General features: G+C 41.9%; 3 protein-coding genes across 6 annotated transcripts; all 3 read right to left on the reverse strand.

Moving 5' to 3' along the window:
* Positions 1 to 2,596: 2,596 nt before the first annotated feature.
* On the reverse strand, positions 2,597 to 30,914 carry LOC311049562 (proto-oncogene tyrosine-protein kinase Src-like). Of its 3 annotated transcripts, none has more exons than XM_084063202.1 (12): positions 30,516 to 30,914; positions 21,580 to 21,861; positions 18,956 to 19,055; positions 15,373 to 15,471; positions 14,062 to 14,165; positions 11,496 to 11,645; positions 10,889 to 11,044; positions 10,400 to 10,579; positions 9,225 to 9,301; positions 8,746 to 8,899; positions 6,736 to 6,867; positions 2,597 to 6,338 (listed from the first exon to the last, which is right to left on the reverse strand). In XM_084063202.1, the coding sequence occupies exons 2-12, from the start codon at positions 21,851 to 21,853 to the stop codon at positions 6,130 to 6,132; spliced, it is 1,635 nt and encodes a 544-aa protein (XP_083919328.1). In that variant the 5' UTR covers positions 21,854 to 21,861; positions 30,516 to 30,914; the 3' UTR covers positions 2,597 to 6,129. The 3 variants fall into 3 exon arrangements, with proteins under 3 accessions (XP_083919328.1, XP_083919329.1, XP_083919330.1); XM_084063203.1 differs by lacking the exon at positions 30,516 to 30,914 and adding an exon at positions 30,478 to 30,487; XM_084063204.1 differs by lacking the exon at positions 30,516 to 30,914 and adding an exon at positions 22,049 to 22,089.
* A 617-nt stretch (positions 30,915 to 31,531) lies between these two features.
* manbal (mannosidase beta like) lies at positions 31,532 to 36,765 on the reverse strand. 2 transcript variants are annotated; one of them, XM_084062444.1, is made up of 3 exons: positions 36,636 to 36,765; positions 35,938 to 36,122; positions 31,532 to 31,946 (listed from the first exon to the last, which is right to left on the reverse strand). In XM_084062444.1, exons 2-3 carry the CDS (start codon positions 36,088 to 36,090, stop codon positions 31,836 to 31,838), a joined length of 264 nt encoding a protein of 87 aa, XP_083918570.1. In that variant the 5' UTR covers positions 36,091 to 36,122; positions 36,636 to 36,765; the 3' UTR covers positions 31,532 to 31,835. The 2 variants fall into 2 exon arrangements, with proteins under 2 accessions (XP_083918570.1, XP_083918569.1); XM_084062443.1 differs by having other exon boundaries at positions 31,532 to 31,949.
* Positions 36,766 to 39,045: 2,280 nt separating this feature from the next.
* nfatc2b (nuclear factor of activated T cells 2b) lies at positions 39,046 to 53,131 on the reverse strand. Its single transcript, XM_084063644.1, has 10 exons — positions 52,756 to 53,131; positions 50,742 to 51,732; positions 49,430 to 49,607; positions 46,585 to 46,787; positions 46,164 to 46,336; positions 44,966 to 45,106; positions 43,440 to 43,495; positions 42,983 to 43,115; positions 40,779 to 41,450; positions 39,046 to 39,565 (listed from the first exon to the last, which is right to left on the reverse strand). The coding sequence occupies exons 1-10, from the start codon at positions 52,862 to 52,864 to the stop codon at positions 39,513 to 39,515; spliced, it is 2,709 nt and encodes a 902-aa protein (XP_083919770.1). The 5' UTR covers positions 52,865 to 53,131; the 3' UTR covers positions 39,046 to 39,512.
* Positions 53,132 to 72,089: the final 18,958 nt, after the last annotated feature.

Raw genomic sequence — 72,089 nt, forward strand, 5'->3', positions numbered from 1 at the left:
GTTAGGGCAACCACACTAATAATGTCCCATGGGATTCATTTTTAACCCTTTATCACACATATCCTGAACCCAAACCCGAAAATGGGATTTTTCTTTTTAAAAGAGCATAACTTTTGAAGGAAATAACCTACAGAGACAAAAGAAAATCCCATACAATTTGGACCCAAGGAATTCATTAAAGTGGTTATTATTAAGATTCAAGCACATCTTGACTCTATTACAGGACAAAAACAGCACAAAAGTGTGGTATCTTTAAAACCACAGACTTACAGGTTTACTGCACTATTGAAGTTTGCCAACAACGCCATATTGTAAAGTTAGTTTGATGTTCAAGAGATGTGAATGAATGGTGAAGAATTAATTGAGGCATCACTCAGTCAGTGAGGTTCGTTGCTTCCAGTTTCCGATTTATTGCAGTACAAACAGCAGCTTCCCATGGACCCTAAGGTCCACCCCTCGGCCCCTAAGGTCCACCCCTCGGCCCTTCGGCCCTGACTAGCAGCTTTCCTAGGGAGCCTCAGCTCCCCTCCTCGGCCCTTCGGCCCTGACTAGCACACCCCAAGTTTACATTTTACAGTATATTTATAGTAGTGAGATCTAACAAAAGTACATGGGTGGGTGTGTCAGCCCTGTAAGGTGGGACCCCACCTTCTCTGGCTCTCCACATTTGCAACTGTAAAGAGCCAGGAAAGGAACGGTGTCAGCCTTGATGACAAATGGATATACGCACTGTCTCCAAGATAAGACAATAGTCAATGCTAATTGTACCCCCATCCGGCCAGGCCCGCAACCACCCACAATACTGTACACTCTTCTGTCTCCAGCTTACTTGTGAAGTGAAGTCATCTTACATCTATGTATGTTATATGGAAATATACTACAAAAGAAACAGAGCCGAAAATGTTCATATCATATATAGGCTATATATTTCTGCTTTTACTAAATACTTTTTCTCACCAACTGCATTTTCTTAATCCTTGAAGTGTGTATTCTAAGATTCTGCCAGGTATCAGACTGTAATAATGTCCCATGGGGTTCATTTCTAACCCTATCGTATCCAAACCCAAAAATGGAAACAATAGCAAATCTTTGGAAGTCTACAACATACAAATTTCCTTCCATTTGGGGAACAACAGCGCCATCATCATCAGTCTAATGTCGTCAAAGCCAGTGCAGTGCCACGTATTTAACAAATGACATGACCTGCCTGATGAAACATCACAACTCTTATGAACGTGTAGTGTGGTGAAGTAAGAATGTGTGTACATTTTTATGTATGGCACTTCTCACAGAGAGAACTCACAAACTGCTTTACATACAACAGAAATAAACACAGCACAAAGCATTAAAATGACTAAAAACAACACAAACATCCAAAAACAAAAAATCTAAGACATTCCACAAATGCTTGTTTAAACAGTGGTGTTTTTGAGTGGTTCTTAAAAATGTCCACTGAGGCTGTAGCTCTCAAGACCTGTGGAGGGGCATTCCGTACCTAACACACACACACACACACACACACACACACACACACACACACACACACACACACACACACACACACACACACACACACACACACACACACACACACACACACACACACACACACACACACACACACACACACACTCCAAGGACTATGAGAAAATAGTAGACAAGAAAACAAACAGTTTTTTGCTATTTTGAAATAGTCAAGATATGCTTGAATCTTAATAATGCCAATTTTACTGAAGTGCTTCAGTCCACTCAGTGCAGAAGTGCTGAAGTACAGAGACATTTGTCTCTGTAAGCTATGTTGTTCCTAAGATTTGCTATTTTTTTCATTTTGGGGTTTGGGTAGGATATGTGTAAGATTGAAAGAATATTGTACGGTTAATAATTAACTCCATGGGACATTATTTCAGCCTGGTACCTGGCAGAATCGTACAATACACACTTCAAGGATTGAGAAAATGCAGTTGGTAAGAAAAATCCACCTTAGTTAGTTGGTAAAAACTGAATTATATATGTGATCTGACTGCTTTGTTTTTTGCGTTTTTTGTCCTGTAATAGACTCAAGATGTACTTGAATCTGAATAATAACCACTTTATTGAATTCCTTGGGTCCAAATTCTATGGGGGAAAACAGTTATTTGTTTCTGTAGGTTGTTTCCTTCAAAAGTTGTGCTCTTTTCTATTGTTTCCATTTTCTGGTTTGGGTTCAGGATATGTGTGATAAAATGAATCCCATGGGATATTATTTCAGCCTGTTACCATGCAGAATCTTAAAATACACACTTCAAGGATTAAGAAAAAACAGGTGGTGAAAAGAAAATCCACCCTATGCGCGTGGACCCCACTTTCCAACTAGACTATACTATGACTAATAATCTTTGGACTTTTTCAAAAACGGGTCTGGAATTAACTGGGAGGCTGGGAAACAGCCAATCCAGGGATTTGAAATGCTAGCCTATCCTACTGTTCACACACCTGCTCATCTATTAATAACATCATATTGATATTCTGACATCTGAGGTGATTGAGTGAGCGCATGCAGGTTTATGGTCTTCAGATCTACACAAAATACACACACCAGGACACACAATTATCAAAACACGTTTTCAAATATAATTTATTGCACATTTAAGATCAAACATAAAGTGGCACAATACCCATTTCGATCCTTTTACATCGAAAAACAAAAAAAGACAAAAATAAGTAGTCCTTACAAAATGCTCACACCTTCCATTCTGTTAATTGTCTGTTTTAACCTTTTATAATAAAAATGGCAACAAAAAAAAAGAAAGAAAAGTTGCAGGAATGCCAGACGGAAACTGCATAGATTTATTAAAAACTGACGTTGCCATCGCCTATGGCACATAGAATCCAATTAGACCTTGGCTTTTATGCTTAATTTATAATCTGTCGTACTATGGTGTCACGCTCTGAAAATAGCAGATCTACAAGCTCACAACGCATAGCATTGCAGATCGGCTATTTCCGGCACACAGCGCCGTTGTACAGCGAAGTATAATGACGCTTCACTCACACATAACGAGCCCATTGTCTCCCATTAAAGAGGAAAGCACTACCGGATGATGGCTTCCCAAGAAATCCAAATGCACCATTTGTGATCATGGCTAATACACGTACAATGTATGTATTAAGCAATGCTATGTCGTGAAATACAAGCCTAATTCCAACAATTCATGAAGGGATTACAAAAGTAAATTCTTTCCCCCAAATATAGCATGATTCCGTACAGAGTTGAATGTAAAAACAAACACAAGCCCTTAAAGCCCCAGTTAGAGTAGCATTTTCTTACATGTAGGGCAGCAGGCGTGCGTTACTAACCCTCCCACTCAACGTACAGTTTAACCCATGGAAAAGAAAATGAAAAAAATACATGATAGTCACAGTCATTTGTTTCAGATACTATTTACAACTTATCTAATTTCACAACCTTAATTGTGAACTCCTTTGCCATAATGTTAAATGTTCACTTTTTAGTCACCCGCATCATGAATTAAGTTATCCAACATCATTTGACACAAATTTTGTATTCCAATTTCAGAGTGTCAGAGAGCTAAAAGCTCCAAAACCACATACTACCACCCTTTGTTATTGCTGTATGGTATGTCTTGTGATAAGTGTCTCTATAGCAGATCACATGTTTCTCTTTGAATAGACTGCGGTTATGCTGCTATCTCACAAACTGAAACCTCAGAAAGTGAGCCAAATTAATCGGACTCAAACATGAGCTATTTGAACGGGGCTTGCTTGAAGCAAATCATGAACAGCTACAGTATATGTACAGTATGACAGAGGGAATTTGCAGCGATAAGTACGGTACAAAAATCAATACAAGGATCAGTATCGGTTGTTGGCACAAATGCTTTCAAGTCTCTTGCTTTTCAGGACCTGCCTCGCCTCCTTTAACCTTGAGTAAAAGTAAACATACATGTTGATGTACAGTGCAGTATAAATACAGAAAAAAGCCAAGGGTTAAGAGAAGTACAGCACAACAGCATGCTAACTGCTTCTAGATTGAGCTCCTCGAGGCCATAAAACCTGCAACACAGTTTTATTAGGGTCACCTGATGTTGTTTTACAGTTTCATTACGGCTTGCCCTGTTGCATATTGTGTCAGTGTTTCTCGATTGTCAACTGAATTGACACCCCATTTTAGCAGTTGATAACAGCCTAACTTCTCCAGTCTGTTGATTATCTGACAGAGACAGAGCTGTACTGTACATTTCAGGCAAATGGCTGCCAGCTTTAGCTTAATTTATATTTTCGTTTCATGGCCCTCGTTTCATGGTGTTGCTCAACAATAATGTGAACACTTTATTTCAGTTGTAAATGCATAATTATTTTTTTCGAACAACACGTGTCGCAAGGGTCGTGCAAGGAAGTATAAATTAGTCTTATGGAAACTGAACAACATCCATTTAAACCCAGAAATAGTAAAACATTATGTACATGGACAGCAGTAAAAAAAAAAAAACGACTTTTATTGGCACAGAACACAGTAGGCTGTCACACCCAAGGTTTCTCCCATCTTGGGTTAAAGCAGGATTTAATACAGTAACACCACAGTAGCAATTTCAGCTGTTTGCCATTGAGTGGTTTCCTAAAGGCCATCAGTAAAGATAATCCGTGCCATTGAATAAACTGCCCTGATAACCAACATGTTAAGCTCATGACCGTACCTCCACTTTAAATACCTCCAGGACAGTGCTAGTCAGTTTCTATCAAAGCTTTTCCAGTTCAATAAAAAGTGATTCAAACACGAGACATTCAAATATTACTTACAACCAAATCATTGTTTTTCTGCAACATTAGGGTGAGGATGAATGCAGTTGGCAAAAAAAGGCCTAGAATGTATACCAAGAACAGATATAAGCCCTAGTGTAAAATAACAAATCAAAGACCGCCTATTTTCAGTGTGTTACAGAATCTGCCACCGCCTGTCAAGCACATTTACCCTGACACAACCATGATATGGGTTGTTAACGACCGGATCTATCCACAAGAGAAAAATACAACGTACTGCAGAAACCTTTTTATGTCACTTAAAAGTCTAAAACAACAGGACACATTGTCCAAGTAAACATAAATAAAGTTGCAAAAGAGATTTCCGGAGCAGAGCTGTTAGGAGACACTTTAAGAAGAAGCAGCACTTGAGAATACTGGAAAGAGAGAGAGAGAGAGAGAGAGAGAGAGAGAGAGAGAGAGAGAGAGAGAGAGAGAGAGAGAGAGAGAGAGAGAGAGTGAGAGTGAGAGTGAGAGAGAGAGAGAGAGAGAGACTCTGAAAGGCTGACAGACATAAATAAAGAGCAAGAGAGAGATATAGACAAACAAGACAGACAGACAGACAGACAGACAGACAGACAGACAGACAGACAGACAGACAGACAGACAGACAGACAGACAGAGAGAAAGACAGACTTTCCTTTGGCACCTGTGCCACACTGGCAGTGTTCTTCCAAAGTTGAGAAGAGAAGGAGAGGAGGTACCAGACAAGGGTGAAGAGGAGGTGCACTACAGAGAGAAGAGAGGAACTTTAAAGACAACGCCAATGTTTCTCCCTTCTCTTCCACCGCATCACTCCACTCACAAGTCCTGAGTCCTGATTTAGCTCCTGCCACATCAGCGGGAACCTCTCAAACGTTTTCCCCTAAGCAGTCTGCCCAGAAGAGACCATTAAGTAAGTCGCTCCTTGGTTCTTGCTTCTGATATACAGGTGAAATCTTGAATCCTGTTTCTTGGTGAAGTGTACTGTATTTTTGACACAGCGAGTGTTCATCAGAAAGTAACCAGTAAAATCCTCAGGATTAAATCAACACTGGGGATTTTACTCAGTAGGTTCTCCTGCTACTTCTGTAGAAATTCATTTACGGCTCTAAAAAAGGGATAGTTCGCTTGGTTCATTTCTGTTTTGGCGTCACCCAGAAGATCCCTTTTAAGTTCCTCCCAGATGAGATCTGAAGAAGGCTCTGATTCGAGGTTCTTCCCACAGATGCTTCCTCTGCCTACGCCTTGAGGTTGGTTAAGTGCAGGTCATTGTGTTGTGTGTATGTGTGTTTGTGTGTACAGGTATAAGTATGTTTGTTCTCCTCCTCAGCATCAGTTTGGCAAATCGTTCTATAGGTTCTCCCCTGGCTGGTACTGGGGCTCTGTTGAGGTGAAGTAGTCCTCGAGGAAGCCCTGCAGGTACTCGAAGGTGGGCCTCTCCTCTGCATCCTTTCTCCAGCAGGACAGCATCAGCTCGTGCATGGAGCTGGGGCAATCCGCTGGGCAGGGCATCCTGTAGCCACGTTCCACCTGGTCCAACACCTCACGATTTACCATGCCTGGAGAGATGGGAGGACATGGTAGATGATGGACACTGACTAGTTTTAAAACACCTTCCTACCCAAACACAGGATCTCAATAGAAGAGCCGAGAGACCACCTCCAACCAGTGCAGTTGTGTTACTGTAGTTGTATTGACATACTATACCATACAAAATAATGTTTTATTTACTAAATAAAGTTCAGTCTTAATAAAAGTTCTATTTAAAAATGTTTAAACGGTAGATGTCTGATTTTGGAACAAAATACATTGCCTACACAAAATCAAATCCATTTGGAGAATTTCGAACAGGCATCTGTGTGGAAGCTAAATGAGATTTGTAATCTTTAAACACAGAAATAGATATTGGATACATTGTTCAAATGGTGATACTGCATATTGTTAGCTAGTAGATACCTGGATAAGGGACCCGTCCTTTAGTTGCCAGTTCTGTCAACAGAACACCAAATGACCAGACATCCGATTTGATGGTGAAACGTCCATACAGGGCTGCCTCCGGTGATGTCCACTTAATGGGAAATTTGGCTCCTGAAGCATCGAGACAAATACAAATCAATATGCAAAGCATGATTTAGCTTTGTTGGTATTGCACTTATTAGCCGAATTACATGAATATAGGTGTGTCAAATAAGGTTGTTGCTTACAATAAATATGCTATTTTTGCAAAATTACATATTTGTTACATCTGTGATTTCTCTCTTCTTTTGGCAGCGTACAATCATTTTCTTTTTGATAGTTAATGATAGTTTAATATTTCCCATCTGGCATGCTGCTTTCAACGGAATAAAAAATAAAAGCTTGTACATTCACCCATTTGCTACATATTCGCATGGCCTGGTTTGCTCATACACTGTAATTAGAACCCGACCGATAACAGAGTTTGGGGTCAGATACCCATCCCGAGCCAATTACCACTGTTTTGACTTGTATTTAGTCAAAAAGTGCAACATTTTCTAATCAATTTAAACATGTTTGATTTTATTAACTTACTTTTTGCAAACTTGAATACTTTAATAAAGTATTCAATCAATTCAATCAATCAAAAAATCAAAAATAATAATACACAGACGGACCACTTAAAACATATAAAAATGTTTCACAAATAGGCAATAGCCCATCTACAAGCTCACAATGCCATGTGAAAATGTTTTAAAATGTTCACTTACAGTGTAATGAAGTAAAAAATTGGGACACATCAGTTGCATAACAGCTGATGCCACCAAAACAAAGTAAAACTGTCTGGCCGATATATCGGTTTGGCTCTTGAAATGACTATTGCAATGCACTATATCATGGCATCGACCTCTCCCTACTCAAGCGTTTGCAACTTGTCCAAAGCGCTGCTGCTCGCCCTCTCACAGGTATCAAAAATATAACCACATCACTCCAGTTTTAGCCTCTCTCCATTGGCTTCCGGTGAAATACAGAATTGATTTTAAAATCCTATTATTTGCTTTTAAATCCATCAATGGTCTGCCCCCCCCCCCATATATGGCTGAACTTCTAACACCCCATAACCCACCCAGAGCACTAAGGTATGCTGACCAGTCGCTGCTGACTGTGCCATCAAACTTAACCCTCAAAACCAGAGGGGATCGCTCTTTTGCGGTGGCAGCCCCACAGCTGTGGAACAATCTCCCCCTCCACATCAGAACTGCCCAGTCCATCCAGATCTTTAAGACCTTACTTAAAACTCACCTCTTCTCTCTGGCCTTTAACCACATCCAATCATACATTTTCCTGTGTTAACTCTTATCTAATCGTTTCCCTACACTCTGTAAACCTACATAGGTGCAATTATACAACACACAACATGCTATGCGTTTTACACTTCATTATGTGTTTTTTGTGTTCTTTTTTGATTTGATGTATTGTTTCTTTCTTTTTTCTGCTTTTACCTGTGCAGCACTTTGGCCAACTAAGGTTGTGTAAAAAATGTGCTATATAAATAAAGTTTGATTGATTGATGATATGGTGTGGAAGTGCTACAAATACATTTCCAGCACTACAGTTCAATGTTGCCATATCTGCTTATTATAAGCGACTTTTGGCTTGTTTTTCTGTAAAGTCGTTTGTAAATATTGGTAACTACGGGTTGCGTTTTTTTAGGCTTCTTTCTTAAGTGTGCTTATTTGGGCTTGCTTCCTAATGTTGATTGAACATTGAAAATGTTCATGTTAAGGACCCCCCAAATTAATATGCATTTGTCCGCGGACCCCCATCTGAAATCTGTCAGGGACCCCCATACAAGATTTGTGTAGTTCAAATGTATTTTTCTTTCTCCAAATAGCTGACATATAGGGTTAGGGACCCCACAGGACCCCCTGTCACTTCTTTTGGGCTAGTTTTCATAGATCTGGTTGCTTGTGGTGTGATGTGGTGGAAGAAGGTACAGTGCAGCCGTACCCTGTCTAGCAGTGTACTCATTGTCCTCTATGAGTCTCGCCAGACCGAAGTCAGCCACCTTGCACACCAGGCTGTCTCCCACCAAGATGTTGGCAGCTCGCAGGTCTCTGTGGACATAGTTCATCCTCTCAACGTATGCCATGCCCGCCGCAATCTGGAGAGCGGGAGGAGAGATGAGAGAGAGGAAGATAGTTCAGAATGAAGAAGACATTTTGACATTTATATTCTGTGGTTTCAGCTGAATTGCCCGTGGTCGTACTGACCATGTGAAAGCGTAAACTGCTTTAATCACTTGAACCCCAGCATCCCTATTCTGTGGTCTACAAGCTCTGTATTACGATGCGTTGTGAGCCTGTAGATCTGGTGTAGGGAAATACTAGCGGACCTGGTGTAGAGCCCTGTGGGACCCTGGTCCACTAAGTATACAGTATAGGGTTTAAGTAGTTAAAAGTATGCACAGTGAATGGTCTCAGGTTTACCTGCGATGCCATGTCTACCAGCTGAGGCAGACGGAGCATCTTTCCTGCGTCTCCTTTAAGGAAGTCCAGTAAACTACCTGTGGAGTCAGGAGGAGGGTTTAGAAACACTCAACAGAGACAGACCATTCCAGACAAGACTGCTCCACTTAACATTACATATAAATCACAGAGCACCAATAAACACTAGGAAATTGGTGTTTTGGTGAACTCATGTACGCATTGCATAAACAGAATTTCATTTAATCGTCTACCAAGTGTCCATAAATCCATGGAATGTCTATGGTATATGTCATTGAATACTTAAACAAAGGGTGAACATGGTGATGTGTGTTTGGAATATTATGTATGCATAGCTTAACAGGTTATCACCATTATTCCATTCAACCCATCTGCTTTAAACCCTCCCGTCCCCGTCCCCCGTCCCCGTATCATTTGGCTTGAAAAGATTTAGGAGGTGAAGACAGCTCCTAACACACGGCATGGCGTGTGTGAACACATGCACGCCTCATTAATCCAGAGCACAATACTCTAGTCACCCCTTGTAGGGAGAATTTGAGTCTCGTCAAGCTGTAGGTCCAGACAACCACAGGCCAAATCAAATAAGACTCAAGTTCTCATTTATCCCCAAGTGTTGTAAAACTGCTCAACTGTAACAGACTTCTGATCCGTGCCTGTACTTCCTCATTTTCTGCACTGCACATCGTTTACTTAATGTGTCTTACTGTATACAGGGATTAAAGCAACTGAAAATCTTGAAACAGTGTGAAAGGAGCCTCCCACACACTGTGTTTCATAAACAATATGTACAATTAGGATGTTTTGGTAGCCATACAGCCAACCAGTTGGAAGAAATTGCAAATTGAGGCTTTAACCTTTGCTTTTATGAGATATCAGAAATGATTAGGCTTTTCTGGGAGATTGTTTTATTCTATTTCTAATTTGACCACTTCAAATACACTTTAATCTTAAAATAACTAATAACCGAAAATAGGCTATCTACAAGCTTACAACGCGTTACCCTGCGATGCGTTGTAAGCTTGCCTATTTTCGGTATGTGACATGACGGAAGAATCCAAATGACTGAAATCAGTCGTGACGACTGAGAACTTTAATCAATGTATGTATATGCTGCATTTTCAACACATCACTGATGTGCGACCAATAACTCTCTTCACCTTGGGCCATGTACTCTGTGACGATGTAGATGGGCTCCTCGGACACCACGGCATAAAGCTGCACCAGCTTCTCGTGTCTCAGCTTCTTCATGACCTGAGCTTCCTGGAGGAAGGCCTCCGGGGACATGGTGCCTGGCTTCAGGGTCTTGATGGCCACCCGCGTTGCACCATTCCATGTGCCTGCAAGAGTGCACAGTGAACATCACTCGCTTGCTAGATCGAGACACGACATGTCACAGGGTGATGGTATCGTCATAGAAGTAGAAATAGGGAATGGCAAGATATTCCACACAGTGAGAGTGTGGCGCTATGGAAGTTCTTTACGATCAGAGGGATATATAAAAAGGAGCAATAAAACAGACAGACGGGAAGTGTATTTCCTTTGACCTCTGCTGAGAAGGATGTCGATATTATCTTACTGGATATCTGCCGACGTCTGCGGGGAATAAATCAGTGGATGAATTCTAGAAAAGATGTACGGTTCCTTACCCATCCAGACCTCTCCGAAGCAGCCCTGCCCCAGTTTGACATCGAGGCGAAGGGACTCCCGGGGGATCTCCCAGGCGTCCCTGGCAAGACCCTGAGTCTGTGGCCTCGCTACAGGACACACGTCCGTCAAAGCATGACACAGTCCATCCGAGTGCTCTGGATGAGCCAAAATGAGAGAGATGAGGGAGTAAGAAAAAAACAAAGAGGGAGTCAGGTCAAGGACAATGTGTAACAGGGCAAGAGATACAGGGAGAGTGAGGCAGAGAAGGGACGGGGACATAGAGAGAGCGGCATGTCCAGGAAAGCCATACCGTCGCTGTCAGGTGAAAACCTTGGTCAAATGGTCAATACCTACATTGGTCAGAATTTATTGAGAGGATAGCCCCTTGAGATGAAGCAGCATTGCTCACCCTCTATTATATATATAGGTTGAAAATGGGCAAAGTCGCTACATTTGTGCGATAGTCTTATATGACGAAGTAGGGCATTAATTTGCAAAATAACGAAACATACAAAACCTGGAGATATCAGATTTCTGCCAGACAGCTATGATATGATAAAAGTATCTAAAAGGAATCATGGACGTACATGTTGTGCGAGTACTCACTGCGGTAGTGGAAGACTAGCTGTTGTAGGCTGCTGAACTGCGTGCGGGAGGTGATGTAGAAGCCGCCACTGTCCAGCTTCCTGATCTTGTAATGTTTAACATTGAGACCTTTGGTGTTGTCATAATCCAACACTGACAGGCAGTACGCCCCTGTGAGGCAAACACACAAAGCAAACGGCTCCTCTGTAATCGTTATTTTAAAATCTTCTTAAAATACACAGTGACAAGATATAGTATGTCTCATCAGTAGGGTAAGGGTTTCAACGATTCCGATCCATAATGATTCCTTCTTAACAGTCCGATTCCTTAACGGTTCCCTTTAACGATTCCTATAGGGGGTTTCGGATCACAACCCTAATCATTAGGTGTCGGGGAACATGGTCTGTGACAGGCTAATATGAACATGACTTCATCCTCGGTGTCAGATCCCACCCAGATTGCACTGCATGTCAAGCAGCCACTGTTATCCTAACAAGAGTGAACATGCACCTCAAAACTAAACGCTCAAGGTGGACAAACTAGATCAGTTTCAAGCAGTGGTCCGGGGACCACCAGTGGTCCTTGAGGGGGTTCCAGGTGGTCCCCAGCTGAATGATGAGTTGGTAACCAAATGGACCCTTATGGGGTAGATCTTTAACTCTTGAGAGCGTATTCTCAAGAGTTAAAGTATTGTTAAACATCAGCATTACTTAATTAAAGACTTGTTATTTTGATCAATGTTGGCCTGTAATGTCTTTTATGGTACCAACATCAATACATTATGGAATTGTGGACAAAATCTCATCCAACGACAACAAAATATTCAAAGTCTTGGGTCTGAGTCTAAATCTCATCAAATGGTGGTCCGTGGCTCAAATGCCAAATAAATAACGGTCCTTGATATGAAAATGGTTGAAAACTACTGAACTACAGCATAAAGAAAATATTATTTTCAAGATTTATATTATATATTTTTTTCAAGATTTACATAAAATACAAATAATTAAACACACAGACAGACACATACTGTATATAGTGTGTGTAAATTGGACTAAATCTGGTGTGTGCTTGAAGCCTTTGGGCTGAACCCCAGCAAATGACTGCATGTGTAGCGTCCCCACGTGACAACATGAATAACGGTTTGAACAGCCTGAACTGGCACACTTCAGCTCATCCATGTCACATGGTGAACTCTTCTTCTGACATATTATACACACACCCAGAGGCAAAACGTGCCCTACTCCAACAGTTTGCTGCTTGTTCTTTTATGTGTGAGTGACAAATAAACCCCTTTGAATCTTTGAATCCTCCCAAGCTCTTTTTGTAATGCTTGCGTCTTTCTACACCCTCTGTCTCTGCACTGTCTATTCTTCATTCCTTCTCCCCCTTTCTTAAAGGAGCAGTTCACCCAAAAAATTACTTATTTTCGATCAGGTACCCCATGAAGCCTTGAATTCATGGAGATTTCTTTGGAGTCTCGATGGAGACTCTTTGAGCCGGTCATCAAATTATTATCTCAGGAATGCGACAAAAACAAAACAATATCCATGAATTCAAGGCTTCATGGGGTGTGTAATTGATAGAAAATAAGTACTTTTTTGGGTGAACTACTACTTTAATGCCATACTCTAACCCAGAGTTTCCAGCTAAAAGGTTTGGGACCACTGCTCTAACCCCACCCCTCAATGTGTGTGTGTGTGTGTGTGTGTGTGTGTGTGTGTGTGTGTGTGTGTGTGTGTGTGTGTGTGTGTGTGTGTGTGTGTGTGTGTGTGTGTGTGTGTGTGTGTGTGTGTGTGTGTGTGTGTGTGTGTGTGTGTGTTTGTGTGTGTTCGAAGAACAGACATTTACAACCAGGGGGGGAAATCCTGCACCCTCCTAGGCTGACCTAGTTCAGTGATTCACCCCTATCCATTCACAAGCACCCGCTCCGCTGTGGTTACATTCCTTCTCCGCCCACATTCCCCAAAAAGAAACCCTCCATAGAACCCGTCTACGTCACAGGGATTTCAAAGTGATGGCAGAGCGACGAAGACAGACACACACACACACACACACACACACAACTGTGCCTTGGGCCTGGAGAACAAAGCAGTAAATGCCAACTTCATTTACAATATTCCGCATGCATCAAAACTCTGAGCCTCTAATGTTCTGCCTCTTCTAAAAGTAAGATCCCAGCTGCATTGCAGAACAAGATGTTAGCTGCCGGGGACCAGCCAGACTCAAAAGAATGAAGCTAGCTTCCGCCCACATGCCTGGATTTCATAAGCTGACAATTAAAATCTCAGTCAAATCAAAACAAGTGAAATCAAAGATTGTGAGTATGTCGCCTCTCCGTGGAACTGCATTCACAACATTGTTACGATATTTTCATCTAATGTGGAGCGATTCAGTTTGATTACAATCACTACTCATTTTGAGACATTCACTCATTTCAACCAAGATGGTTATGCAGCAGACTTAGCAGATTGTCCTGTGCAACTAGCAGATCAGAACAACTCACTCAGACTTCTTAGTGAGCAGCAAAGTTCGCAGTACCGTGTGTTGCGTCCGCAGTCTCTTTGTTCCCACAGTTCCAAGTTCTTACCTTTAGTGGTCTCGCTCTCCCTCACCAAGAACGTTCCTCGTCTGTTCTGCAGGCTCAGAAGGAGCCTCTCCGAGTCCCGCCGAGTGATCTTCCCAAAATACCACCTGTCGAAGTGGGCCAGAGAGAATAATATATCAGTGAGAAGCTACCACTGAGCAGCTGAAGCAGTTAGGCGGGGAGAGCTGGTTTTGGCTGGGCTCAAAGGCACCATGAGGCACATCTTAAGATGGCACATGAGGAGATGACAGGTCTGTAATAGGTCTATATGCTCTGCATTGAAGACTATACTCATTTATGTTGGTTCTGTCAATACACTGCCAGTAGAGACAACTGTAGATCAGGGGTTCCCAACTGTGTGCCAAGGCATACAGGTGTGCCATGAGACAAGTCTAGCTGTGCCTTGAGATTTTGTGACAACCACAAATTATTGTTGCAAAGTACTATATCGGTACTTTGTGCACACTCAATTCCCAATATAAAAGGCAAAATCTATACCCTACAAAATATATATTTTGGTTCATTAAAGGTCTTACATTTAATTTGTATTCATTTCATTTTCACAAATTTCGAAAACAGCTTAAATCTGCACTAGGTAACTTTCACTGTTCTGCCTTGGATTTGAACTTGGGTCTCTTGCGCAAGTGCTGACATTTTTATCGCTGAGCTAGTAGAGCTTGACTGCTTGAATTCAATTTAGTTTTGACCTTCAGGATCCAGAAACAGGACCGTGTCAAAGGTTGTGTCCAACGTAGACACAGGATCTAAATGTCGCAATAGAAAAGTAGGGAGACCAAATACAACCACCCCAATTGTATAAGTTATATTGTATTAACATACTGTACTCTTCCATACAGATTGACCGCAATGAAAATAAGCTGCTGGCTTTCTTGCGTTTTATACTTTTGATAATGGTGTGACAATGTATGTATTTTACATATGTTTATCATCAATACAGAGGTCAAAGTCAAAGGACAAAATAAAATGTTATTCACAAAATTAGATATATAATAGAGCTTTAAGTAACTGATCTACAGGATCACAACATGTTGAATCTCGACAAATTGTGAGCTTGTAGATTGGCTATTTCCACTGTGAATACAGGTGTGCCTTGAGATTTTCAGTTGCCCATTGCCTTGGGCACAAAAAGTTTGAAAACCATTGCTCTACATCATACAGGGTAAACATCATCCTACAGTATAATACTTGTGTATTGTGAATTGACAATACAATGGGATGTTTCTTTGAAAACTGCCTGGGGTCTCGGTGACAAAATGATAAGGGGGCTGTGAGAGAAAGAGAGGGGTAATGTACTCTTCTGCTTGAATGGAGTCGGATGGAGCCACGTAGTTGCTGGGGATGTAACCACTCTCTCCTGTCGTCAGGGAGCGAGCCAGCCACCAATCCCCTTCCCTAAAGCATAGAGGGAGGGGGAGGGGGAGGGAGAGAAGGAGAGAGAGAGAGAGACAGAGACAAAGAGACAGCGAGAGAGAGAGAGATATGACAACCTTGATGACGCAAATTGACTAGGACAGCCATAACATCTTTCGGTTCATCCAGAGGTCTAACAATTTATTCCCCTTTGAGAGACATGCTTGAACCCCTCCCCAACATACAGTAGTGCTGTGACTGCACCATGGAACACGAGGGGGTCTGCAATCATGCCAGAACATTCATTCTGTACGGCTTGACGAAAATAACATTTTCAAAACACAAGATATCAGTTTCCTATCGTTTGATGGTGAAGCAAGTGTCCAATCGTTTGATGGTAAAGCAAGTGTCCCGTACGGTTGTCCAATACCCAATTAACACACCCATCTACAAGTAAGTGCACAGTGTGATTCTTGCTGTGAAGACTAGAGCGACAGGTTGCTGGGAGAGCAAAGAGATTAGCGACCTTTTATTTCACAGTCCTTGGTGTTCATACCAACTGCAACAAATCATCAGTGACCCAAACTTACAAAAATACATAATTCATTATTAACCACTTAAGCCCTAAGGTAAAAAAAAACTGTTTTATTTTGCTCGCAACCGATAACTATGTTTGTGAAAGCACACTGCAGCACACACTATGAGCACCATCAAGTGACTTCCAAAGATCACTACCATGGTGATGGGGGCCAGTGAGACTTTTTACTACATTTTATTAAGTGTTAGTAGTACTAACCTGAAGCTGTACTTTCTCCTAGGAAAAACCATGAAGCATGAGAAAGAGAGAGAGAGAGATAACAGAGACAGCAGACACATCAAAACACAGCAGAGAGACACATCAAGCCAAGCTGCAAAGCAAAGACCAGTGGTTCTCAAACATTTTCATATCAAGGACCCCCACGCATTTGGCATACAGCCCCCAAGCAGAAAGGATTTTGTGCCAGGAACCCCAATAAGAGAAGATGTGTGTTGTTAAAAATGCACAATTCCCCCCCAAATTCCCCCCCCAAAAAATAGCAGATCTACAAGCTCACAACACATCACATTGTGACTTGTTGTGAGCTTGTAGATCAGCTATTTTCAATTAGGCCAAGTATAAAATAGTAATTATAGAAGTGGTTAAACTGTTTTTGATGCTATATTGACTAATTTAGCTGGGGACCCCCTGGAACCTATGCACGGACCCCTGGGGGTCCCGGGACCACACATTGAGAACCACTGGCATAGACAGGCGGGTAGAGGATCAGATTATGCAGCAAAGGACTTTGCACTGCAGTAGTGCTGCATGGCATCAACACAATATCACTGGCTGCTGGCACCTTGTCTTTTGACAACTCTGTCTGTTGCAGTATTATTCACAATATCTTGTTTATTGATATGTTTTAAGCTTAGATACCATTATTAATTCTATACCATTTCGGTTGCTACATCATGTGGAAGACAGAGAATAACTTTGTTTGTTATATGACATTTTCCTTTTCTTATAATTTTTTAAACTGCAATTCATGAAAGATTGTACGGATAATAATTTCACTTACATCTGTTGATGTGACAGTGACACGACACATAATTGAAAAAAAAAACTCCACAAAAAAACTAAAAACTAAATAAAACAAACATGCATGAAATCAGTGAATTAAGTCACTGATTGAATATACAGTTCAGATAACCCTGTTTTACTTGAAGGGATGATGGTTGAGATTAAAAGTGTGTGTGCAATTTTATTCTGTGACATGGCCAGAATGTTTCCTTTGGTCTCCTCTCATGCACAGTAAAACAGAAAAACAAAAAAACAACAACCAAGACTTCTCCTAAACCCCACCATCACCTAACTTTCCCTGTGTGTAACTGATATAAATTAAGTCATTTCTTGGGTGAACTAGTCCTTTAAGGCAGCCGAAAGGAGTTTCAAGTGGGCCCTGATCCAGAAAAGGTTGAGAACCATTGTGCTAAAAGGATTCATTACAGTAAAGTGAGTGATGTCATTTTCTGAATTTACCTGAGTGGTCTAGCTGTTCTGTTATTTGCCTTTACGCACTTAGTTATTAAATAGGTGTTACTAATGTTATGACTAATGAAACATTTTGCAAATCTTTCAATACTATTTTTTTTAAGCGAACATTTGTAACTAAAATCTTTGCTTCTGGGGGGTCCCTTGGAACTAAATATTTTGAGATGGGGGTCGGCGGCCAAATCCATATCATTTTGGGGGTCCTTGACATGAAAACGTTTGAGCACCACTGATATTATAGCAGCATGCGTTTTTCAGAAACCAGTTAGGATTTAGAAGACATTTGTAGATGCGTTCCCGGATTGAATGAGTTAACTGTTGCACCCCTATTGAAAATCTGACTCATGTAAAGCACTACAAAGGGGTCTGAAAGTTAAAGGAGCCAAAGTCATGATGCTGTCAGCCCCCTAAGTGGAACAGAATGCATTATCAGAGTTACATTCTGTTTCTTTCTACTCAACAGATGGAGAGAACCAGACACTGCCACACTAACCCGCTCATGCTCTCACTCTGTGTGTGTGTGTGTGTGTGTGTGTGTGTGTGTGTGTGTGTGTGTGTGTGTGTGTGTGTGTGTGTGTGTGTGTGTGTGTGTGTGTGTGTGTGTGTGTGTGTGTGTGTGTATACACTTATCACTATACTTGTGAGGGCCAAATGCCCCCACTACTATGGTAGAATTACAGAAATAGACATTGTGAGGACCATTTTCCTGGTCCTCACAGGAGGAATGGTTGTTTTATGGTTTGAACTTCAATTTCTTTTTTAATAAAGCATTTAGTTAGCTTTTTAGGTTTTAACCCCTTGGTTTTCTTTGCCACCTTGCTTGTTTTTATCTATTCATTTATTTTTAAGACAAAAACTTTGTTTTAGATTGTTTTATGCAAATGATTTTATTCTGTACTGTAGCACTTTGAGGTTAGTTCAAATGTAAAGTGCAATGCAAATAAAATGTATTATTATTACGGTATTATGGAAAGATTCAGGTTGGGGTTAGGGTTGGATTAGACATTTAGAGGTCAGGTTTAGGTGGGGTTTGGGGTTGGAGTTAGGCCTATGCCTGATTTATACTTAGTTGCGTGCCCGTGTCATGCACTGAAAATAGCACATCTGCTCATTGTAGATCTGCTATTTTTGGCTTCAGGATTTGGTTTAATGAAATGGCATTCATAAAAATCGGCATCCTAAAACGATGTCCTCGCAAGTACAGTAAAACAGTGTGTGTGTGTGTGAGTGTGTGTGTGTGTGTCAGTGTGCACTCATTCAGCTCAACAAGCTTGTGTGAATGGGTGTAAACATGCGTTGGCGCATGCATCTATGAAATTGCTCATTTAGATTAATCTGCAAGCTAGATGACTCTATCTGCATCTGTGCCTGTGAGTGTTTGTGTGGCGTGTGAACTCGAGCTTGATGTCTGCCATCCACAGAGAGTAAAACAGACAGATGCTGGTTATTTCTTACGTGTTGTTGACGATTTGCAACCGGTCGCCTTTCTTGAAGGTCAAATCAGATGCTGTCCGTGACTCATAGTCATACAGAGCCACAAATGTAGTGACACCTCCTACAAGACCACAGAGAAAGAAAAAAAAACACTCAAAACGCTGGCTTATGGAACAAAGCTACTTCCCCTTAAAATACTGTACATATGTATAAACACTAGCAGTTCAACTTACACAACAAGGCTGGGCAATATATCAATATTATATTGATAATCATCTTGATATGAGACAAGATATCGTCTGGGATTGTGGATATGGTAGCATCGTGATATGGCATAAGTGTTGTCTTTTCCTGGTTTTAATCACTTAAAAGGTAGGGTAAGTGATTTTCTTTGGTTAAAATAAGTGATAAATAGCTCTATATTCTGATAGTACTCATTGTTATAGAGTGTTTGTTCAGTGAAAGGAGTCTCCTTGTCTCTCCAGCTCTTTATAAAACAGAAAATGCATTTTCGTTTCAGTTTCATTTCCAATTTTATCCAATCAGTATAGAGAACTCAATCAGGATATAGATTAAACAAGTGAAATTGGAAGTGATGACACTAAGAAATTAGCAGGCAAATTGGAACTGGAACACTATAAAAATGAAGCTCAAAAATGGGTACTTTCTCCTGATTGGCTGAGATTTTGACACCTACCGGAAAATGTATTTTCTGTTTATTAAAGAGCTGGAGAGACGGGGAGACTCCTGTTACTGAACAAACACTCTATAGCAATGATTACTATCAGAATATAGTGCTTTAACCTTTTAACAAAATACTTTTTGTTTTAACCCAAAAATATCACTTACCCTACCTTTAAGCCTCATTAAGCCCTATTTACTTTCATAAATTGACAGATTCAATGGCTAATCTGATGCGACGCTTTGTGAGCTTGTAGATCTGCTATTTTTGTCATTTTTGAAAATTGTAAAATAAATACAAAAGAAAAAAATATATATTATCGCCACAATACTATATTATAGTCACAATATTTATAGAGGGATTTGGTCCAAAATATTGTGATATTTGTCCATATCACCCAGCCCTGACTGAAACACTGGCTGAGGGAACAAAGCTACTTCCCCTTAAAATGTCTCTACTGTACATCATTCACAGGCCAACTTTCACACTATAGGCCTTCATAATGGTTTCCTTTATTTACAGTGGCATAATCATACACAGCAGCAGTCATAAATGTAAACACATATTACTGTCGCTCCATTTCTATAACACAATTGGCAAGAGCCTAATGAGACATATTGACGTTTTACACAGATGGCGCCTGATCGCCCATGAAGGACAAAGTCATTGTATCTATGGCTTAACATTTCGTGTGCGAGTGTAGCTTTCTATCTTCACCTTCTAATGAGCCAACAAGCTGAAACTGGGAACTCTCCATCCATTCATCGATCCACTCACTGGACGCACGGGAGAAACAAGACGACTAAGCCGGAGTGCCTGATCGCTCCACACGGTGCTAAATTAACCTAACCATCTGCCACGTCTAGACGCATTACAAGCTAATGTCTTGCGGTCTAATTTCACACTTTTCTAGTCTGAAAGATGTTAGGAAAGTTTTTTTTGTTCCATTAGTCACACAGAACAAACCCACTTCTCGTTTGACTTTGATGCCCACGATATTATTATATCATTGCTGTCAGGCAACTTTTTTAATTTTTTGGTAAATTGATGCCCTACGCCTACGTCATACAACAGTGTCATGCTAACTACCGAAAATAGCCAATTTACAAGCTCACATGTCACTATTTTTGGAACATTTTGAAGGTAAAAGTGTGTCTGTGGGTTTTTATAAATACTGAACCAATGAGAAGTAAACAAGAACAGAAAAGTAACAGTTTTGGACATCCAAGGTTTCAGCTGGACAGCAACGATATCATGCAGGGTTGACTAAAGGGTTATTCACACTAAGCACTATAACTATAACTATACAAATATAGTTTTAAAAATCGTTCTAAGTCAAGTGGATGGCAGAGTTCACACCGACTATAAAAAAAATACAATGGTGAACAATATAGTTATAGTTCTCAGTGTGAATGGCACTTTAACGCTCCAAAGAGCTGCCACAGAATGTAGCTGTGGGCAGTTTCTCTGTCCCTCAACTCACACAAGTTCAATTCAACCCGTTTCCAGACTGACACATTCATTTCTAAATTATTTTACCAATAACTCATGCCGAAAACATACAACAGCTTCATGCACTTTATTCAAGTCCATGTTAACTTGAACCCAATTGTCTGGGTCCGTATTCCTGGACACAATAGCAGATCTACAAGGGCACGTGTCGCATCACATCGGCTATTTTCAGTGAGATTTGGTGTTGAGGGAAATACTACCGGACCTAGTATAGAGCCCTGGAGGACCCCAGTCAACTAAGTATATATTGTGTTTCAGTGGTTTAAAGAGGGTGTTTTATATCTCTATGTGTGATTGATCACCAACACCTGAATGACATCTCTTCAATACTCACTTCCCCCATCACAGCCACTGCCATTTCCCTTTCCCTTACTGCAATTATTCAAAAACCCATTTCAATATTCCCCTGTAATACAACCATCCCGCTCCCCCAGTGCGTTGCAATGCGTACCTGCCAGGGGCCCTCTATGAGGGGACGTGACTGTGCCTGTGTGATCCACCCCTCCAAAGAGAGCCATTTCGGGAGTGTTGGACGGGGCATGCTGGTGCTGCCCCTGGTGCCCTCGCCTACCAGTCCCCACAGCGGGGCTCCTGTTGGGGGTCTGGGTCTGCTGAGAGGGGCCCAGGTGGTGGAGGTGCCCGCTGTCGGAGCCGCTGCCAATGGTGCCATCTAGACTCATGGAGCGCTGGCCCGGCTCCTTGGGCTTGCTCTTACCCGCCCCCATCTGCAGACCTGGGGGTGGAGATCGGACAGACAGTAGGTAGACGGAATTATGGACAACGATGCACCCCGTTGTGAGCTTAATTATAGATCAGCTATTTCCACTATATTTTTATATTTAAGTTATTTGTCATATCTGCCCTGTGCATTTTTTCTTCACGAAGCCTAAAAGCCAAACAGAAACGTAATTTTTATTTACATGTTCCAATGTTCCATGCCAAAAACACAATGAAATCTGTCCCGGACGGCTGGCGTAGCGGTCCGGGCACCTAGCCTGACAGTGTGTCGCGGGTTCGAAACCTGATCCCAACGACCTTTGCAACATGTCACTCCTCATCTCTCCTATTTCCTGTCAGTGTACTGTATCCATCAATAAAGAAAGAAAAAGCCCCACAAATATCTTTGAAAAACAAACAAACAATGAAATCGTTAATCACAATTATTTGTGGGACAATTCATTGTCAAGTAAAATGTCATGATTGTGAGAGCCCTACTTAATTCATGTGATTCAGTCAGTTAAACTGTGTCTGACTGTAGCAAGGGGAAGTTGTTGTGATGGCAACTATTCATTCTCTTCGCTGGAAGAAAATTCCTCTATAGTCAGCTGTTAGCTGTGCAGTCATTCTTTCAGGCCATCCCTTCCCCCTCCATGAACATCAAAACCAGAATGTAAACATGAACCCTTACAGTTCCATCTTTACAGAGACACTCAGGATTTTACTGCGTACTACTGACTGAGTATCCTTGGAGTTCTTCCAGGCTTGTTTGTGACCGTTTAGAATGCAAATACATCTGGGCAGGGCACCTTGAAACAGCCAACAACACACATGGTTTATAGATTCAAGGTCATGCCGTCTGTTGAGTCAGTCTGCTGTGAATCAATAAAGATCTGCTCAGGAAATGAGGATTCAAATGAAGGCACAGTGGGCTGGAATAAAACAAGTATAGTGATGCTACCACTTCCAGCAGACAAGGAGAGATATCTTCCATCAGTCTATTCCCTGCTTCTCATTTTTCCACACTGAAACAAAATGCCACAATTATGGCTTTTGGATACATAAAACACGTCCATTTCCTGTTAGCAGGGGCTCGGTGCTTACAGCATCATGTTCAGATGTGTCGTTAGAGCTGGGTGATATGGATACAATTACCGGTATATATTCATGATATTTTTCTTGCCAAATACGGTACCTCAATATCAATATTGTGACTATATCTTCTTGTGACAGTGATAACACTGTATAGGTATACACATATATTTTTCAAACGTTTCACAAATAGTTGATCTACAAGCTCACAACGTATTGCATCACATCACGGTGTGAGCTTGTACATCGGCTATTTTAACGTTTTATTTTATTTTATCGTAAAATAGGGCTTAAGTGATTAAAACCTGGAAAAGACAACACTTTATGGCACATCATGATATTACGATATCGAAAGCCCCATACGATATCTGGTCTTGTATAACGTTATCTATATAATATTTACATGTTGCCCACAACTTCCACAACTATGGTACAAATATACACCAATCCTTCGTCCTACGTTCTGAGGTGAGTGACACACTGGAGTAGTAGGCCGTTTCCGGCCGGTTGAAACAGAGCCACAGTCACACACATGGTCTGGCGCTTGTTCCATTTGTGAATGGTGGCCTTCTCTGTTCCAGACAGAATTGATGTGGTCAACATGCGTGTGAGCAGCTGTTCCGCAGCCCCCCCCACACACACACACACACAAGCGTGAAGGCTCTGCCTGACACCCACAGTCTCTCCCACTCAAGTTTTGTTTCACATCCTTTTTTGCAACACGTGAGTATATATATATACGTGTATGTGCGTATGCAACGCATATGTGCAATTTCAACACACTTGTTTTGACTGTAAAAAGAACACGTAGTAGGTGGGTGCTCTGTATCAGTGTTTCCCAAACAGTGGGTCGGGACCCACTTTTGTGGGTTGCAAGTAAATATCCCTTTTTTCACATTTCCTACAAAAACAAATTCCATTTTTTTTTATCCCAAAGAATTGAATAAAAATACAACTTTTTCAGGAAAATGTATTTTCAAAATGAATTAAAAAAAGTTCCATAAATGTAAAAAAAGATAAGGAAAGGCTCCTGCTGAGTGGATGTGTGGGCAGAGCATTACGTGTACAGTACGTGGACTGTAGCCCACTGAGAATGTTATGTGCCAGAGTGTGTGTGAGTGACAATTTCAAGCTTACATGTATGAGCATGCAGGCTTTGATTCACCCCCTGCCAGGTTGTGATAAGCCCCCCAGTTGGGGTTAACGTATCCCGTGATGAGGCAACTCTGACTCACACAGAGATGAGCCCAGAGTCTTCCTGTTTGATATATCCGTTTACAACGTATACAAGTCAAATCAATTATTTGAATTTTGACTCGGTATCGGCACTTATGCAGCTCATGTGTCCCAATTTTTTACCTTTAACATCTTTTCAAAAATAGATCTACAAGCTCACAAGTCATCGTGAGGTTGAGTAAGATTTTATTGATTGGTTAAAAAAAATCAAGTTCAGTTCATGCGTGTATTTTATATTTACTTGTTTGCTTGTTCATTGTCTAATCAGGTCTTAAAATGAAATGTTCTTTTCATATATTGAAGTTTAATATTATTTATTTTATTATTAGCACATTTCTTAACTTTTGTATACATCAAAATGTACGTTTTTGTTTGTTTCTTTTAATTGAAATGTTCTCAAATTAAAACTTGAAAACATCGGTAATTGGTGGGCTACTCTCCAAAATTGGGACGCAAAAATCTGCATCCCGGTCCGGCTCTAGTTGGAAGTATCCCGTGAGGCAACTCTGACTCATCCAGAGGCCTGCAGAGCAAGACGGGTCAATGCGGGCAGGGCAACGCGCTCCATTAGGCCAGTCAGCCAGGATATCGCTGCATCAGTAATGGACTTGCATGGGCTTGTCTGGTTGGTACTGCCCCCAGCTACTACTACTCTCCACTCTGGAACACAAACACCCTGTTATTTAAGGACAAAGGTTATGGGCTGGGGGACGCCACACACAGTATGACTCAACATGGTCTGGGGGTCTGTGACCAATTCATCATCACGCAGAAGGAGACCATCATGCAGGAAATACTTAGCAGTCGTCTCTTAGCAAAGATACAGAAACAATTGAAGAGTTGTGTTAATAAATGTGTTCCAAAATTAGGAATATCCATTTATTATGACAGGTAATTATGTTTCATATTACGTTAGTTCTTTTTGTTGAACTATCATTTCTTTTTTTCAAATGATTTAATATCTTGAATAAAGAAGGTGCAGGAGCAACTCGGACGATTGGAGCCTTTTTTTTTATCTTGATAACAGGGTGCAAAGCACACGTTTCGATGACAATCATGATTTAATATCTTATTTAAGGAATAAATAGCTCTTTATGTAGGCTACATGTGTGCGCCGTGCTATGATTCTACTGAGACTACTGTGTAAGGGCATCATGTGCATCATGCAACAATGAACACGATTTTTGGGGGTGGAATACTCCTTCAAATGTATGTTCCGTCGTACGACAGTGTCCTGTGGTGAAGATAGTAGATCTACAAGCTCGCTCGTTGTGGGACACCATTGTATGACTATGCATGCATCAGGCTTTATACAACTCATTTAACATCCTTTGCTCTGCTATGTCAGTTATTTCAGCCCGACCTCTCTTCAAAGTGCTGTCCATTTGGACTGTTGGCCCTTGGCATGTTGACTGTTGAAGGAAAGGCTTTCCAGAGCAGTGGGCTTTTCTAAAGGTCTTTCCCTAAGGACTTAAGCAGGGCCTATTAACGCTGACCTTGCTGCCTCACAAGCACCAGTATTGCTCAGTGACCTATAGCAGTGAGACAGGCACAGAGCTATAGAAATCAATTGAAAGTCAAAAAAGGCAGTAGTAACAACAGATAGGGAATGTAAACATGCAGTAATATAACTACATTTTTGGGATCAAACAGTGGTCAGTTACAGTTAAATCTATATGAATGAACTTGAGAGGTAATACAGGAAAATACCAACGGTTCTCAAACAGCCAAACACAGTCTACAGCACTGGTTTTCTCAGAAGGTGGGGTCCAGGTCCAGGGCCTAAATAATTGATAGTCAAGAACCAAATAGACCCTTATGGGCTTGTAACTCAGAGTGTACAAAATAAATTGAACCAATAGCCCCTTATGGCTCCATTTGGTTCCATTTGTGCAATCCGTGACCTAATGCATTCAAACTGGGGGTCCTAGAAATTAAGAAGTTTAGGAATCACTGGTCTAGATACTGTACACTAGCCTCCACTGGAAGTTCACAATTTGTCCCCCCACTGACTGTCTTAACTACATCAACCCTAGTGTTCCTATTTTGGGCATGTCATAAAAGGCATTCAGCAAAAATAGGCTAACATTCAGCACAGAAATTGCAGATCTACAACCTCACAACGCAATGCGTTGGGAATCTTGTTGATCGGCTAATTTCAGCAAAGAGATTTGGTGTAGAGGGGGAAAAACTTTAGGAGGGGACAAAGTACAGACCCCTGGGGTACCCCAAGTACAATAGGGCTGGGCGGCATCTGGCATGACTTCAATAATCACAATTATTTCAAACTTTTGCCTCGATTACAATCGGGCTCTAGTCCCATGTCCATGAGTTGTCGTTCACCAGGAGCCAGTGCTAGGAATGTGGAAGGACCAGAATGCACCACTCCTCTGAATGCCAACAAGCCTATACACAGTAAAATCCTGAGTGTTCATTTCACTCTCTTGACAGTGTAAAAATGTAATCAACTGGACATTTGAGTGTCCATTTGGTTACATTTTTACACTTGCTCTTTTACAAATGGATAAACTGATACAAATGTTACTGTGCAGGAAGGGAGGGGGGGAAAGGAGATTGGGTGCTCTTGCTCTATGGTGTGTCTGTGCTTTTACGCAGGGACCAGTATCACATTCATCTCAGTATAGATGCCCATGATTCTGCCTGGCATCAAGAGCATCAAAGCTGTGAATGCAGGGAAAGAGAGAGAGAGGGGGGGGCTGGCTGTCAATGTGATTAAAGCTGCATGGTATGGAGATGGAACGTTGGGTGGATCTGATCAAAAACCCGGGAGAATAAAGACTTCATTCATTGGCTGCTTCTCGAGCGGGTTATTTACCCCTAGTAGTCCCACAGTGGAGTTCAAGAACACTCGAGCTGAAGGAGTTCACTTAACTGCTACTCTAACCTGTGTTTTGCTGTGAAAGTGTGTGAGGGTGTGTATGTTTATTGACGGTGTGTGCACATGCCTTAGAGAGATAATCTGTAGAACCACCTTGGCATGTGTATGAGAGAGAGAGAGAGAGACAAAGGGAAAGAGAGAGAGAGAGAGAGAGAGAGAGAGAGAGAGAGAGAGAGAGAGCTTGTAGATGCCTTAAGTAATGCAGGTTAACAAAACAGACAAGTCCCATTTATTATTGTCAGTAGTACAGTAGTGAGGTACTGAAACTGAAATAGCATCAGCTTTGATATCATCAATATTTCCAAGAAGACAAATAACATCTCCTTTTCTCTGTCCCGAGTGTAGATTCCTTGAAATGCCTTGCTCAAGGGAATAGCAGGAGGCAGAGGATGGTTTGTGGAACCAGAAGCCCTTGAATAATTTGCAAGTACTGCAGAGTCAGATGTTGTTTGTAATTTCACCATAATAACAATAATAATAATAATAATAATACACCCATCTGTCTATTAAAAATAAGCACTTTTGCACTATCACTACTATGTGACAGACAGTGAGTCATGGTCAATTTCCGACCAAAACCAAAACCACAGCTTTCAGTTCACCTTTTAATAACATGCAACCAAACCCTTTATTTATACCACTATATTTGAACCACTGAATTCTTCTTTAAAAACAACAAAACCCAACCCCCCTTCTTTTATCAGAAATAGAAGTGCTCTCTATTTGTCACATTTGGCCGTGACAAACTCCACTGAGTCATAACAGATTGTAACTGTTCCCACTGTGCTGCAGCAAAATAAGAATATTCAGCCAATGTCTCTTTCTGATAGGACAATTATAATACCAGTCCTTGTTTTTTCCTCTTTCTCTGCCCTCAGAGGAAGCACACATAACATAACCAGGGAGAAGAGAGAAACATTTGTGCATAGAAGTGTTATGTCCAACCTAGCCATGGTTCACATGACGGGTATGACAGTCATGTTTCAGGGCTATGTCCAACCATGAAATTGAGGGTCACGTGAATGGCTATATAGCTTACATGGATTTGTAATCCTAAAGAAACATCACATGCACACACAATTCAGCTAAATATAACCCGGGGGTCACAAAGAGCATGCACATTAAAATCTTCAGTGTTCATTTAACTCAGAAGAGTGTACAAATGGAACCAAAGGGATAGTGTTACCACTAAGGATTTTATTGTGTGGCCAGTTTGCTGTGAAGCAGGTCAAAGAAATGCACTCAAATGATTTTTTTTTTTTTTTAAACTGCAAGTGTAAAGATTTTTTTGTAACAACTAAACGAACACTAAAGAGGTTATTGTGCAGAGCACACGTCCAGTAGTTTACTGCTGTCTGAACAGCAGTGTGAGACCGTTTCCATGCTCTTATTCTCCTGGATCATTAATCGACCTCTTGCTCTCTGGGAAAGTCTCTGTCTGTATCTGGCTGTCCCATCTAATTGTCCCTGTGCCAGTGCCACACACAGAAAATGACAGGCAAAGGCACGCCACGAGGATGAGAGGAGAACACAATAATGTGTGGCTCACAGCTGATAAACTTCCTTCCGTTTCTGGTCCATCTCTATAAGCAGCAGAAGCAGCAGTTCCAGCTGCCAATTATAGTTCTAGAGACAATGAGGAAGGACTGTGGACTGATTAAGTCTTCTTCCACGTAGGAGGAGGAGGAGGTGGAGGGGGGGTCTTTTTAAAAGGACACAGGAGGAAGAGTATTGTTCTAAATTGAGCCATCCGGGATTTGGGGAAGATGAAATAAAGACGCCTATTCTGGCAATGATAGCAGATGATTGGTGTAGTACTGTAGACCATTGTCTGATTTCAAAGGACATGGTAATCAAAGATAGTAGCTTACAAATGATAGCATATTGTAGCCTACACTGTAGTGTAAGTTAACTAATGTTAGAATACCGGTATTGAACGATAGAAGTGAAAAAAAGTTCACAGGCCTGACATAAAAAAAATATATAATATTACACCTTTCTCTTCTGAATGAGTAGGCTACATTATAATGTTATGATGTAGGCTACTATGGCCTGAAGGCATGTCAGTTTCTAAACCATTCTTTATGGACAGGTCATTGTAGTCATGGGAGTACATATATTTATGCCATTCCTAATAAAAGGCCATTTAAAAAGCATATTTCTATATACAAGTGCCCCATGACAAAGCCCATTGTTTACATTAGCCCTGATTTATTCAAATGGGGCTTCCTATGTTTTTCCTCGCCCCAGTACAGTGTAGACCCAATTCCAGCTCCCTATGGGGATCTGTTGAAACTTGGCCAAAGACCATATCTAGCCAAATATAAATCGATTAACCATGGATAGAATTAAAACGATATTTGTGCGGGATTAACGCCGGTTGTTTTCGGGAACGGGACGCTATATTCTAAGAAGGGGTGGGGTAGGGGTGCCTATAGCAGCTGTCAAAATTACGCTCTTAAGCATCAGAGAGCATTACCAAAAAAAGCAATTACACCACTACATGCTTGCCCGTTTCATATTCAGTAGGATTTGTAAACGGTAATGCGACAGGCGACATATGTTTGTTATCGTCTGCAGCCCACATACAGCGCATATGCGGCCTGATGAATCAAAACAGGTGCTGTTACAGCTCCATTTTGAATCTCGATGGCCAGTGTGGTTATTTTGTCTAAACTATGCAATTTTTCCGCCTGTATTCATGCGTGAGAAAGAGTCGGCCATTCAACAATTCCCAGTTGTAGTAGGCCAGTGGTTCTCAAAGTGGGGTCCGGGGACCCCCAAGGGGTCCTTGAGGGGGTCCCTCCCCAGCAAAATGATTGGCAGTTAGTAACCAAATGGACCCTAATGTCTGTAACTCGAGTGTACAAATGAACCTAACGGGTCCATTTGGTTGAATTTTGTACACTCTCAGAGTTAAATTAACACCGATTACAGATTGGGGGTTCCAGAGATCCAAATGTTATAAAAACGGGGGTCCGTTGCCTAAATGCATATCAAACTGAATGGGTCCTTTAAGTTAAAATGGTTGAGAATCACTGTTATGGCTGTAAAAACCTTCTCATGTGGGGGTCCCTCCCTGGCGTATCTTTTCAAATGGGGGTCCGCGGGCTAATATATGTCAATTTAGGGGTCCTCAACACTAGTGTAGGCTACGCATCTTATGAAAGACTGTAAAATCGTCAACAACAACGTATAGCCTGCCAGCTGTAGCCCACAGCGGCACTGGTCAGATGAAACGTTGAATGGGTTACATTGTTACCTTGTTTCATTCACAGTCCATAATGGGGCTGTGAATGAAACAATGAAACAAGGTAGCCCACTTCAAAGAGACATCAAATCGGATCGGACACAATTCATTCGTAGAACACACACAGACACCAACAAAAGGCCCCTCATGCTTACATTCGTAACGATGCTGTTTTTCCCCTCAAAACACTCACCTCTGAGCGTCTTGAGATTAACCAAAATCACAGACGCGCAGCAGCAAGGAATCAAATTAAATTCTCGTCGCCGTCCTCATTAGAAGCGATTGAAGCGGGTATCCATCCAGCTCTACTGTGGAACCATCAGAGACTGATCGCGTCCACGTTTAGTTGAATTTGGGAAACGCAGAGACAGAGAGGTCATGACGAGGATCGCCTTGAGGAGCATAGGGCACAACCGACCCTGTGGTCGCCGCCGCGGAGCGAAAAGCAGCAGATTACAAAATGAAAACACAGGATCGATGAAGGGTTGTCTCTGATCGCTGAGACGCCGCGGTCAATTCATACGACGGAATTGTGTGCCACATTCATTCGAGGGGTGTAGTGGAAACATGCCTTGTAGGGAAAAGACACGGGCATAATGCATCACTGACGAAACGAGAAGGCAGAGATATGATAGGGGAGCCTGGATTACGCCGTTTACGCAGCTAGGTGGTGTCAAGAATCACGTACTGCCGTGGACGGTAACGGAAGTCTCGCCCCAAAACACGCTCACCCCCCAGCGGTTCTTGTATTCGTATATTTGTTTTACTGAGGATAAGGTTAGAAATAATGTAAGGTTTTGGCACCGTTTTACTGAGGTTACGTTTAGGAATAAGGTTAGGTTTATCGTTTTGGCATAGTCTGCTGATGTTACGTTTAGGAATACCTGGTGGCAACCGTTCCGAGGTCGCCGGAGTTGCCCCGGGGCGACTGTGCTTTGGGGCGAGCGTCTTGGTAATGCCGTGGAGAATAATGGAAGTTTACGCACGTTATAGTAGGCATCACCACCCGTTCACACTTGCGTAGACTCCTTACGCACCAACACACATGTGGGATGTTCGTTTAGACCCAATTGTTTAGACAGGATGACACCAAAGATGTCTTGGTGTATTCTACCGTCCCCACGGGTTCAGTGTAATAAAGGAATATTATGATCTAATTCTGACTCATCCCATTTTATGCTCAACACAGGAAATAAAATGAAACAGCCATAAATGTTTGGATATTTATTGGTCAGTTTGCAGATGAAATTTAAAAAATGTTGCGTCATATGGAAGAAGGGGAAATAGCCAATTTGTTCAACATATTAAAAAAGACAATCATTCCACAACTCAAAGATTCATGACATTTTGCTCAAAATCTCAACAGCCTTGTATAACATTATGACCAGACCAATGCAATACAGTACTGATGTACTGATTTTAACACAAATGTTTAATGTACTGAGTCAGACACACACACACACACACACACACACACACACACACACACACACACGCACGCACACACGCGCATCTACCGCTTCTTTTTGCTCTCTTTCTTTAGTTTCTGGCGAATCTGAGGAACGGGTCCTTTAGATTTCTTCATCTGTTCAGCAGTCTTCCCGTCAGTGGCCTCTGTTGTCTCCTCCTGTGGACAAATACACATTAAGCTTTAGACCTCCTACACGTACATGCAAACATGTAACACATTTGATACGGAAACTTGAAACCTAGCATTCCTATTCTGAGCATGTCATTATAGGCAAACTTTTGGCAAAAATAGTTCAACATTCGCCGAAAATAGCAGAGCTTGTACAGCGAGTAGATCGGCTATTTTTGGCTTAGAGGTTTGGTGTGTCGAGGAAAAAAAAGTAGGGAACCAAGTACGGACCCCTGGGGTACCCCAATTAACAAAGTATGTTGGGAGGCCGATTCTAAAAACGGCTTCTAAAACCTAACCATAGTTTTCTGAAAACGTTCAAATTCTCTCAAAAAAAAAAAATGTAGTTACTATATGTATAGCAACAACAAATGAGACACAGAGGTGGCTCCCGGATTGAAAGGTATAACAACGTATAGGTAGCAACAGGTCTCAATGGGTTAAGTCACACATGGGCAACATACCGCCCGGGGGCCGGACCCGGACCTTTGACCATCTCAATCCGGCCCGCCAAGTCCTCAAAGAAAAACAAAATGACACCCCCCCCTAAATCTACATTCTAAAAGGCTGCCAAGTTAATTGTTTTGAGACAAATTAATGTAACTAAACTCCAATTAATAGTAATTAATATTTTCCATTTGAGTACTATGCCTGCATTTCTCCATCCGTATGTGGCCTACTCAAATGTTTTATGTTTATAATGTACCAGTGAAACAGTCAACCTTGAGTCCATGCTTATAACATAATGTAATGTGTTGTATCAGTGACCTATGGAGTGGTGCATATCAGATAAGATCCTGTATAAATGTATAGGCTCATTTAAAAGTTACAGCATTAACGTGGATTGTTTTATGTAAGTAATCTTTTTATTGTAATGCCAGAGTGATACAGTACAGGACAGCTGTACAACATCTTGAAAGCAAGGACCTTATTGTAAAGTAGTCTGGCATGTCTACCAAATTCATGCAGTTTTAACATAATTCAGCACTATGTGTTTCAAGTTTCAATTCAACTACTACGTTTGGCCCTTCACTCACTTTATCGAAGTCAGTATGGCCCCCTGGAAATAAATGCTGCCCACTCCTGGTTTAAGTGGTTAAACGCTGCCTCATGGTGGCATGTTATGTACACACACCTATGATGCTAATGTTCTAAAAGAACATGTACACAATTACATATGCCAATGTTTCAAACATCATGTACATATCTGCTATCACATACAGTACGCTAGCTGTATATATGAACGTATATCTTTTTTTGTTTATTTAACCTACAATTCTGTGTTTCTTTCTCTTTTTTCTTCTGCTCTCAACTCTACCTCCATCCTCTCTTCCCACGGAATACTACAAAATGACGGAGCATGGACATTTATTGCAATTATTTAAATTACAGTGCATTTTGGGTACATTCATTGGTTTATTAAAATGCTAATTTTTAATCTTAAATAAAAAATAATAAACTAATTTGGGTTTTATTCGTTTTTTACTTTGTTAAACTCAGGTTGTGCGCAGCAGACAGTTTTTTACTTTGTTAAACTCAGGTTGTGCGCGGCCAGTATGGTATGGCATGTACCAAACCACGCGATTCTCATTGAAAAAGCATTGGCAGATTCCAAATTATGCACTCAGAGATAAATGAACAGTTTGGATTTTTACTGTGTACACAGTTTCCCTCTCTGTGACAATACTATCTACCCATCTCCCTTACAAATAAATAAAATAAAAACATTCTCGGTTGCACTGGCTTCCTGGTTGTTCTAGCTAGCAGTTTTAGATAGGATGTGATTGTATATACACAGCCAGATATTGATGCAAGCATTTTTCTAGCAATTACTACTGTTCTTTCAAACTAGTATTGTTATTGACTGGGTGCTGATTGATGCCAACCTAATCGGTTTTAATGAACAGAGAATGTTAACCGTTTATAGCATGTGGAAGTCACTGAGCTAATTTGACTCTAAAGGAAATCCGTCATATTCACTATATATCCTACTATAAATGTGCGAAATCTATGCATTAATGCATGCGAATGTATCTGTCCTTCATGTATCTCGAGAAACGTCTGACCGACTTCGTAAACTCAGCGTATGTAGGGCTGTCACGATTACAAATTTAAGTTGATTAACTGTCATACCAATAATTGCGATTAACGATTTAATTGTGATTTTGGCATTGAACATTGGAACATGTGAAATACAATTTTAATTTCACAGGGCAGATATATGAATAAAGAAATTACTGACACATGTTATATTTCCCCAAAAAAAGAAATAGCGGAAATAGCTGATTCAAAATATACAGAACAAAGTCAGTCGGGATTGGGACGAGAATTCAAAGTCGGCGCTCGTAAAGACAGTGATGTCCCTGAAATCCAACTACTTGTCTGTCTGTCGTCTCCCCTCTGCTGTGTTAACATTATGGGTAAGGGTAACCCAATAAAGTGGCAAATTAAATGTGAAAAACATCCACTATTAACACATTCGGTGCCAGAATTTTATAATAACGTTCGGTGCCAGAAATCTCACCGTTGAGCTGCGCAGCGCTGTTTAAGCTGTAGACTCCAGGACGAGCAATCCATGTGAAACAAAGCATGCGTGCATTTTGCACGATGGTCCTGGCTAACGCCTGGAACGATAACATCTTTCAAGCGGGTCACAATGGCGCAGCGATTGCGCACACAAAATGACTCGTTTTCCCCAACGTAAAAAGTTTCGGGTTTATAGGGGTTTTAGAGAAGGAGATAGAAAGGAAGCGGATGGGGAGCCATGTTTTTGGCACAGTGATCTATAAGGCCCTTCCTTCTCAGAATCACCGTGGGTGATTCCAGAGCTGCTCCAGCCCCTCCCGTGTGGAAAAAGAAAACAAAAAGACTGAAAACACGGTTCAGACCGTGTTCGGCACCGAAGCACTACTCTGTGAAAACACAGTTCAGACCGTGTTTGGCACCCGATGTGTTAAGAAAACAAGAAGATAAGTTGATAAAGACACATTTGGAAACATACTTTTATTCAACTGACTCTATATCGTCTCCAGTTCATGTAGGCTCATTTTAAAAGTAGGCTAACTCTCATATTCCTCTCATAGGAATCGCAGTGACAGCTGCAGTACATCGTTCTAACGGACCTCGCGTGGGTGCACTGTCTCAATTGTGGGCGTGAAATACATTTGTAGTTCCCGTGTGTCTCTATTCCTATGGGCTGGGGCGGCAACTGGTGGCACGAGTAGTACGGAGGCTCTACATCCTCCCAGTGGGGGCTCAGGGTCCTACTCACTGGCAGGTGAGTCAGTAGGATACAACAGCAGTGACAACACACAGAAATGTGTGTGGGGAGGAAATAATTGACGTAACGTCAAAATTGTGGAGAAAAAGGGGCTAAAACATATATATTTATATATTTTTTGTCCAAACAGTAATTAGGCTCTTAAACACCACGACCAGCTGCTAGGCTCATGAACTGGACTACTAGTTTTTAGTTATATGTGCACGACCAGCTTGTGCAGTTACTGTAGGCTTTTGAACTGGACTTGGGTACTACTAGTTTTGGGTACAGATGGGTCTATGCTTTTTATGTTAGTATATGACATCTTTATATCTGTCCTCTTTTAGTTGTTTTAACCTGTGCGCTATCTACCTATCTAATGTATATATATATATATATATATATATATATATATATATATAAATATACATATATATATATATATATATACATATATATATATATATATACATATATATATATATATATATACATATATATATATATATATATATATATATATATATATATATATATATATATATATATATATATATATATATATATATATCCATCCATCTATCTATCATCCATCAATCTATGGTCGAGTTATACCACACACACACACACACACACACACACACACACACACACACACACACACACACACACACACACACACACACACACACACACACTTATTCTCTGGCTGTCTACCTGTTCATGTCCCTTGGAGGAGGTTGGTATGAGAATAGCCAGGATGCAGATCAGCTGGAAGATGGCTCCCAGGAAGAGTCCATAGCGCAGGAGGCTCTCTATGAAGGTGGGTTCAGGGACCTCTGGAGGGGACAGGTCTAGTTCTGCAGACATGGTGCTTCTGCTCTGTTGCTGACCTTCCGAGACTGATGATGCATATTTGAACAAAAGGTAAATTGCTTTTCTTATTGTGAGTTGTGTTGCAATATTATGAATAGCACCACATACATGAACAATAGTGACATTGCATTAGTTATAAAAACATTTTTTAAACCAAAACAAATTAATTGCAACACAAACTGTAACAGCATCAAAGCTAGACAATAAAGAGAGACAAGCCAAAATAATCAACTAAATTATCAGACAAGAAACATTAGTACAAGTTAAACATCAGAGAATGAAGTAACTGTGTAGCTAAACAGAATAATTTAAAATAAAGATAAAAGATTAGGAAGGGGTAATCATTATTGTGTGCAGTTCAATGTGTACTGTGTTTACTGCCACGCACACTTCAATATAGGAATGTAGCTCTAGCTTCAATGTATCAACTCACTGTACAGTAGATACATGTAGCTCACCCACAATGTTGCCGTTATGTTTGTATTCATCTCCCATAGAGAGAGTATAATAGTTAGGTAACGTGTGAAAACTACACTTACCCCTGACGGTGTTTGCTTCCCTTTTTCTTTGTAGCTACACTGAGTATATATCAAATTAGACCAAATATACAATGAAAAACAACAAGGAAAAACATGGATCTGTGGGAAGTGGGAAAATATCCATGGAGTCGGAAATGAGGTCAGTGTGTGATCCGGTAGGATGGTCGTCAGTGTTGCCAAGTTTTGCGAGAGGAATAAGCAAACATGCCTAGGAAAACAAGCCCAAAATAAGCGAGCCCTTCGCCCTTAAAACATTGGCTATTTAAAAATAGCCAATCTACAAGCTCACAACATTTTCAAATAAATCTTGAAGAATTTTAGAATAATTATTGAAACATTTTAACGATACAAATCTTGCATGGGGGTCCCTGGGCCCTGGTATAACATATTTTCAGATGGGGGTCCACAGACAAATATATATGAATTTGTTCCTTGACATGAAAATGTTTGAGAAACACTGGGTTAAACAACATTAGGAAACGAGTGCAAATAAGCAACTGCACTTTAGAAACGAGCCCAAAAAAACGCAACCCGCAACAAGCTACTTTACAGAAAAACAAGTCGCTTATAATAAGCCGACATGGCAACACTGATGGTGCGTCGTAGAGACCGCATTGGCTGTAACCTCGGTCCCAGCCTCACTCATCTGCGAGCATTGGCTGCTGCTGTCAGTTGAGGCGATGCGTCATATCGTCACCGCCATATTGTGAAGGGCAAGCCGTGCCTCCTGTCCTGCCGTAGCCCATGGTTCCCAAACCCCGGGCGGGGCTAGGGTGGTCCCCAAATTATTTAGCTTAATGTGCAACATTGTTTTCTCACCCAACAGTAAACAAACCAAAATACAGTATGAGTACATTTCTAAAGTGACGATTTAAGGGCCAAATTGGCCAAATTGTCAAATATTATATAAGAAAGATGCAAATACTGTGAAAATATTTGAGGCGAGCTCAAACAAAATGTAATGCCTCAACTCCTACATTCCAGGTGCTTATCAGGGTTGGGGGTCCGGGTCCCCACTCCCCAGTTCTAATCATGATCATTTTGGGGGGTCGCAGCCTGAAAAGTTTGGGAACCCTTAATTGCTTAGTGTAGCCTATGCCCGACGTATGTCTATGGTAGCAGGATATCTCCCCACAAAATAACTGCTGAGTGAGATCTCAAACAATTTTCTATCAGTTTGGTGTGTTACAAATGTCAGATATGTAGGCTAATTATGATATGATACAGCCAGGATACTAAATGTGGGGTTTCATACCAAAACACTTGATCTTGCGTAGATAACACTAATCCTACTATAATCCTACTATCCTACTATCCTACTATAATCCTACTATCCTACTATAATCCTACTATCCTACTATAATCCTACTATATAATCCTACTATAATCCTACTATCCTACTATAATTCTAGTAACCTCTGTAGTGGTGCGTGAGTGAAGCTACCCGGTTCTCCTCAGTGGCTGGACCAATGGCTCTGATTTTGCACACAGCCATTGACCATTACCATCTGAACTTAACTGTGAAGCCTGTTTTTCAATTTCATCAAATCTCAGCTTCTTATTAGCGTTTATGTGTCAAACAATGTCGCCTCCCGGGTTGCCAGATCATGTGCGCATATCCCCCCACGGATGCGTCGACCGGGTATGGTCTAGTGATTTTAAACAGTGGTGGAAAGTAACTAAGTACATTTACTCAAGTACTGTAATTAAGTACAATTTTGAGGTACCTTTACTTTACTGGAGTATTTCCAATTTTCAATACTTGTCTTTATACTTCCACTTTCACTTCCACTTCCTACTTTTATGACTACAATTATTTGACAGCTTTAATTTAATAGTTACTTTGTAGATTTTGCAAAACATGCATTAACCACTTCAGCCCTATATATATATTTCGGCCATTTGAAAATAGCCTACAACCTCACAACTTGTGTGTGAGCTTGTCTTGTAGATCTGCTATTTTCAAAAGATTTATATACATTTTGAATTTGTGAAATGGGACATTCTTCACAATGAGTACTTTCTACTTTTGGTACTTTAAGTACATTTTGATTCGAATACTTTTGTACTTTTACTCATGTACATTTTGAATACCAGACTTTTACTTATTTTTCTAGTATTTCTACATTGCAGTATGTATTTATACTTACGTAAAACATGTGAATACTTTTTCCACCACTGATTATAAATCAGAAAAAAAAGGTTCTATTCTCAGGTATTGAAGCTGAAGCATATTTCTCGCAGTGGAGTTAAGTTGCCCTGCTTAATGTGGGGGCGGCATTGACGTGCCAATGCGGCCTGCAGCGTATCTGTGTGGTGGTTACTTTGAAAACGTCGCCCCCAAGCGGTTGTTTCTGGACATTGATTAAAAATCACCTGGTTTCCTCCTCATCACAAAGACACTGATGTATGAAGGTGATATTTTTTTATTAATATATTAGACATGTTCTTACAAACTGCAAACGATATGAGTGAACAGGAAAAATGAAATACAGGTTGTAATGTAAAATGGGCTCAAAAGATAAGGCACGCGCTGCATGCAATCTGCATTGGTGCTGATACATCATTTTGGCAGCTATCATGGTCAGCATAAGTGCTGTTAACCATCCACAGTGCCAAAGCAAACTGCCCAGTCAAGTGTATCACCTGTTTTACAAATCACACAGACATGATAATGTAACTTTAGAAAAATGTTTGAAATTAATGTGTTGTGTTAGCCTATATCCCTATTGTAAATCTCCACACTGGCTTGCATTCCATTATCCACATCTATAAACAGCAGTGGTGTTCTTATTAATATCTCTTGGTATGCCGAGATTGTTGTTACTGGTCAGGCTACCAGTTAAAAACTGCAGACTTCAGGGCAACTCCAGTTCTCTACGACCGTTCTCCGCTGTAGACCTTTAGGTCTCTTCTTATGATGTCATTCACTGGAACACAAAGGGAGAGATTAACCACATTTCTCACACACACACACACACACACACACACACACACACACACACACACACACACACACACACACACACACACACACACACACACACACACACACACACACACACACACACACACACACACACACACACACACACACACACACACACACAGTTGCATTAACTTCAAAGTACCACAAGATGTCTCTCCTCGACATGAGAGCTGATAGACATATCAACACGATTTCATCGATGCATAGATCGATGAAAGGTTGGCTAAGCATGATTGGTTGTCAAAGCATGATTGTTACCATCTCTCATATAACCTGTATTAAGCCAACTTAGTCTCCCTGAGGCCAAAACTTCTACTTAGCAAAAGAGGCCTGCCCCAAGAGAGCAACACTTGAGATTAGTCAGAGAAAAGGAACACACCAACATATTTCATGATAAATCATATACTGTACTCTCTCAGGGAAAGTATGAACACAATACAGCATTCTGGTTCATTTGCTTCTGATGGTAAATGGAATTTATAATTAGCACACATTCAGTTGTAGACTTTCGGTTAGGGGGTGTAGGCGTGCGTTTTACTGTGGGGCAGGGCTGTTGTCTTTCTGCATGTATTTGGTTAAGCTTCCTCTTCCTGGCCTACATTGCAGAGGTGTAAATGGAAACTTTCTTCCACAGCGAACAGGGCCTCTGTGCATTATTCTCTCCCTCCCAGTGAGGAGAGACAGGCAAGTTGAGAACGATGACAGAATACCCTGGATGGATTTTGGATTTTGAAGCCATATACTGTACTTGTGTGGTCTGATGCGCATGCAGTATTTTCATATTGACACACCTGGAACACTAACTCCCTACTGCAGTGGTTTTAAAAAGTATCCCTCTTTCAGTTGCGTCAATCAATACTCTATCCTCAGTGACCTTGCTAAGCGTGGTGCAGAGTGCAGGGTCTCAGCATAACAGTTCAATATTCTGTTGGTTTTGTCAGGCAACCATTTAAAACACTGACCCACACAACTGTGGTGGAGGAACGTCATGGATCTGTTAAATGGTAAAGAGGTTAAACAGACCCCTGGTGACAAGCCAGTCGAGATACACTGCCTGAGAGGAGCTTGCAGACACTAGGCGCCATGGTGACATTAGACAATTAGTAACAAAAAAAGGAAGCAACATCATCACATGGTGTATTTCATCTACTCACCATCCTCCAGATAGGCATGGTTAAGGTTCTCTTGTTTGACCATGACCTTGTCAGGATTCAGATCACCATGTCTGTCAGTAACTACAGCTTTCTGGGTCAGCGGCTGGCTTCCTATGTCGGCCCTGGTAAGGAGGCTGCCTGTACCTTGATCTTGGACTATGTATCTTGAAGGCGGTGACTTTCCAAGAGGCCCAGCTGTCTGCATGTAACCCTGGTGTCTCTGTGCTGGGTAGGTCTCAAATGGAGCAGGCACCCCAATACTGACACCGTAGCTGGGGACGGAAGTAGCGGAGAGCTGAGAGACAAGGGACGGGTAGTGGCATGGCTGCAGCCCTGCGTTGAACCTCTGAGAAGGGGACCCACTGAGAAGGGCACTGCCTATGTTGTTGTAATGGGTGTTCACAGCGTGGTAGAAGACTGGGCTGTTGCACAGAGCACTGGTTCTGGATGAGTGGTAGACAGACGGGTCCTCTGGGAATTGCGGTGCCAAGCCATGGGCCCCTGGGTCTAGGCTTGCCAGATGGTTTGGTGTTGGAGAAACATTTATGACTTGAGGGTGGCTATCCCTGTCCAGGTGGTGGTAGTAAGTCCTGGGTGACGGGTCGTGGGACTGGGGCCCTATGCAGCCAAATGGGCTAAACTGGTAGTCATCAACTGGCTCTGCTTTAATGGCTGAAAGTGAAAAATAGACAGTCGCCAGAGAGAATACGTGGAGATGAGAGTTTGGAAGATGAATATGACTGAACAATGCAGCTCTAATATTGTCATCCTCCAATCTGTTTCCCATGTAGAACGGGAAACAGATTGTAAATTAAGATAGTGCAGTTATTTGATAATTAATGCACATAGTGGTAATGTCTGGTACATATTAAAAGTGTTGCCATTTTCTGTACTTTTAACCCTTGTAGTATACCAGTGGCGTTCCCAGAAAGTACATTTAGGGCAGGCGAGATTTCTCGGGGGGAAAAATCTCGGGGGGAAATCTCGGGGGAAACAAGTTAACAACAACAATACACTGACTACAAAACGTTAACAAAAACAATATGCAAGTATAATAAATCAATCAATTATTAAGCAGTGGTCTCTTCATGTTGTTACAGTAGTTTAATGGCTCAAGCTGCTCTCAGACTCAGAGCCCCTTTTATGCGAGGTGAGTAGCCTACAGGTGATGGCCCAGACCCCCAGCTGGCTCTCCTGGCACCCCATGAAAATATAAAGACACACATTTGCATCACTATAGGCGACGTCGCTCTACGGAATGGATACGGTAGTGATTGGCTGCGACGAGGAGGTCCGACGGCCACTATTCTCTTTGGATTTTTTTCACTGCCTGTTTTTCAGTCTTTTACTTTATTTTCTAGGGGAGGCTAGATTTTAGTTGGGCAGGCGGCCGCCTGCCCTGCCTCTATGGTGGGTACGCCACTGTAGTATACTGAGGGAAAACAAAGCAGCTGACTACAGTAGTAGCAAAGTAAGGGGCACAGTTCCAACACATTCACACCCACCAGCTAGACAACCACAGTGTTGCTGCACCCGATAACCGGCTGGTTTGTGCCTATACAGCTTTGGTTTACCACTGTTTACCAATGTGCACCTTCCTCTCTGGTTTGTAAGCTACAGTCACTCTTAATACATTGTTTGTCAAACAGTGGACCACGGACCACTAGTGGTCCAAGGCATAATCATAGGATGGTCTATGGGGAAATGTTTTAAAATGTAAAATTCAACAACCAAATAAATCCCCTTTGTTAAATGTATCACAAATATCCATATAATGTCTGAAATTAAATATATAAATTTAGATATAGTTTCTTGCATGTGGTGTCATGGGTGGTCCTTGTGGATTGTTTGAAGTATGCTAGTGGTCCAGCGCAAAACCACTGCTCTAATAACATGACCACACCAACAGTAACAGAGAGCTGGTGTACAGTAAAACGCTGGTTCTCAACATGGGGTCCAGGGACCACCAGGGTACCTTTGTACCCTTTCGGGTACAAAGGGGACCTGTAAAATGGACCTGTAACGGGTCCATTTGGTCAATGATTACCCATAATTGCCCCGCCACAGACCCGTAACGGGTCCAGTTGGTTCCATTTGTACTCTCTCACAAGTTACAGACCCGTAAGGGTCCATTTGTATCCCTAGTGGTATCCAGACCGGTTGAGAAGGAATGCAGTAGAAGAAAGAATAGACTCATACAGTACCTATCAGAGGTGTGTAAGTGAAGTGCTGAGGCTGACTGCGCTTCTTCTTCCCATTGATCACATAGAAGTTGACTTTGGCCGGGTGGTAAATGCCCGGGTCTCGATACGAAGGCACCTCTACAAACAGCATGCTCTAGGCAGTGGTATAAACAATGGATCAAGATACAGTACCTGCATCATTCCATCGATTATCTTTTGGTTAATTGGTTCATTCTATGTGTCAGGATATTGATAGGACCCTCTATCATTCTTGTGTGCATGTACCTGTATATATTGCGTTGAATATGTAGCAGGGTGAGTCGAGAATTTTTTTTATCAGTATGAAACAACATGCTTAAAATGTATATGCATTTAACTAAATAATAAGTAACTAAAAAACTGCGTTCCTTGTGTAATATGTGTAATATGCCAGCACTGTAATGTCTGTGTTCATACTGGTGACAAGATATTTACTCACAGACTGGCTTTTGTCTCGATCTACTGTAGCTTCTACCTCCCAGATTTGCTGTCCATCTGAAAAATGAATACAGCATATAGGCTTCATACATCGTCACTGTCAGGCAGAAATCTTGTATCTCCATATTCAGCTTTTTATGTTTTTTTTCATGAATGCCCTATTTTTTACTTGTTCGTAAGACATTGTCATGCATAAGTAGCAAACATAGCCTATCTACTGGCTCACTACACATCGTATCAACGTGTCGTTAGCTTACAGATCTGCTACTTTTTAATTAAAAAAAGTATTAGTGACATGTCCAAAATAGGGACACCAGGTTGAAAGTGGTTAAGTCTGTCTATGGGTTGAAACAATGAAAATGATTACCAACAGCTTCTGACTAAATAATAAATACATTAGATCCATTAGAACACAGGTTTTTAATATTTTTATTTCCGGTAATGGTTTTGGACAAAGAAGGTTTCCGCCCGCGGCAGTGACGATAGGGGATATTCTGGTAAAACACAGTTGTTTATAATACACTGTTCATATGCAAAAGTTGATGCAGTGCAGTGGAAAACTGCTTTCACTTTCATTCGTGGTGTCAGGTTTCATTCCTATCCAAACTCTTGCCTCCTGTTTGCAACCCACACTCAAAAAGAGGACAGCTTCTGCTCTAGCTGTGAGTCTTTATCAGTCAGTCTAACCACATCCTGTTGCATACAACACTGCATCGAGCGCGACTAAGAGAGGCTTTTTACATACTGTATACAGAGAACTCAAACTATCCTGTTACCAAAGCAAAGTTGTGGGTGTGGGCAGACTTAGTCATAAAGAGGAGTGACATTTCCATGTAGAAATGATTTATGACAAGTCACCCTTATCTTACAGTTATTATTATTTGCACTCTCAAGTAGGGCTGCAATTATCTATTATTTTCTAAGCAATTATTCAATAAATTACTTTTTTGATGTATCATATAGTCAAACATGTTTTTTTAATATATTTGTATTTTTTGTATACGTCAATGAATTGACACGAAATAAATTTGAATCGATTTTTTATAATAGCCTAAATCGATTAGTGTGATTAACCGCATCATTTTATACTTCATTGTACAATGAAAGTAGCGTAAATATAGCCCATCTACAAGCTCACATAATTATTTTTAATAATTGATTCAATTGATTTGTTACAAGTTTTACACCCCTAGAAATGTCCATGTAGAAATAAATGACAAGTCATCATTATCTTACAGTTATATTATTAGCTGTACTATCATGGGTATTCAGGATAGCTTCAGGGGGTGGGAGTCATGCGTCTCTGATATTTGATGTTGCCTCGGCAATATGCAAACTATGTGAAAATACCACAAGTAGGTATATCACACATGGTTGTCTACCCCAGTGGTTCACAAACACAGTGCCGTGGCACGCCGGTGTACCGTGAGACAAGTCCAGGTGTGCCTTGTGATTTTGTGACAACCACACAACTATACAAAACGTTATGAACTCTTACTTTACCATTTTAAATCGACTTTTTCTTACCTTGCGTCTTCTCACAGAATATGACCTTGGAGTCGGATGTGAAATTCTGTCCGGTCAGGACCATTTGTTGCCCACCAAGTATAGAACAACGATCCAGGTCCTGCCTCTCGACAGCAGGGAGCTCTTGGGATGAGCGCTGGGCTGGGGTGAAACAGTAAAACATTCCCTGGACTTTAAACTTTTAACTCACATGAGTTAATGTGAAATAAAAACATTTCAGCACAATTACTTACAGTAACTACCAAATTCAAGTTATGTTGAATGTTGGTAGAATCTTGGGTTGTATGCCTTGGCATTATATATGCCTTGGCATCATATACCGGTAAGTCCAAATATTGTCGATCATCATCTGTTGCGTCTTTGCTCTGTGAGCAAGTAGCCTAGCGATTCCATTCATTCACATTACATAACTAAACAGGTCATCAGAGGTCACACTTGAATAGATGAAAACAAAGAAGATTCTGACAATATACAGTAAGAAATCAAGACTTCATAAGTCCTGTAAGTTTGACAAAGTGAAAAAGCTGTATTCATGTACAGTATTCATGTATATGGGCTTTGATGGAACAATGGATAAGGCACTGATATTGGTGAAATGTGAGTGACAATGACCACAGCAATAGGTGAAATAGGCAACAAAAAAGAAAATTACAAAACAGGACACGGTTTTGACAAAATCCTTGTGTCAAAAATATTTTTAAACTTTCTTTTGCTTAAGTGAGAATGAATGGAGTCGTTACTTTCAGTTATTTGATAACAGAGCATGTTAGACATTAGCAACAGATAATTGACAACATGTGGACTTTCATCATGCCCAGATAGGCTACAAGACACTGTTCTACTGCAGTTCAACATTGCTTTAATACTCTGAAAACACAACATTGACAACTATGATGTCCGAACTGAACCAGGCTGCAATTTTTCATCCGAAGGACAATGCAGCCTTACTGCATTCTGCTGGTGCATTCATTCCCATGTCTTTTTTGATTGATTGAATATTTTTTTGACAGTTTAAAAGTACAGCCGGTACGTTAAAAAAGCCAAATGGATGATTACAAAAAAAGGCAAAGTCTTGTTTCGATTGTGGTCCATACACAATCCCACGCAATAGACAGAGTTCTGTTCAACCAGATAAACTTTAAAACCGGACATTTTAAGAAGAAGGGCTGTTCACCTCACCAGGAAGTAAAACACTTACAGCACTCAATTGGATGAGATGTCACCTGAAGTGAGATAATCTGTCCCCCTGGTTCTGGAATATGGACACGAAACACCATGCGCACGCGGGTGTTCTTCCTCCCTATGTCCGTCTCGCCGTTCCTCAGTTCGATGTCGGCATTCCTCAGCTTCAGGATGCCAGCACAGTCAATCCTGACAAGTGAAAAACATACTACTGTCACGCTTAACTCTAATGTCTTAATTACTACAGCATGATGGTATCCACCAATATATTTATGCACATGCACAGTTAAAACCTCAGTAAAAATGTATCCATTTGTACAGAGCTAAATTAACGCTGAAGATTTTACGGTGTACCAATATATAGGTGGATATTCATATAGAATGTTTGTAGATATTCCAATGGTCTGAATGTTACTGAATCTCTCCATTGTCCTTACACTGCTCGCATGTAGATCTTTGGCTCCAGGGGGATCTCCAGCACCTTTGTCCCGTTAACTATCCTCTCTGTGCTGGGGGTGGTAACGGTCTTACCCGTGATGCGATGGACCTGGTAAAAGGCGTGGGGTTTAAGAACCCTCTCATCAGCAGTCCCGATGAAGACCTGCAGAGCCAGCGGGGTGGTGCCACGGTACCCACGAAGCTGGTGATGAGGGACAAGAGCACAAGGAAATAGGGGTGCAACCATTAATCGAACTAATCGATTTAATCAATTATAAACAATTATCGATAAACAATGAGTTGGGCATGTCATAGTCATACATTATAAGCGAAAAGTCTCCAACAATTTCAGAAATAGTGAAAATAGCCAATCCACAAGCTTACTACACGTCGCATCTGTGGATCTACTATTTTCACTATTTGTTCACGACACCGTTGTGCTTAATTGATTATTTGATTAATCTAAAAAGTAATCAATACAATGATCACTAAGTAAATTGCTATTTTTGCTGAATGTTTGCCAATTATGAGTTTGGACATGCCCAGAATAGGGACACTAGGGTTCATGTGTTTAATAAGGGTCTTGCTATGTCAAACATGGACCAAACTCTGCCAACCAAACATTCACAATTGAAAAGACACAGTCTATAAAGGAGAAAATGAACCAAAACACAGAGTGAATAGTGAATACAGAATAGTGACCTTCGACAGTTCACACAATGGCTGTGTACCAACAAAGGTGAGGCATGCCATATATCATATAATACCATATCATACCGTCAGTAATCAGATAGTGACTGTATGCATGAGCCCTGCATACAGAGAAATTGAGACTCAAAGGGTTAACGTAAAGTGTTGATCAAATGCTATTTTCTAAGCTCGGTTTCTAATCTCGGTCAACACCCATTTCAGCTCTCACTTCGATTGGGCTGTAATGCCTGCCTTCAGTTGGATAAGCTTAGCCAACGACAAATGCCTGGGGGATAATCTATGTTTATATGGCCTGTGATTTTCAACAACTGCTCTATTACTGTTGCTGTACTCATAATAAACTCCTCACAAAAAGTTTGAGAACTTAACTTTGTATTTTATAACATTTTTATTGTTGATTAGTCACCTTTACAACGAGGTATAACTAGTAAGGATCGTGCAATCGTGGAATGAGCAACACAGCTAAACGTGTGGGTAGCGCCCCAAACAATTTGCCAAAATCCCCTAATAGACTTCTGTTGGTAATCTGAGCATGGCACCTGAGCATGGGTTCTGCAACTTTGTTGAGTTTGTGTATGCTCCAAGCAGCAACACTGCCCCCATGGAAAGATTTGTCCCTTCAGGATAAGGCCTGTGCAATAGAGCAAGCGGAAGCTGATGTTCCGTTACGCAGAGTGGCAGCATTATTTGGTGTCAGCCCTGGTACCATAACCCATTTCCGTGAGACTGATGAAGTCACAGATAGACCGCGAAGTGGCCGTCCCAGGGAGACAACACCCCAAGAAGACCAGTTCCTCACCCTTGCTTCACTGAGGAATGATAGGCTTTCTTCTGGAGATTTACAAGCAAGATTTGCACAACGGTACCACAGACAGATGTCAAAGTTGCAGTACCCATGTTCTGCAACACACACCTACCAGCAGGTGTGTTCTGACAGGACGCTCAAAACTAGAGCAATTACCAACAGAAGCATATTGGGGGGTTTTGGCAATTCTTTTTAGGGCGCTACCCACACATTTAGCTTTGTTACTCATTCCATGATTGCACTAAGTTTATTTAATTATTATTGAACGGGAGAAATAATCGACGAAGCTTTTGTGAGGAGTTTATTATCATTGTTAATATTTGTATTGTTTATTAATGTGATGCATTCAGTGTTACTGACCTTCATTGATATACAGAGTGACTTGACTGTTACCAATGTGGATCAGATAGCTGGATTGCATCATTGCAATAAGCAGAATAGGCTAGACTGTAAGTCACAGTTTACTCAGATACATCCTTTTTCTGTGTTATTCAGTTACACCCCATGTAGGATGATATCATGCTGATTTGCATACTGATACCATGTCAGTAACCAGGAACAGCAACTGTATCAGGAACAGCGTATGAACTACACTGAGCTAAGAGTGCCTTAACATTGGGAACCAATGGTTACCGGGCCATGTGGCCCATAGATCTCTTGTTTCTGTAGCATGAGGCAGCTTGTGTACAATACACTCCCTGGCCCTGGACTAGTATGTCAAAGGGACTTACCCCCAATCCACCCCTTGATGCTGAGTGCGAAGCAGGGAGGCATTGGGTCCCATTTTTAAAGTCTTTGGTATGACCTCCCAGTTCCAGGGCGGGCTGCCTTAATAAAGCTCAAACACATTGCAAACTACAGTATATTTGACAGAGCTATATTTAGAAAGAATGTAGCTGGTGTTATGTGGGATGATTAAAATCTATTCAGTGAACACTGCAGTGAACGAAATTAGTGCTGTTGTGCTCGCAGTGGGTGTGTGGTGAAGTGATTAGGATTAGCTGGTTGATTCATTTGCATCGCTTTGGGCTTTGCAGAAAGACAGACAGGAAATACCATCGCACACACCTCTGTCTCTCATGCTGACTCCCCTTTACTCTAGCCTATTCACATGCACACATGCATAAACAAATATGCACGTTTAGTACTTAAACATTCACCGACACACGCAAGCACACACGCACGCGCGCGCACGCGCGCGCGCGCGCACGCACACACACACACACACACACACACACACACACACACACACACACACACACACACACACACACACACACACACACACACACACACACACACACACACACAAAATGTGTACAATATACCTGAACTTCTGGGTGTCCTCCATTGGGAGTCTTGACAGCTCCCCGGCTCCCCTCAGTCTCATAGTGAGCTCTGTGGTGAGATCTAGGCTGCTGTTGAAGCTGCAGCTCATATTGTCCAGACTGACTGGGCAAGGCCCAGTCCAGATTTGGGAGAGGGGGCACCGCGCTATGTACGGGGCTATGTACAGGGAAAGAGGGAGAATGAGGGAGGAAAGGATTGAGATGAAGGTGGAGTAGGGAGAGAGGAAAGGACACATTTTAGTAACTGTGATATATGTTTCAAAATGTTACATTTTGTTCATATATAACTAAAATAAAAAAATCTACTTGAATTAACCACTTAAACCCAATATACATTGTTCACTGAGGTCTCCCAGGGGGTCTATATTTGGCCCCCTCCTTTTTTCACAAATCTCTTCGTAGCTTCAAGAGCTGCTATCTTCACAGAATATTCACCAATTATGACATGCACAGAATAGGACGCCAGGGTTCAAGGGGTTAATTATTCAGAAGGTGACCTGGAATACAAAATAAATGAGGAACGCACGTTTGGATATTGGCTTAATTCCTCATGCCTGTAACTGATAAAATGCCAGTCAATTTCCTCCTCATTTCCTCATTACTCTTTAATTTAGAGGATAAGCGCTGTCGTGCCTACAGTACCAAACAATAACATCATCAATGGGCATTCCAAGCTTATAGAAACTGCAGCCTTTCTTTTCCTGGAAAGTAAGCATGCTGAAGTAGAAGTCATTGTAATTGCATTAATAAAAATGCATACTAAAGTTTGAAATCTTGTTTGAAATGACCAAACGTGCCAACCAATGATGTCATTGGTAGGCAGGGTTCTGAACCACCAATGAGACGCAGAGTGAGTAGACAGAAATGTCTTATAATGATCATTAGTGAGGACCATTTATAACATATGGTTGTAAATGGGTGAAGGGGTCCTCTACGATTTAATTCGATCTGAAGGCCCCTGTACAGCTAAGCTTTACACACATAAATGAAATACACCCACAACATTATAACCTTCAGTTGCATTTATCTGTCCAGGGGTTGACACTAACGGTTGCCCGACTGCCTGTCTCAAGTAAATAAAACGTTTGGGCAGGTGGAGTTTTCTTTCAGGTAGCCCAACGGGTAAGTGTGTTTGAATGGGGAAGCAACTGTCTTTAGTAAACACAACACAAGATGTCTGTGGAATTTAAAATAGAAAGGTGTCCATTCAAACGCACGTTTTTCTTTCTTTTTTTTGCTAGTTAGAAAGGAATAAATTCTTAATCAGCAACAAAAAGGACCTGCAACACACCTGAACGCTCCGTGGTGGGCTAGGTGATGTTGAGGCCACAGAGTTGGGAGAATGTAGAGGGGCTCATGCTTGGCTTCAGCTCCAGACCTGTCTCCTCTGTCCTGCTCAGGGTGCCAAGCGTGCACCTCTTCATACACACAGTCCTGTCTCTGGACCTGCTCATACAAACAGCCGTCCTCGCTGGATCGCACTACCTGAGGAACTACTGTCTGGGCTAGGCTGGATCTGAGGCCACCCAGCAGCTCCTCCATGCAGGGGGAAGAGGCTTGGAGCTGGGTCTCTGCTTGGGCCTGATAGTGGGGACGGTGGTCGCGGGGTGAGGGAATGGGGCTGGGGCTCCGTGAGCGTTGCTTGACGGGGGTGCCTCCCAGGCTGGGGCTACAGTAATGATCATAGGTGCGCTTTCCCTGGGGCGAGGCTGAGCGAGATCGCTGGTGGGTATGTGGGGAGGCGGCTCGCTGGTGCTGTGGCTGTAGAAAGGTCTCCTCTGTGATGCTGGTGCGAGGGGACGCTCCTGGGGAGGAGTGGACAGAGGATGTATGGATTCCTTGTAGAACTGGGCAGAGGTCCAAGGCAGACAACCCCACACTGCTTGCACCTCCACTGGGGGAGACACAAGGAGAAGCCAGGGGGGAATACGTCTCTGTCTGCCAGCCTGTGGAGGAGTTACTACTAGCAGGGCTCATGCATGGCTGCATGCATGGCTCCCTGTAGTCCCCCAGGGCCGTGGAACTCAGGGGCTGTGAGTTGAGAGAGTCACCGGACGGAGTAATTTCAATCCTGGGACTGGGGGCTGGGATCGTCCCCGGTCTGGAGGCTTGCATCAGGGGGTCGAACCCTAACCCAGCCCCAGAGAGGTGATCTGTAGGGCTATGAGAGGGGAAAGGCTGACCGGCGGTTGGAGGATCACAGCCGGAGATGTCAACACTGGGGCTGTGCACCACCAGTGAAGGGGGGTGGTTAGCATTGAGAGGGTCAGCTGTTGGGTCATCTGATGAGAGAAAGGATTTGTTCATTCACAAATGCAATCCTTCATAATAAATGTTACTGCATCAAATTGCAGTAGACCTATCTTTGTTTCCCAAAGATAGAAAGAAATGTCAGGCTCCTCTGTAAACAATGTTATAAAAAATAGACAACATAAAATAGCCTTATTTAAGTGCTTACACAAGTTACACACGCTCCTAAAATAACTGGTAACTGTGTGACGTTTCCCACTTCATGATGATGAATGAGATTAGCCACCCATGCAGCATCAGTACGTGACAGTTAAGTACACACTCATGGAGGGATATCCTAACAGTTGTTCTTCTGTCTAAATATAACTTATGTAGGCCTATGCTTGATGACAAATAGTATAGAAAATCCTCTAGTGCAGTGGTTCTCAACGTCTGGGGACCCCCAGAGGTCCTTGAGGGGGTTCCATGGGGTCCCAGCTAATGACTGACAGTTATTCACTGTTAGTAAAATGTACACATAAATGTAATAATGTTCAAAATGACTATTTTGATCAGAGTTCCTCATGATTCTGAAATAGCCTATCAGTAGCCTACAGACAGAAGGCTAGACTAAATCTGCACTAAATTACAGACCATAACGGACCACATCAACAAATCACATTTAAGATTACGGGTACCACTGCCAGAGATAAAATTGTGGGTCCTTGAAATAAAATGTAAAAAAAAAGCTGATTAGATTTTTTGATTTGATTTGATTTTTTAATTATGATTTTTTTTTTTTTGCCCAAAGGGCTTATATGAGGCTCTATGTATAACATATATATATATATATATATATATATATATATATATATATATATATAAATATGAATAGAACATGATTTGTAAATAACAAAATGTGAATATATCGAATTTAAAAATAACATGATGTATAAAGGTTAAAATCTACAACATAATTGAAATACCTGATTATACCTGATTATCCACTGCTCTTAGTGTATCACAGCAATTTAAGGCAAGCAGAACTGTAAATGCTTAATAGCCTATATACTCACCTTTTGGATCATCGGCGGGAAAATCATTGTCAGGGTACAAAAATAAGTCAGAAAAGTCCAACTCCTCCTGACTGATGTCTGGACCCAGTCCCAAAGTCCCAGAACTCATTTTATCCTCCTCTAAATAGCCGGGTTTCCCCGTGAGATGTGCTTTTATTTATTTATAGTTGAGGATTGAGGTCAATTTCAGTAATTCTCCAGCTAAATTAAAGATATAGAAACCTAAACAATATAGTAGGCCAAACTTATAAAATGTTGTCCAAAGTCTTCTCTATAATTATAGCCTACATAGGTATTATTGGCGCAACTTGCAACTCGTCACAAACATGTAGCCACCGCGAGACCGCGACATACACATCACCAAAGGGTGTTTCCTGTGTGTACTGATGAGATGCGCTCAGTGGGTGGATGCACTGTTGCACTGCTGCGGATGCATCAAATCAGACACATCAGGGACTGTCTGGGACCGTGATCTACATTCCATAGTACGACGGTGCCTATCGAGCGGCAAGCCCATAGACAGTCGTGGAAGAAGTACTCAGAAGTAAAAGTAGCAATACCACAATATAAAAAATACTCTATTACAAGTAGAAGGTCTGTGTTCAAACATGTACTTGAGTAAAAGTATAAAGCATAAAAATATATCCTCAAACGTGTACAGTACTTGAGTACTTGAGTAGGCCTACTTAGTTATTTTCCACCACTGCTGGCCTACATATCTGTCAGATATATTGCATTGCTCTAGCTCTTTTACTGTGTTTAGTCGATATGGTTTTATTTTTTTTATGGTATGATGACCAGCAGCCACAACATTTTGTGCAATTCTGAACACAGAGGATAGTCCTTTTTGGCCACCAGGTAGCAGTCTTCTACTATTTTATTGTCTCCGCCAGGCCGAAGGCATAGGCGAGTCCCTACGGAACCTCTCCCTCCACTTTATAGCTCCGAGATGAGGTTCCTCGTTTCTCGCTGCCGTTTTAGCAGGACATTGTCGCACATTTTCCACTTTACATGTTTTTTACCCCTTTATGCACATCGTATCCAAAAAGTAAAGGTTTTCTGCCATGCTCTCAGATGTTTTAAGTTCTAGCGCACAATAAAAGCCATCCAACGAGTTGAAAAAAGTGTTTAATTTGCCTCTCTCCCCAGCCGGTTCAATAATATTTTGCATTAGAAGATGCAATTCAGCATTTGACCAGTAGGGGAATCAGTAATGTTATCTCTACGGGCGCAACTCTTGCTCAATGTCTTAAAAACATGTAACCGGATGAGGACAGAGGCGAGTTAAATACTTTTTTCAACTCGTTGGATAGGTTTTATTGTGTGCTAGAACTTAAAACATCTGAGAGCATGGCAGAAAACCTTTACTTTTTGGATACGATGTGCAGAAAGGGGTAAGAAACATGTAAAGTGGAAAATGTGCGACAATGTCCTGCTATAACGGCACCGAGAAACGAGGAACCTCATCTCGGAGCTATACAGCGGAGGGAGAGGTTCCGTCGGAGCTAGGGCGAGACAGCTAGGATCGTCACCTTTGAACCGATCGGCGTGAAACTGTGCACGCACACTCCCTGGATGTCAGAGCAGAACCTCTGCCTCAAATATTTCACTTCGGCCTGTTATAGCGCCACCAGGAGGCCGATTTTTGCAAAACACATTCTTTATATTATTCCTAGAGATTTTGTCCAAACATCATGCAAATCAGTACACATTATCTCTATAGCCATGTGATCAAGACGGATCTGTCCAATTTTTCATATTCCATCCTGATTGGCTAAGATTGGCTTCCAAGTTTGCAGGAGTGGCCTGTTTTGAACTGCCTCAAATCATGAAGGCCAACGAAGAAATGCCACTGTACATTTTTCAAATTGGCCTCATGATGGTGCTATAACAGGCTGATTTCTGTGAGCAGCTATATATCCAGCATGGTTGGACCGATCGGCGTGAAACTTTGCACACACACTCCCTGAAGGCTAAGGAAGAACCTCTGCCCCACACATTTTTCAAATTAGCCTGTTAGAGCGCCACCATGAGGACGATTTTTTCTAAACACATTTCTAAAGATGCACGCAGGCACGCTGGCCTCCTGCCCATATATGGAGATCCCTGATGTCCTCAATATGACATCATAGTGGGGGGCACGGTGGCGCAGTCGGTAGCGCTGTCGCCTCACAGCTAGAAGGTCCTGGGTTAGATTCCTGCCGGGGACGCTGTGGGCGCTGGGGGCGTTTCTTCTCCTCTGCGTCATCAGCGCCCATACCCAGGGTGGGGTTAGCGAAAGGGCCTACTCTGTGTGGAGTTTGCATGTTCTCCCTGTGTCTCCTAGGATAGTTAATACCATCACAAAAACATCTTGTAATCCTGGTCGCTATACCGCCTCCACCATGACAGCCAGGGCGCCTGATGGAGGGGAAAGGAACTTTTTGGAATAACGTGTTCCTTCCACGCACTACGTCCTACCGGGGAAACTCCCCCCTGTCAGGTGACAAGAAGGTAAGTTGGCTCTCATGCATTGAAGGAGGCATGAGCTCGGCCCTGGGCTCCCTAGGCTGTGGGGGGAGTGTGGTTCTCAGGATCACTTACAATATTGGCACCGGGTGAAAAAAGGGTTACAAAATCGTGGGATAAAATTTTTTAGGAAACAAATATGACATCATAGTACTGACATCAGATAATATCATCTGCAAATAACCCATCATCAGATTTGAAATTGCAGATCCTTAATAATGCCTGAGGACTGATAACAAATATATTACTGAAAGGTAATATACAGGATATATTATATTATACACAAATAAATAAGCAGACAAAAGTGGAACTGGGACACAAAAATGTAAGCTGATAAATGGGTACTCTAGTCTCTCCTGATGGATTGGATTTATCCATATATTTATTTATCCATCTCTGACCCTCCCTCTTTAACCTAAAATGAAATAAAAATACAATAAGATTTAATATAAATTAAAACTGTGATAATGTTAGATTGTTTTTTAAACTCCCTTTATTTGGCAGACATCATTTCTTTCTCAATAAACCTCACAAAGGCATCGTCCACAAGTTTTGGTCCACCAAAAGGGCTAAATTGAGGGAAGGTCTATCTCATGTTCTAATCACATTTTCTCAATTTAAATTCATAATTTCATATTATATTTTTCTATTTTTATTTTTGCCTTATCTTCTTTTTACGCTCTTATCTTTTGCGCTATGACACATTCTTCCGTGATGATTTGTTATGAAGGCCTATCTATATTCTTGATTTTATTTCCAAGGTGTATTTTACTGGATACATTTCATTCAGGCCCACATGTAAATGAGAGTCTTCATCTCCGTGTGACCTCCCTGATTCAATAAAGAACTGTCAGATCTCCTTCCAGAGTAAAACACACGGCAGGCAAAGACTTTGAAGTCAACCTCTATTTCCTAATAAGTGATTCTGTCGTGTGATATTCCTCCATCAACATTCCCTGCAACACTTCCCTCTGATCTCTCTAGCCCCCACTTCTGACAACGTTGTACCCACACACACCAACACATGACACTTGTTTTGAGTTCGTCTCCACACACATTTCAGGTGAATGACACTTGGCAGTGCTCCAAAGCAAAGAGCATGGTTGGGAAACCAAGGGCTAAAGTTACTCCTGCCTGTGTTATAACACTTGGCAATGTTTTTGTGTGCTCTCTCTCTCTCTGTACACCTCAGGCTTTCAGTTCAAAACTTGTGAAAAAAAGAGGGCCAAACGTGGTGGCAATATTGAATCTGTGTCAGCGCTGAAGAGGTTGAGGGGACAAACATATCGGATGTCCTATACCATAAAAGGATCTGTATGAAGGTAAACATTAAGCATGTGTTTTCATAATACTGTATCGCAATCCTATTCATTTACAAAATGCGTACGTCATTGTCCAAAACATTCATAAGTACGAAGTGTCATGACCTGTAAAGTGTCCTCAACATACTACACATGCACATTCCATTCTCCCTGAGCTGAATACGTATTTTCTGAGGCTGCAGATTCACAAATTCAAGCTGACAATGTTGATGTACAGCAGTGCCTTGGAGTGCACACCTTAGAGCAGCCCAGTATAACCATGACCTTCTAATGAATGCTAGTTTTCACTTCAACTGTTTAATTGTTGGTATCCCTGCATCAAATTGTACCAATCTTTTAAGGGATTCATGCTAGCATCCTTCAGTCGAAGGCTTTGGCTCATCTGCTCAGTGAGTGGGGATAGAGCGCCAAGCATGCCTCCAACCAGTCTATGCCACTGGTTCCCAAAGATGGGGTTAGGGACCCCCAGTGGTCCTTGATGGGGTTCCAGGGGGTCCCCAGACAAATTAGTTAATATAGCATCACAATCAGTTTAACCACTTTAACCCTATATCAGCTATTTCAAAATAGCAACAAGTTGCGATGCAACGCGTTGTGAGATTTTCAAAAAGTCTTGAAAATATTTACAAACTAGTAAAAGTGCTCCTCGGAGCACAGGTAGGTTAGTGTGGGCCAGCAATGTTCGGAATTCACCAATCAGGCTGGAATGTGAAAAATCGAACGGATCGGACGGATCCGTCTTGATCACTTGACTAAAGAGATAATATGTAGTGATTTGCGTGATGTTTGGACAACATTTGTGAGAGTAATATAAAAAAAATGTTTAGAAAAAATCAGCCTCCTAATGGAGCTATATTAGGGCAATGCTGAAAGGGTGGCATTAGTTCTTCAACGTAGTGCAAATCTGCTTGCAAAGTTCATGATTTGCGGCATTTTGTTCAAAACGGGTTCAATCTTAGCCAATCAGGATGGAATATGAAAAATCAAACATGACTATAGAGATCATGTGTACCAATTTGCGTGAAATTTGGATAAAATCTGAAGGAGTAATATCCAAAAATGTGTCTTACATAAGTCGGCCTCCTGGTGGCGCTATAAAAGGCAGATGTGAAAAATCTAGGCAAAGGTTTTTCCTTGGCCTCTAGGGAGTGTGCATACAAAGTTTTACACAGATCATGCAGTTATAGGTAAAACACAAATTGGCCTGTTATAGCGGCAATGAGGCTGATTTGAAAATGTTCAATTGGCATTTCTTCCTTGGCCTAGTGGGAATGTGCATGCGAAATGTCACGGAAATCGCACGGATACACGGACGGACCGACGGACAGGGTGCAAAACATAGTCTCGGCCATGCCTATCGGCCTGGCGGAGACAATAATGAGAGTAACATTTTAACAACAGCACAAATCTTGTCTTGTAAGGAGGTCCCTGGCACACAATATTTTCAGATGGGGGTCCATGGTGTCCGATAAATCTGAATGGGGACTCAAATAAGATTAAAAAAAATAAGGCACAGACACGTTCACAGTTTGAGAAGAATCGGTGATATATTTTTGATATCAAAAGGAGTTACGAGACTTACAATGTCAGCAAAACAGAATTGTATGGGAACCGCCTCAGCCCTCGAACTCAGTCATACTATGAATGCTGGTCACTAATACATGTCACCAAATGGCAATATATTGTAATCCCACCTCCAACCCAACTGTTTGATAAACATAGATAAACACCTGAAAACAAAAGGATTATAAATCCTTTTGTTCCACCCAGGGGCAGAAAACACCTATCTTTCAACTCTTCCTGCCCCACCCATACAAGGAACTGCATACAGACAAAATACTACATTTAATTGCAAATGCCATGAGGGTGCCAGCCAGTCTGAAGTAGCCTGGCGTAGCTAGACTATATCACTGCGTGGATATGAGTCTGGTGCTTCCATGAGGACGTTTTTCTTCCCAAGGGGCGGGATCAAAACAATAGCCCTCGACGCAATTGGTTAGACCTACAACCAACTACCAATTACAGTCTCCCATATTCGAATACTGAGCCCTGATTGGTTCCCCACGTCTCCTGGAACAGGAAATGGATTCTCTATGGAGCGGTGCCAGACCCAAATCGCAGAGTGCAAATTTTTTTTGCACTCGCAGATTCGTCTGGTCCCAGGCTAAGTCTGAAGCAGGATGGGGCCCAAGCAGAAAAACATCTTATATCACATTAGCTAAATATAAATGTTTACATGTTCAAATGTCTTTGACAATGGTCAAACTTACACTCCGAACTTTGCACAAATATAAGTCATAGGTTGACTGACTAGGCTAGTTCATGCAAGTTAGGCTCATAATGATAGGCTTATCATAACTTTTTTTAAACTTTGATTAAAAGTGAGATTGAGCCCCAGATTTTGGCCTGTAGGCGGCCGGCTCTACTGTGTACATGCGCCATCTACAGGCACGGAGAGAACATGCCCCATTTATATCAACAGGACTGCACTGGAAACTGAGCGCCTTCACATTCCACATGTTACCTCCTTTCATGGGTAAGATGGGATGAGGGTATGGGGGAGTGAGTGGTGGGCCAGGGCCAATGGGGGGGCCTTTCATATCGGATGGGGACAAATGCCCATTTTTTTCTAGTACATATTCATTTGGGGGTCCTTGACATGATAAAGTTTGAGAACCACTGGTCTACAGTATGTACAGCATTGCCACAGATCTACGGCTGTAATCAATGCAAAAGGGTTCTATTCAGGGTTAGGCCCTGGCTATTCACCCCCGTCTTTTCTGTCTCTCTTTGATGTACAGCTCTGTATTTCACTGGTAACCAATGCAATTGAGCCAAAACAGGAGTGATGTTCTGTCTTTTTTGTTCCATTTAAAGGTATAGCAGCTGCATTTGGAACCCTATAAATGAGAAAGGGTGGTAACAGTGGTATGGAATGTTCTATTTTGCACAAATGGAACCAAGGGAAAGCATGTACATTACAAGGAAAAAAGGAGGCTCAAAATGTAACATTGTGGCATGCCACATGTAATGTTTAAGTCGAAGGAGACCTGGGAGAAGACAACTTTTTCTAAAATCTTAGAGATGAATAGCAGCTTGGAGATGGGCCTGTAATTCTTATGGTCATTGGGGTCTGTTTCTTAAGTAAGGGTTGCACAGTAGAGGGGAACAAATGTTGACAAAAAGGGTTTTAAATGTGAGACCACCTCAGACAGCTGGGAGGAAGACACTGGGTGAAACTGCTGGAGGCGGCTGACTGAATGATATGTCTATGAAAGGTCAGCGCCTTGTGGTAATGTTAATTTTATCGAGTAAATAATAGCAAATAATGCATAAATAGTACATAATGCGTGCATATGCACACTACACACACAGTCTACACACACAAGCACAGCAGTGCATGCACACACACACACACACACACACACACACACACACACACACACACACACACACACACACACACACACACACACACACACACACACACACACACACACACACACACACACACGCACATGCACACTCACATCCAACAAGTGGAGCAAAACAGCATTGGTTTCACAACAAGCTACTAGACACAATGCCCTGCCAAGAATCATCCAATGGCACCAAGACAGAACACATGCACACGTGCACGCACACACCCACACACAACATGTGCGTATGCAGACATGCACTCAATCACACCGCAGCCAAAGTGTGTAAGAGTTGTTTGATCAGGTCATGTTGACAGATTGAGCCTTTTAATGATAAACATTTGTACAGAAGGGCATCTCCTCTGTGCCCCCTGGGACTTAAAGGGATATTTCACTTTCAAACATGTCCAAAAATGTTTGGGGTCATTTTAACATCTACTCAGGCTTTTGTGAGCAGCCCAGACAGTTTTAAAGTTGCTTGATATTGTACTTCTAATGTGTGAGGAGCCGTGTTTTTTCAATTCGTTTTTTCATTTATTTTGTATAGTATTTGTTGTTTTCAATGAATCTATCATGGTTAAAATGGAGTTTGAAGTTACAAGGGGTTTGTATAGGAAGGGGGCGTGCCTGATCAAATTAATAACACATATCTAAATACTGGAACAAGCAACTCAAAAACTGTCCGGGGTACTCACAATTTAACAAAAGCCTGACGTTTAAATTACCCCAAACATGTTTGAAATATCCCTTTAACCACCGCATGACTTTCTGCGTGCAGTCCCTTATTCAGGAACATAACTCGTCAAATAAATAACAAATGTTGGACATAATGTCGGTGTTGTGATGAAAGTCTCGACCATGATTTGCTGTTCCCCGGGGGCGGGGGGGGGGGGGGGGGGGGGGGGGGGGGGTTCATGATAAAGGGAGTCTATGAGCCGACGTCACTTTGGACAATATTGACAATTGATCCAAGTCAAGGGACAAAATCAACAACCAATCAAAAAAAAAGTTTACAAGTTGGTGTATTGGTCTGTGTTTCCGAAAGACCCTGCATGACATGAACCAGCTGGAAATGGGGCCATGAGACAACTACGATAACAGAGTATAAATATGAAGTTTTACTAGAATAATTATTAGGCTAACTGCTGTAAATCTTTCACTGCCGTTAGATTATGTATTGCTCATTATTGATTGAGTGACTGTACATAATAGATCCATATACGCCACTGTGTACACTGGCTGACACTGTACATACAGTATGAGCCTCATTCACTATCAATAGTCAGTACATATCCATTCATGGACAATAAATGTATGTTCATATTACAGGTTTCTTCTTCGATGTTTATCTTTACTACTGTACATTTCTGCTATTATGTTCTTTTATTTTTTTTAAGATTTATATTTGGGCTTTATTGATAGTGAAGTAAGTCAGACAGACATGAAATGGGGAGAGACACGCAGCAAAGGCCGTCAGGATTGGGACTCTAAACCGCGACACGCTGTCAGGCTACAATGGAGCCTAGGTGCCCGGACCGCTACGCCAGCGGTCCGGGCCCTACTATTATTTTCTATTTCCAATCTTAGTTGTATCTCTATCTATCTTGTGTTTCACGATTAGAGCTGCTATGGTACCTGAATGTCACCACAGGATCGATAAAATGGAGTTTGAAGTTACAAGGGGTTTGTATAGGAAGGGGGCGTGCCTGATCAAATTAATAACACATATCTAAATACTGGAACAAGCAACTCAAAAACTGTCCGGGGTACTCACAATTTAACAAAAGCCTGACGTTTAAAATTACCCCAAACATGTTTGAAATATCCCTTTAACCACTGCATGACTTTCTGCGTGCAGTCCCTTATTCAGGAACATAACTCGTCAAATAAATAACAAATGTTGGACATAATGTCGGTGTTGTGATGAAAGTCTCGACCATGATTTGCTGTTCGCCGGGGGCGGCGGGGGAGGGGGGGGGGGTTCATGATAAAGGGAGTCTATGAGCCGACGTCACTTTGGACAATATTGACAATTATTTTCTATTTCCAATCTTAGTTGTATCTCTATCTATCTTGTGTTTCACGATTAGAGCTGCTATGGTACCTGAATGTCACCACAGGATCGATAAAGGTCTATCTAATTATGAAATTATTTTGATCATGGCTGGTCAATTCTGTAATCTCTCTCTCTGCCCAAAAGACCTAATAGCATAATTAATCAAAGGTGATTGAAACAGTGTTGGTTGAGCAAAAAGGAGTTTGTAAACGTTTCCACCCTTCTTTATTTCAGAGAGATATTGGGGAGTTTTTATTTCTATTTGTATGTTAATCTTACATTTCAACAAAACACCAACAAAACACTCTCTGCTGTATAGCATTTTTAAACCCTTTTGCTCTTTGGAGAGCATATATCATTTATGAACTTCTTCCAGCTGGTTCGATGTTGGGCGATCTTCTCTACTTCCCTCCAAGAAGTTCCTTTTCCCCTGAGTTCCGCCTCGACAGACCTTTTCCAGCTGCTTCTGGGTCTTCCTGGTTTTCTTTCCCCCCGAGGGTTCCAGGTTAAGGCCTGCCTGGTTGTTTTGGAGGGTGGTTTCCTCAAGGTGTGCCCAATCCAGCCCCATTTCCTGCGTTTAATTTGGGTTTCGATTTGTTCTTGTTGTGTGGTTTGCCAGAGCTCTTCATTTGTGATGGTGTTAGGCCAGTAAATTCCCAGGATGTGTCGTAAGCTAGCTGTATAGCATACTGTATACATATTTACTGCAACTGAATACAAAGCATGCCTTTTATTCCTGCCCCACCAAGGAAGTTCATGCGTAAGAGAGATAATTATGTTTTTACAAGGCTCTTTAGGAGAAAATAATTTCCGTTGCAGCATAATGAATTTTTACCACCTAATAAATTATTGTCATTACATACGGTAAGTTACAGTCACTTCACTTTACAAGAAGTTTTTACAGTGTGCCAGACTCTTAAACTGCCTCCATTCTGATTTTACAGATGTATTAATCATAGAAGACAGACTTTTTACTGTATACTAATGTTGCAAGTTTGTTTCTTTCCAAGTTGTGTGCCGACAGTTTACTAGATAGTGTGCTGGCCACATAATTGCAATGTCCCTGTTTCAATTCTGACCAGAGTAGTGCGTGTCTTTCCCCCTCAGCTCCCTGTTCCCCTATACTCCTTTCTAAATGAAGAAAAACTGCCCAAAAAAAAGGTTATTGAGGAATTGTCCTGGAATGACAGGAGACATTGGAGCTTTTCATTACAAATATTCATTGTGTAATGGATAGATATACGTGTATTTGTGTTATGTTTGCACATTTTCTCCCTGCTGCGTCAATTTAAAGAGAAGTTTATTCAGTGAAAATGCAGTATACTGTAGATTCAGAATGAATATATGAGAAGGCACTGTGACAATGACCACCGATGTATCGCCATAACCTACTGTAGCAAAGCACTGGTTCTCAATCATTTTAGTTTCAAGGACCCGGAGTTTGATATGCATTGGGCCACGGACCCCCAGTTGATACAGGTTCATTTAACTAATGTACAAACTATCAGTCATTTAGGGACCCCTCTCAAAGACCCTTGAAGGTGCCCGGACACCACATTGAGAGCAAGTGACCTAAAGTACCAAGATGTGGAACTTGCTGCCTGTTGTTCAACTTGTTGTTGTCCACGGTCAAAAGTGCATAACAAGTTTAGAGCGACAAAGTCCTCTGCTGGAAGACCTTGAGGAGGCAGTTCAGAGAGAAATCAATGATGTTGAAAGAAATACAGTACATAAAACAAGAACACCAGATGGAGAGGGGGGGGGCATGAAGCCGAGACAGAAAAAAATAGAGGCTCATAGATCGGTGCACTCACATCACAAGCGCACTCGCGCGGTGGTGTCATTACGCAGCAGGGTTAACGATCAGATGAGTGGCCCCATCAATGTGTAATAACATCTGAGGTCAGTCACTCTGTGGCCCCGCTGGCCCCTGAGAACCTGTCGACATGAGCACAGAAAAGCTACTGTATGCATGTCCCTCAGCATACGCAAACATCCCAGATACTGTACATACCTAGTATATACTGTATATACTGTATGTACGCACGCACGCACACGCACGCGCACACACACACACACACACACACACACACACACACACACACACACACACACACACACACACACACACACACACACACACACACACACACACACACACACACACACACACACACTGTACAGTTACCTCAGTGTCCAATGGCAGCATTATGGTGGAAAAAAGTACTTTAGAAGTGATGACATACTGTATTACTGTACAGGAGGGACTTTATGCTTTTCCCCCTCACCACATTTTCAAATGAGCCATTCTCAAAACGCTAAATTGAATTGCAAGATATGCACCATAAAACCGAGACAGTGTATGGCCTGATTTAACAAACCCTAGCCCACCTTTAAACTTTTTCTAACCTTTTGTTCTGTTTTTAACATACCAAACAAAAACATTAAATGGTACATATAAGTTCATATTGGCTTAGTCACTGAAGATCTTTGAAATTACATCCCTTTTTTTGTTTTTTTTGTTACAAAGATATCCACACATTGGAAAAAATATGTGTGTTATGTATTCTGACGTTATTATGACAGATTATCTTATCCTACTATAAATGTGAGAAATCTCTGTCCATCTGTCTATAGGCTAGTTCACGTATCTCGAGAACGGTCCAACTGATCGACAAACCCAGAGCGTGCGTCGTCGCGGTGCGTGTGTCTGTCCTGTCCTGGGCAAGTCTTAGATATTTACGATGAGGCCGACACGGAAGCTTATAAATGGCCAGAGTGGTGCTGTTTTACCCTGCGCCGGCCTGCGGTGTCAGAAATAATTTATTTTAACGCGATTTATTTTTTAAGTGAATGGTTTTTTTGACAAACTTTAGACTAGATTTTCTTACTGTAATAAAAATTGTCATACATTCTATATGCTTCCAGTCGCTAGTTTAAAGTCTCCTTTCAATCATCAGGATATGCGTTTTGCTAAATTATGGTCCTATTTATTTTAAAATTGACGATAAAGTAGGCTATTCTCTGGGAGGGGCGGGATGATTTGATTGACAAGCTACACAACCAATAGCATTCATTCCCCGCCCCCGCTCTTGATTGACAAGCTACCCAACCAATAATGGTCTGGTCTCATTCTGCAGGATATGACGTGATATGACGCGATATTGAAAGATGGCGGACCTACAGTCTTGGAACAATCGGCTTCATTTTCGGTCTGTAGAAAGCAGCGGAGTGGCTTTGTCCATCTCATTTAAACAGTCTATGGTCTGTCCCCAGCTTCCCTGATTGGCCAACCCAACCCATCAGCCTAGCGGATTGACCAAGCTGTGCGTCACGCTTGTGCCGCTGCATCAATATAAATGGTAGTGTGCACATTAGAACATCATTGTTTTTTTCAAAAAGTTCTTTTGAAAACTTGTTTTGCATTCATAATGATAGAACTCTATTCTCTGCGGGTCTGTCTGTCTCCCATGTATACATACAGTACATAGAGATTTCCAGGAATTCATAGATATATATAGATAATACCTAACCCTGTAAAATTATATCCTATATTAAAACTGGCTTAAGGGAGGACTGGCCGGTGAGCGGGCCACTCATGTCACTACTTTATGACTCAGCCATAACCATTTAAGGCGTTCCCAATGCAGCTATGCCCAAATATGGGTGTGTTGTCTAACGTCAATGTGTCGTCAAGGCATCAGGTGCAAACAAATCAGTCAGCTCCATATGGGCACAAAAGGGGCGATGCCCATATATGTGCAAATAGCCTACTGATGACATCAGACATAGTGGTCGGATCGGCAGTGTGGCGTAGGTGTGAGGGCCACGTATCAGCCCGAACTCTAGATGTGAGGGCCACGTAGCGGCCCGAACCTCTAGTCACTAGAGTCTATAGTGTATATTATATATACAGTAATTATAATAGTCGGGTGACAAAACAAAATAGTATAATAAAATAATCTAATAACTATTATAAAATAGGTAAAGAAAAATGGTACCAGACTGAATACAATAATTACATTTTCTTTCTAACTTAACTTTGGGGCTCCAGTGTGGAATAAGACTAGTTTAGGGTGTACAAGTACATTCATCATTAAATCATCATGCCCACTCTCTCTCTTAAATAATACTTTATACATGTGCGTCAGTGTGAATTGCTCAACCACCCTTCAATGTCCTGAACATGCTATTGTTAAAAAAAGCCCATCAGGGAATAGAGCACATATGGTCACTGTGTTACAGTATTGTGCCACCGCTCATACTACAAGGGCTTACGGTAACTGCAACCTTGATTAGATTAGCTGTTGAGTGTATCACATGTTCATTCTGTGTGTGTGTGTGTGTGTGTGTGTGTGTGTGTGTGTGTGTGTGTGTGTGTGTGTGTGTGTGTGTGCGTGCGTGCGTGCGTGCGTGCGTGCGTGCGTGCGTGCGTGCGTGCGTGCGTGCGTGCGTGCGTGCGTGCGTGTGTGTGTGAGAGAGAGAGACAGTATGCAGCAGATAGAGTAAGTGGCTTTTGGCTCTCACTCCTATAAAGAAGTACACAGGAAGTCAGTGGGGGCCCCCTTGCCAAAACCACACACACACACACACACACACACACACACACACACACACACACACACACACACACACACACACACACACACACACACACACACACACACACACACACACATACTGGAAATGATCCTGGTAGCGACCATGTTGCTCTTAGCTGATCACTTACATACAAGGGGAGGCGGGAAATGTGCACTATGGGTAGCATAGGAGGTGTGTGTGTGTGTGTGTGTGTGTGTGTGTGTGTGTGGGTGCTGCACGTTATCACCGTCACATCAACGAAAAGAAGTGTTGGTCGCCTGCGGGTGGGGTATTGGAGGGGAGGGGGTATAGGAGTTGGGGGCATCGCGGGTGGTGTATTGGAGGGGAGGAGGTAGTTTGGGAGTTGGGGCATCGTGTTCCACACTGTTGGCATAGTCAAGGTCAAGCGGTGCATGTTTTTTAGCTCATTCACTCACCACAACTAACACCCCCTCCCCTCCCACGCACGCACCCACGCACGCACGCACGCACGCACACACACACACACACACACACACACACACACACATACACACACACACACACACACACACACACACACACACACACACACACACACACACACACGCTGAGGTTCCCAGAGTTCAGAGCAGGGTACACAAGGACCCCTCTGAACTCAACATGCTGGCTCCTATCCAGGGATATCTCACCTCAGTGACACAGCTGATAACAGAGCAGGGTCCCCGTGCCCTCCTTACCCTCTATATACACATACACACGCACGCGCACACGCACACGTGCAGGCATGCTTAGATGCACAAACTTACAGTATATTCACGCTCAGATGTGTGCATACCTACACACACACACACACACACACACACACACACACACACACACACACACACACACACACACACACACACACACACACACACACACACACACACACACACACACACACACACACACACATTCCAACAAAACGGAAGGAGCCCATAAAATCATCCACAGCCTTACATTCCATAACAACCGCACTGTAAATCATGGAGTGTTCATTTAACTCTTGGGTGGAAATATTGCCCAAAATGGACCCATGCAGGTTCATCTTACACTCAGGGTTAAATTAACACTCCACATTTTACTTGTGCAGTGGGGCTGATGTTTTGCCCAATTTTCCGACCGTCCAAATTTCCGACCTTGTTTACATTCTGGCCAGATGTTGATGCAAGCTTTGTTGCATGCAAGCCACTTTCGACACACTGCCGCCCCGGAAAAGTGGGTGAATGTACGATATGATCTACTTTCCAATAAAAAGTTCATAAACTGTGAGGTTGAGTACATTATTAACCACTTAAGTGTGTGTGTGTGTGTGTGTGTGTGTGTGTGTGTGTGTGTGTGTGTGTGTGTGTGTGAAAAAAGTGTGTCCGAGGCAATAGTCTCGCAAATTGTTTGACCAATCAGCACCAGATTTCTTGTGCAAACTGCTAGTAAGCCAGTGAAGTACCTCTCACGTGTTTTTTCAGATGTTTGATATTAAATATTAATCGTTATTTGAAGCCAAAGGTGGTTGGATCAGGCTGAACGTTTGCATACGTCATACAGTAGATATGCGGCATACGCCATAGATCCCTGACATCATAGACTGGACCCTGTCTGGTTAATTTTCAATGTAGGACAGGTAACTTTGTCTGTAATGCTAGCGTGCATTCCCATGACTGTGTCATTGTGAGCTTGTAGATCGACTATGTCTGGTGGGTGACACCGGTGCACAATATAAATCACCCTTGTTAATATGATATATCCACAAGTCTACAAAATTACACTAACTCTGCAACAGTGCCAGGGTATTAGTCCGACAGCATTGGTCCTACAGCCCCATAGAGTACCGAAGTCCTGACGTCACTCATTCATCCCCTGGGTCACGGAAGTCATTTCTCTATGGAGAATAACATTGGGTCATCTTAGAATTGCCATATAAGAATTGTGGTCCAAAAATAAACAAATTGTCCCGGCGATATTGTCAGGGAGGTGGCTCTGTATCGTTTACATTAGTCAGTCACTCATATTTGATACAGTCTGTTTCTGGCTAAATCATTATTAATTTGGCAGTGGTAACGTTAGCGTTTTAGTTAGTTGATGCTTCATACTCATATGAGTCAAACCACCAGGCTCGTTTGTTTATCTTTGGAACACAGTTCTTATATGACGCGATAACACGTCTATGGGAATTCGGAATGGGGAAAAGAAACGTGACCCTGGTAGGATGCATAAATTACATCAGACTTCGGTGCTCTATTATAACTAAGCCTAACCCTCACCCTATAACCTCACACAAACCTAACATTTGTTGGACCAATGGGACGTCGGAATAATGGACCGTCGGACTAATGGGCAGTCCCCCCTCTGCAATTCAGAGGAGATCATTTGTTGAATGGAAACTATAATGTTGACCGTTTGTATCGCAAAAGTGGCTTACACACAACACGCTAGCGAAGCAGCTAGCGTCAACATCTGCACAGAATGTAAACAGGTCGGCGATTTGGACGGTCGGAAAATTGGGCACACAGCATTTAAAACACCTCTTTTGATGTGATCAAACTGAAGTACCTGGGGCCACGGCCTGCTCCCTGGCACCAGGCACACTCAGACAGATGTTGTAACAACTGCCCTGAGTGATGCAGTGGTTGGAACCACATGAGACGTTAGCTGTAAACACACATGGTACATGGTAGAAAAACAGGGCCAGGCAAAAACAGGAGTGGGGAATGGGGAGTGGGACTGGGGTAGAACCTCAAACACATGTGGCTCTTCCATGCATTCTTTCGCTCTTGTGTATTAAGCCTAATTTTTATTTCTCTGTCGCACGACCGTGTCTCTCGTGCTGTTGTTTTCAGTGAGCATAAATTAGGCTTTAGTTCAAATGGCTCTCAGGCCAACTTACATACAGTATAGTTACATGCACACGCAGGTATTGTTACACACCTGCACAGTGGTTCAGGAGGTAGAGTAGCCTTTTGGTATCCATCGGAGGTAGATCGGCCATTTGGTAACCGGAAGGTTGAGCAAGACACTGAACCCCAATGGCTCCCCGGGTGTTGTTTTTATTAGTTTCCCACACTGCTCCTAATAGTTAGGAGGATGGGTTAAATGCACAAACACCAGGTATGTGCAAAATGTGCAAATGTACTTGCCCAATACCACAACAATTTATAAGAATACAATAGTATAATTACACACACACACACACACACACACACACACACACACACACACACACACACACACACACACACACACACACACACACACACACACACACACACACACACACACACACACACACACACACACACACACACACACACACACACACACACAGAATAAACATGCACACAGGCAATTTCTTGGCATTTCTCAAGTGAGAGATATGGTTCTGGTTACTGTACTGCCTCGACACGTTTGTTTTGATAGCATTCATCCTATAGTCCCTGAGTTCCTCCGGTTGTGTTTACTACCTCGTTGAGCCGTGTCGTTCCTTTCCCAGTGAAACTTAACACGGTTACTGTACACTCAGGAATGTTTTGCAGCCGTTGAGTGACAGAGTTGGTCCAGTTCTATTTGTCCGTTACTGAAAAGACCACCCCCCCCCCAACTGGGGCTCCACTACCATGCTCCGTGTCTTTATGAATGACTAGTAACACATACCACATGTCACGTTAAAAGGGGGGCACTACTTTTCTCAGAACCGCGCACAATTTCCGGTTGTAGAAGCGTCAGCAGCTGCGGGTCCATCCATCATGGCTTAGTAAACAATAATCCCCTTACACACATGCTTCCTACAGTAGGCCAATATGTGGCACCCTCTCATACAAGCATTCTACTGTAACAAAAGGAGGTCTGACTGAAATAGCTACTGTAACTGTGGTTTGTTTTTTGTTAAGCCAAATGTATACTCTGATGATAATAATACAAATAATAATAATAATAATAATGATAATAAATGTAATAATAATAATAATAATAATAATAATAATAATGTATGTTTTCAGCAACAGCGTAATATCGTGTTCTATCCCAATCATTAGCCTACCATCCACGGTGTTGAAAAGTGCAGTCATAGGTGTAATGAACAATAGCAATAGGCTCTGTGCCTAACTGTAGTCCCAGGTTTTCGGAGGGTGGCATACCAATTTCCTGTTCCAGTTCATTTCCCCATTGCTTTGGTTGAATTGGCTCAGCAGCCAATCAAACAAAGCTATGGGGAAAAGAATTGGAACAGAAAACGGGTATGCCACCTTCTGAAAACTTGGGACTGCAGTTATGCACAGAGCCGATTGTCCCTCGTGCTGATGAAAATGCCTCTGGTGCGTGTATATGTGCGCATGTGGGACTTTAAGGGTCACCCACTGATTATCAGTTCATTAGACACGCGACACCCTTGTGCAATGGAGTATAAATTAAGCTCAGGTGGAGAGCAGTTAAATAAAGAATTCCTGAGTCTTTACAAGAACTGTTTCCTTCTTTCCATTCCATGTTTCTCTCTCATTCTTAGTATCTTACCGTTTTTCTTTCTTTCATTTTCTCGCTCCTTTCTTTCTTTTTCTCGCTAAAGCCTCATCTGTTTCAAAGAAGCCTAGATGGGTTTTCCCAGAATGACTTCACAATGATGACAACAATACTTGGAAGAGCTGGGGCTCCCCCGGTCATGTGACGCACATAGCTGAGACTCTTTCGAAAATGACTACTGTAGTGTTTACCTTGCTTACTGTAAGTCGCTCTGGGCTAAGTGCCTAAATTGTAAATTGTAAATTGTAAGCGGTTGTTTACTGTGAAAGAAGCTGTTATTGGCAATGCTCATGCACATGCACACATACAGAAACACGTGTAGTATACATGCAAACAGGGACACACATGCATGGATACCTATACATATATACAGTATGTAGAAAAAATACACGTATTGTGTACACACACACACACACACACACACACACACACACACACACACACACACACACACACACACACACACACACACACACACACACACACACACACACACACACACACACACACACACACACACACACACACACACACACACACAGTCACACACACCGAGCTAGTCATGGTGAGAGCTAAGTCAGGGAGTCTTAATACTCAGGGGTCAAAGTTTGACTCAGAGGTCATCCTGAGGGGTCATGAGGCTGTGTCATCACTGCATGGTGAGGTGAGGTGAGGTTAAAACAAGGTGACGCTCTTCAGTGATTGAACATGACTTATGACCAGTCAGACCTGTGACAAAAAAAGGTAGACACAATTCAACTCTGCCGAGTGTGTGAGATGAGCATGAAAATGAACATCACGTTTCAAAGGATTGCGCTCTCTTGTCGCTCCACCTGTCAGATTTCCCTGTCCTCCCTATCTTCCCACTGACCTCTCATTGAAAATGTATTACTAGGTCCATCAATCGCTCCCCGTGTG

Source organism: Gymnoscopelus microlampas (assembly GCF_963454915.1).
Source record: "Gymnoscopelus microlampas genome assembly, chromosome: 7".
NCBI classification, from domain to species: Eukaryota; Metazoa; Chordata; class Actinopteri; order Myctophiformes; family Myctophidae; genus Gymnoscopelus; species Gymnoscopelus microlampas.

Excerpts from the sequence above, each read along its gene's own strand:
- manbal (XM_084062443.1), bottom strand. The coding sequence starts at position 36,090 with ATGTCTGCAGAACTAGACCTGTCCCCTCCAGAGGTCCCTGAACCCACC. Across the intron at positions 31,950-35,937 it reads CCTCCAAGGGACATGAACAG|GAGGAGACAACAGAGGCCAC; the intron begins GTAGACAGCCAG and ends ATTTGTCCACAG.
- nfatc2b (XM_084063644.1), bottom strand. The coding sequence starts at position 52,864 with ATGAGTTCTGGGACTTTGGGACTGGGTCCAGACATCAGTCAGGAGGAG. Across the intron at positions 46,337-46,584 it reads AAGATCTACATGCGAGCAGT|GATTGACTGTGCTGGCATCC; the intron begins GTAAGGACAATG and ends TTCACTTGTCAG. Across the intron at positions 41,451-42,982 it reads CACTTACACACCTCTGATAG|CCATTAAAGCAGAGCCAGTT; the intron begins GTACTGTATGAG and ends TTTCACTTTCAG.
- LOC311049562 (XM_084063202.1), bottom strand. The coding sequence starts at position 21,853 with ATGGGGGCGGGTAAGAGCAAGCCCAAGGAGCCGGGCCAGCGCTCCATG. Across the intron at positions 9,302-10,399 it reads CACAGAGTACATGGCCCAAG|GTAGTTTACTGGACTTCCTT; the intron begins GTGAAGAGAGTT and ends CTGACTCCACAG. Across the intron at positions 8,900-9,224 it reads TGGTAGACATGGCATCGCAG|ATTGCGGCGGGCATGGCATA; the intron begins GTAAACCTGAGA and ends CCCGCTCTCCAG.